Genomic DNA, 70,872 nt, shown 5'->3' with positions numbered 1-70,872 from the left:
GAACTTGCTTTGGGAGAATCGCACTGGACAATAAGCACACACCCAGGGCATGGACACTGCACGACTTTTTGGCCAAAAAGAGAGAGTGGAACTAAACGAGTCCTCCCCGGACGTGTAGCAAGCTTAACCTTGCCAATCTTGTCCTCTGCAGGCCCCCACAAGGACACCCAAAGGCTCTGAGGCTTTGTTTCCGCCCAGCCCCTAGAGGTGGCACTATGGCTTCTGATAGGTTTCTCAAATTGACTTTGTGGGAGAAAAAACCAAAAAAACCAGTCTAAAACTTGCGTGACTACAATCTGTTGGCTGCTGGATAATTTGAAATTCATTTACATGTGTTGGATACAGCCAGAGCAGCTTCATTTGACATTTCCATTCACTAGGCAAACACTAGGAAATAATAGCTACTCACAAGACTTACTCATGGGTAAAGCCCTCCGGCCCTTTGCCCCCTCCTACCTCACCTTGCTGCTTTGCTATTCCAACCCAACCTGCACATTTGGCTCCTCTAACGCCAACCTTCTCAACGGGCCTCCGTCTCATCGCCGACATCCTCCCTCTGGCCTGGAACAGCCGCCCTCCCTCAAATCCAACCTTTACTCTTCCCCCTCTTTAAAGCCTTATTGAAGGCACATCTCCAAAAGATCTTCCCTGACTAAGCCCTCGATTTCTTTTCTTTCACTCCCTTTTGTCACCTGACTTGCTCCCTTTATTCAGAACCCCCCTCCCCGTAGCCCCACAGCACTTATGTCCATATCTGCAATTTATTCAATAGTATTTATTGAGCGCTTACTATGTGCAGAGCACTGTACTAAGCACTTGGGATGAACAAGTCGGCAACAGATAGAGACAGTCCCTGCCGTTTGACGGGCTTACAGTCTAATCGGGCTTAGTTTATTTATAATTTATAATTATTTATAATTACAGTCTAATTTATATTCATGCGACTCCCCTTCTAGCCTGTAAGCTCATTGAGGGTGAGGACTGGGTCTGCTGTAATCATCTACTCTCTCCGGCGCTTAGTACAGTGTGCTGCAGAGAGGAAGAGCTTAATAAATGTTTGGTTGGGTGGGATTTGACTCGAATCTTTTAGTTTTTCCTGGCACGGGCAGGCACACGCACACTCTCATTTGTCACCACGAATTGCGCTTAAAAACACTGGGTTTCTACATACTTTATCCAAGATGACTCGTTTTAGTCTCCAATAGCCACTACACACGCATTTCGATCACTTTCGTCTCCAGCGCTAGAAGCCGCCCATTTCCCTTCACCACGAAGAGGCCCAGTGAAATAAAAAGCACGTTTATTTATCACAGACATTTCGATTAAGACAAATCCTGTAAATCAGGATCACCACAATTTCAGCCACTCCGCTGCGAAGTGTAGTCATATCTGCCCCCGGCCCCACCTGGACGAGGAGCAGGACAACCGCATCTTTCAAAAGAGATGGTTTCGAAGCTACCTCCTCTCCCGTGAACAAAGTCGCAAACGCTTCATTCAGAGTCTCACAACAGTAAACGCCCCGCGCTGCTGCTCAACCAGCTCGTGGATGGTCACATTTCCACACGTTTCCTTCGCTTTTGAAAAACAGCTGGCGTGAGGGGGAAGGGCAAGCCACCCGACTCCACCGAGGGATGTGTCATCTCCATCGCATCGGTGACAACCGGACGCACCAGGGCTTTGAGATCTTTCTCCTCCCCCTTAGAAACCTGGCAGGCCCCAGTCCCTAGTACAGATAGGAAGGGGGGGGGGGGGGGGTTCCTGATCTAAGTGTGCTGTAATATGACCCCGATTTTGAGAAAGCTCATTCCACCGCCAGGAGCAGACACAGGGTTGGCTTGGTTTTGCAAAGGGCAACCCCTCCATCCTCCCCCATCCACACACCTCTGGGGCAAGCCAACATACATCCCCCGGAACTCAACCGTTGCAAAACAAGGCGCTCGCCCTTCCAGTGGAGATAAAACGAGGCAGGAAGGGTTTTCCTTCCAACCGCATGAGAAACAAGGCCCTCAGTGGGGGATGAAAGGGGGAACGGGTTTTAAAGGGTCGGGGGAACCCACCGATTTTGCTCCTCACCCAAGGCCCTTCCCTTTTCCCCAGCTGGTGCCAACAGCGCCCTGGGGGGCTCTTTCCCGGCGGGTGGGACGGTCCCCGTTGGCAACCCGGACCCACCCACCCACCCACCATTTTCTGCGGGATTCAAGTAAGACGAGCCGGTCCTTCTCCCCCGAAGTCAGAGCCTCCCACCCCAATGCAGGGGAGGGGAGCATCCCCTCCTTTCGGCCTCCCTAGCGGGTGGAGTCCCGGTGCCAGGGCGGCTCGGAGACCCCTCCCCCCCCCACCCCCCGACCTCGGGGTCGTCCTCTCCTTAGGCAGGGAGAGGGGTGGGCGGCTCCTCGGCCTCGTCGTTTCGGGAGCGGAGGCCGGTGGGGTCGGGGGCTACGTGGAGGGGGCGGCGGGGTGCAGGGAGGCCGGGCGGGCCGCGGCGGTGGAGGCGGCGGCGGCGGCGGCGAGGGCCCGCTGCAGGCGTCGCACGGCCTCCTTGATGAGGTTCCCGGAGAGGAGGAGCTGGTGCAGCAGGCGCTGGGGCTCGTCGTCGTCGTCGTCGTCGTCGTCGGGCCGGGGCAGCGCGGGGGGCTTGGGGCGGGGGCCCGGGCCCGTTCCCGCGGCCGTGGCCGTGGCCGTGGCCGTGGCCGTGGCCGGTCCCGGGGGCTTGCGGCAGTAGGGGGCGGGGCGGGCCCTCGGGCGTGCGGACGTGCCCGGGCCGGGCTTGGCGCCCGGGGTCCGCAGGGGCCGGGCCGGCGGGGGCGGCGGGGGCGGCGGGGGCGGCGGGGGCCGGCGGGAGCCCAGCTGCAGCGCCTCCCCGATCTGCGCCACCAGCACGTCCACCTCGGCCGAGCCCCCCACCCTCACCGACTGCTCCAGCAGCAGGAACCTGCCCCCCTCCTCCTCCTCCTCCTCCTCCTCCTCCTGCTGCTGCTGCTGCTGCTGCTGCTGCTGCTGGTCCTCCTCGTGCTGCTGCCGCCGCTGCCGCTGTCGCCGCCGCCGGTCCGGCTGGTGGGGCGGGCAGGGCATGGCGCCCGCTGCCCCGCGGGGTCAGGCCGGGGTCAGGCCGGGGTCGGGGCCGGGGTCGGGGGCGCCGGCGGCCGCGCGCCCGTCTGGGCTTTGTAAACAATGGGTGACGTCGGGCGCGCGCGTGGGCCCCACCACCGACGCCGCCCCCGGGGGGGACGGACCACGGGGACGCGACCATTCGCGAGCCCGGGGGGGGGGGGGAAACGGGACGGGCGGGGACCCCACCATCCGCGGCGGCCGGGGGGAGGTGGGGACCCTACCATCTACGGAGCCCCGGGGGGGGGAGCGGGGGCCCTACCATTCACGGAGCCCGGGGGGGGGGGACGGGGCCCCTCGCCTCACCCTGCTCCAAACGCGTGTGGTGTCGGAGCCCGTATGAAGTCATTCATTCATTCATCCGTATTTATTGAGCGCTTCCTATGTGCAGAGCACTGGACTGAGCGCTTGGAATGGACAAATGGGCAACAGATAGAGACAGTCCCTGCCCTCTGATGGGCTTACGGTCTAATCGGGGGAGACAGACAAGAACAATGGCAATAAATAGAGTCAAAGGGAAGAGCATCTCATTAAAACAACGGCAACTCAATAGAATCGGGGTGATGTACATCTCATTAGCAAAATAGATAGGATAATAATGTTGGTATTTGTTAAGCGCTTACTATGTGCTGAGCACTGTTCTAAGCGCTGGGCTAGACACAGGGGAATCAGGTTGTCCCACGTGGGGCTCACAGTCTTAATCCCCATTTTACAGATGAGGGAACTGAGGCACAGAGAAGTGAAGTGACTTGCCCACAGTCACACAGCTGACAAGTGGCCGAGCCGGGATTCGAACCCATGACCTCTGACTCCCAAGCCCAGACTCTTTCCACTGAGCCACGCTGCTTCTCATAGGATGATGAAGATAGATTCAGTTGAGTGGACGAGCCCAGTGGTGAGGGGAGAGGAAGGGAGAGAGCGGTGACGGTCACACTCACTACGACCGAGCTCTTCCTTCAGCGCCTGCCGGGCGCCAGACACTGTGCTAAGCGCTGTGTCGTCCCCCCCCCGTCCCCCCCTCCGGGTAGGACCCGAGCCTTAAAAAACCAAAATGTTGGTATTTGTTAAGCGCTTCCTATGTGCAGAGCGCTGTTCTAAGCGCTGGGGGCGCGGATACAAGGTACTCGAGTGGTCCCATGTGGAGCTCACGGTCTCCATCCCCATTTTACAGATGAGGTCACTGAGGCCCAGAGAAGCGAAGGGACTTGTCCAAGGTCACACACCCAGGTGGCCGAGGCGGGATTCGAACCCCTGACCTCTGACGACTCAGCCCGGGCTCTTTCCACCGAGCCACGCGGCCTCTCTAAAGCCAAATGGAGGAGGAGGAGGAGGAGGTCAGGGGGAGCGAGGGTAGGTAATAAGAATGATGCCATTTGTTAATAATAATATTAATAATAATATTGGTATTTGTTAAGCGCTTACTATGTGCAGAGCACTGCTCTAAGTGCTGGGGGAGATCCAGGGTCATCAGGTTGTCCCACATGAGGCTCCCAGTCTTCATCCCCATTTGACAGATGAGGGAACCGAGGCCCAGAGAAGGGAAGTGACTCGCCCACAGTCACACAGCTGACAAGGGGCAGAGCCGGGAGTCGAACCCACGACCTCTGACTCCCAAGCCCAGGCTCTTTCCACCGAGCCACGCTGCTTCCCGCTGACTCTGTGCTAAGCGTTGGAGAGGGTAGAGAGTAGGTCCTCGGTCCTCCTTCCAGCCTTCTTCAGTCTCCGGGCCGAGGGGGCCGAGGCTCTGCCAAGTGGCGGGGCTCAGGGGGAAGAGCCCGGGCTGGGGAGTCAGAGGACGTGGGTTCTAATCCCGCCTCCGCCGCGTGTCTGCTGTGGGACCTTGGGCCGGCCGCTTCACTTCTCTGGGCCTCAGTGACCTCCTCTGGAAAATGGGGATGGAGCCTGTGAGCCCCACGTGGGACAAGCTGATGACCTTGTAATAATGTTGGTATTTGTTAAGCGCTTACTATGTGCAGAGCACCGTTCTAAGCGCTGGGGTAGACACAGGGGAATCAGGTGGTCCCACGTGGGGCTCACAGTCTTCATCCCCATTTTACAGATGAGGGAACTGAGGCACCGAGAAGTGAAGTGACTTGCCCACAGTCACCCAGCTGACAAGTGGCAGAGCCGGGATTCGAACTCATGACCTCTGACTCCAAAGCCCGTGCTCTTTCCAGAGCCATGCTGCTTTTCCATAATAAATGGTGGTATTTGTGCGCTTACTATGTGCAGAGCACCGTTCTAAGCGCTGGGGGATACAAGGTGATCAGGTTGTCCCATGTGGGGCTCACAGTTTTTCTAATCCCCATTTGACTGATGAGGGAACTGAGGCCCAGAGAAGTGAAGTGACTTGCCCAAGGTCACACAGCTGACTAGCGGCAGAGCCAGGATTAGAACCCGTGACCTCTGACTCCCAAGCCCAGGCTCTTTCCACTGATGATGATGATGATGTTGGTATTTGTTAAGCGCTTACTATGTGCCGAGCACTGTTCTAAGCGCTGGGGTAGATACAGGGTAATCAGGTTGTCCCACGAGAGGCTCACAGTCTTAACCCCCATCTTACAGATGTGGTAACTGAGGCCCAGAGAAGTGAAGTGACTTGCCCACAGTCACACAGCTGACAAGTGGCAGAGCTGGGATTCGAACTCATGACCTCTGACTCCCAAGCCTGTGCTCTTTCCCCTGAGCCACGCTGCTTCTTGTACTGACACCGGCGCTTAGAACAGTGCTCGGCACTTAGTAAGCGCTTAAGAAATGCCATGATGATGATGATGATGATGATGATGATGATGATGATGATGACTGTGTAGTCCCTCCTTCTCCTCCTCCTCCTCCCCCCCCGGCAGAGGGGAATGGTATCGCCCAGCCGGGCCCCGCCCCTACCTGTGACGTCACATGCTGGGCTGGAAAGGGGGCGGGGCTTCTTGTGGCCCCTCCCACCCTCCCCCTCCCCAACAATCAATCAATCCGCCTGTGATATTCATCCATTCGTTCAAGCGTATTTATTGAGCGCTTCTTATTCATTCAATAGTATTTATTGAGCGCTTACTATGTGCAGAGCACTGTACTAAGCGCTTGGGATGAACAAGTCGGCAACAGATCGAGACAGTCCCTGCCGTTTGACGGGCTTACGGTCTAATCGGGGGAGACGGACAGACGAGTACAATGGCAAATGTGCAGAACCCTGAACTAAGCGTTTGGAACGGACCCACTGGGCAACAGATAGAGACCAGTCCTGCCCAACGGTCACGGCCTAGAAGGGGGAGACAGACAACAGAGCAAAACAAAGAGGCAGGCATCAGGACCATCAAGATAATCATAGATAGAGACACATCATTAATAAAATAGAGTAATAAATAATAACAATAATAATAATAACAATGTTGGTATTTGTTAAGCGCTTACTATGTGCCGAGCACTGTTCTAAGCTCTGGGGTAGACACAGGGGAATCAGGATTCCCACGTGGGGCTCACAGTCTTAATCCCCATTTTACAGATGAGGGAACTGAGGCACCGAGAAGTGAAGTGACTTGCCCAGTCACACAACTGACAAGTGGCCAAGCTGGGATTCGAACCCATGACCTCTGACCCCAAAGCCCGTGCTCTTTCCACTGAGCCACACTGCTTCTCAAGTGCCATGGGGAGGGGAAGGGGGGGGGAGAGCAGAGGGAGGGAGAAGCCTCAGTTCCCTCATCTGTAAAATGGGGATGAAGACTGTGAGCCCCACGTGGGACAACCTGATTCCCCTGTGTCTACCCCAGCGCTTAGAACGGTGCTCGGCACATAGTAAGCGCTTAACAAATACCAACATTATTATTATTAAGGGGGAATGGGGAGGGGAGGTGGAGGGAAAGGGAGGGCTCAGTGTGGGAAGGCCTCCTGGAGGAGGCGAGCTCTCAGTAGGGCTTTGAAGAGGGGAAGAGAGTTAGTTTGGCGGAGGTGAGGAGGGAGGACATTCTGGGACAGCGGGAGGACGTGGCCCAGGAGGCGACGGTGGGACAGGCGAGAACGGGGACGGTGAGGAGGTGGGCGGCGGAGGAGCGGAGCGTACGGGGTGGGCTGGAGAAAGAGACAGGAAGGCCTCTTGGAAGAGTGTTGGCCTTACTAAAAATATATATATAAAAAAATGTTGGTATTTGTTAAGTGCTTACTATGTGCAGAGCACTGTTCTAAGCACTGGGGTAGATACAGGGTAAGCAGGTTGCCCCATATAAGGCTCACAGTCTTCATCCGCAGGTGGCCGAGCCAGGATTTGAACCCGTGCCCTCTGACGCCCAAGCCCGTGTTCTTTCCACTGAGCCACGCTGTTTCATCTAAGCATCATTAAGGTTTGAAGGTGGGGAGAGTGGTGGTCTGGTGTATATGGAAGGGGAGAGAGTGGGAAAGTGGCAACTCTGAAGTGGGAAAGGGGTTGGGGGCGAGATGGAAGGCTTAGAGGAAAGAGGCCGGGCTTGGGAGTCAGAGGTCGTGGGTTCCAATCCTGGCTCCGCCACCTATCAGCTGTGTGGCTTTGGGCAGGTCACTTCACTTCTCTGTGCCTCAGTTCCCTCATCTGCAAAATGGGGATTAAGACTGTAAACCCCAAGTGGAACAAACTGATTACTTATATCTACCCCAATGCTTAGAACAGCGTTTATTCATTCATTCATTCAATAGTATTTATTGAGCGCTTACTATGTGCAGAGCACTGTACTAAGCGCTTGGGATGAACAAGTCGGCAACAGATAGAGACAGTCCCTGCCGTTTGACGGGAATATCCCGGCTAGACTACTGTGTCAGCCTTCTCTCTGACCTCCCTTCCTCCTCTCTCGCCCCGCTCCGGTCTATTCTTCACTCCGCTGCCCGGCTCATCTTCCCGCAGAAACGATCCGGGCATGTCACTCCCCTTCTTAAACAACTCCAGTGGTTGCCTATCGACCTCCGCTCCAAACAAAAACTCCTCACTCTAGGCTTCGAGGCTCTCCATCACCTTGCCCCTTCCTACCTCTCCTCCCTTCTCTCTTTCTACCGCCCACCCCCTCACCGTCCCTCGGTCTCGCCCATCCCGCCGTCGACCCCCGGGTCACGTCCTCCCGCGGTCCCGGAACGCCCTCCCTCCTCACCTCCGCCAAACCGATTCTCTTTCCCTCTTCAAAACCCTACTTAAAACTCACCTCCTCCAAGAGGCCTTCCCAGACTGAGCTCCTCTTCCCCCTCTACTCCCTCTGCCATCCCCCCTTTACCTCTCCGCAGCTAAAGCCTCATTTTCCCCTTTTCCCTCTGCTCCTCCACCTCTCCCTTCCCATCCCCACAGCACCGTACTCGTCCGCTCAACTGTATATATTTTCGTTACCCTATTTATTTTGTTAATGAATTGTACATCGCCTCGATTCTATTTAGTTGCCATTGTTTTTACGAGATGTTCTTCCCCTTGACGCTGTTTATTGCCATTTAGACTGTGAGCCCGTTGTTGGGCGGGGATTGTCTCTATCTGTTGCCGAATTGTACATTCCAAGTGTACAGTGCTCTGCACACAGTAAGTGCTCAATAAATACGATTGAATGATTGAATGAACAGTGCTTGGCACATAGTAAGTGCTTAATAAATACAATTATTATTATTATTATAGATGAGCTCGGGGCACAGCGAGTAAGCGGGCACTAGAGGAGCGTGTGGACTGGGCTTGAGTAGGAGATCAGTGCAAAGCCAAGTGGCTCGGGAGTCCTTGGGAAGAGGTGGGTTCTAATCCCGGCTTTTCTACTTGTCTATGTGACCTTGGGCAAGTCCCTTCACTTCTCTGGGCCTCGGTTACCTCATCTGTAAAGTGGGGATGTAGCCTGGGAGCCCCATGTAGGCCAGGGATTGCTCCAACCTGATTACTTTGTATCTACCCCAGCTCTTAGAACAGTGCTTGGCACATAGTAAGCGCTTAACAAGTACCATCATCATTATTTTTATGAGGTAGCAGGGGGCCAAATGATCCAGTCCTTTAAAGCACAGAGAGTCTAATGGGCAGCTACAAAATTGTCACTTTATAGAAAGAACTGCCCTCCTCCTGCCCCTTTAAAGGGCCGAGAACAAAACTACTCTTAGGTGAGGTTGGGTCAGATGGTGGATAAGATAGTTCCTGTCCACATTCCCGCTTGATCCTCAGGAATGTCTCATTCCACAATTCTCCCAGATAAATCCTTATCCCTTTGTCACGGCCCAGCCATGCCCTAGCTATCTAGTGAGGGACAACCCTGTTTTTTTTGGTCTTTTTTTATTATTATTGCTTTTACGTGGGTCCTAAAATGTTAATGAATAGATCCCGAGTCAGGGGCAGGCCCCAACAGGATTGCTGTGTAGTACTGGGTTTTTGTGTATTTAATAATAATCGGGTATTTGTTAAGCGTTTACCATGGGCCAAGCACTCTACTAAGCGTTGGAGTAGGTACCAGATCATCGGGTCTCACGGGGCTCACAGTCTAAGAGGAGGGAGAATAAGTATTGAATCCCCACTTTCCCGATGATGGAACTGAGGCACAGCGAAGGTAAGCAACTTGTCCAAGGTCATACAGCCGGTAAGTGACCGAGGCGGGATTAGAATCCAGGTCCTCTGACTTCCAAGCCCGTGCCCTTTCCCCTAGACCACATTGCTTCAATCGAAATCCCGAAGGAACGTGGAAACGAACAAGGAAAATCTTACCAACTTAAAAGAAAGGTGGTTCCATAGGACTCACTCACCTCTTTGTCTCTGGACTTCTCTCATCTGTCTCAGGTCTTTTTTTTTCTCCTGAGTGGGTGATTACATTTCCCCCTCTTTCCTCTCAAGTATGAATGGAGATGTACATTTGATAAGCTTCGCCAGTTCTTAAATTATGGCATCGTGGCATCCTCTAGACTGTAAACTCCTTGTGGAAGGGGAATGTGTCAAAATATATTACAGATGGGGGGAAATGGGAAAGCATAAGGGTATGTACATAAGTGCTGTGGACCTCGGGATGGGATGAGTATCCAAGTACCCAAGGGGTATCCACATAAGTGCATAGGTGACACAGAAGGGAGGGTGAATGGGCTGGGGAATAATAATAATAGTGATATTTGTTGAATGCTCACTATGTGCTAGGCACTGTACTAATTGCTGGGATAGATCCAAGCAAATAATAATAATGTTGATATTTGTTAAGCACTTACTATGTGCAGAGCACTGTTCTAAGCACTTGGGTGGATACAGGATAATCAGCTTGTCCCACATGAAATTCACAGTCTTAATCCCCATTTTACAGATAAGGGAATTGAGGCACAGAGAAGTTAAGTGACTTGCCCAGTCACACAGCACACAGCTGACAAGTGGCAGAGCTGGGATTCGAACCCTTGACCTCTGACTCCCAAGCCCATGCTTTATCCACTGAGCTATGCTGCTTCTCATAGGGTTGGACACGGTCTTTGTCCTATATGAGGCTCACAGTCTCTATCCCCATTTTACAGATGAGGTAACTGAGGCCCAGAGAAGTGAGGTGACTTGCCCAAGGTCACACAGCAAACTATTGGTGGAACTAGAATTACACTTCCCCCTTCAAAGCCCTACTGCAAGCTCACCTCCTCCAGGAGGCCTTCCCAGACTGAGTCCTCCCTTTTCATTCATTCATTCAATTGTATTTATTGAGTGCTTAGAAGCATAATGTTGGTATTTGTTAAGCGCTTACTCTGTGCAGAGCACTGTTCTAAGTGCTGGGTAGATAACAGGGTAATCAAGTTGTCCCAGGTGCGGCTCACAGTCTTCATCCCCATTTTACAGATGAGGTAACTGAGGCCCAGAGAAGTTGTGACTTGCCCACAGTCACACAGCTGACAAGTGGCAGAGCCGGGATTCGAACTCGTGCTTATTGTGTGTAGAGCACTGTGCTAAGCACTTGAAAGGTACAATTCAGCCACAAATAGACAATCCCTACCCAACAATGGGCTCACAGTAGAAGCGGGGAGACAGACAACAAAACAAGTAGACAGGCAACAATAGCATCAATATAAATAAATAGAATTATAGATGTATACACATCATTAATAAAATAAATCAAATGATAAGCCATGGAAGATGAAAGAGCATTGTAAAACCTGTCTTAATTCAATCAGTAGCATTTATTGAGTGCTTATTCTGGGCAGAGCGTAATGCGGAGCACTTGGGGGAGTATAATAGAGTAGACACGCTTAGAACAGTGCTCTGCACATAGTAAGCGCTTAACAAATACCAACATTATTTAGACACAATCCCTGGCCTCGAGAAGGGTAGAGCAGCGTGGCCTAGTGGAAAGTGCATCGGTTTGGAAGTCAGTTCTAATCCCGGTTCTGCCTCTTGTCTGTTGTGGGACCTTGGGTAAGTCACTTCACTTCTCTGGGCCACAGTGACCTCATCTGTAAAATGGGGACTAATACTGTGAGCCCTATGTGGGAAAGACTATTGTGTCTGACCAATTAGCTTGTTTAATAATAATAATAACAATATGGTATTTGTTAAGCGCTATGTGCCAGGCCGTTACGGTACCTGGCACATAGCGCTTAACAAATAGCATATTTATTATTATGTCTTCTCCACAATCTACTTGGGGAAGAGAGACAGTAAAATAGATTACAGGTGGGGGAAGTAATAAAGATCTGTCCATAAATACCGAGACATAAGTCATTTCAAAAGGCCCTTAAAGATAGGAAGAGCAGTGATCTGCCAGCCAGGAAGGGGGAAGGCATTCCAGGCAGGGAATGTACGCATTGTTTCTTCATCAATGAGAGGTGAGATTGAGCCACTGAGTGGATTGACTTAAAAGGAGTGAACCGAGAGAAGCAGCGAGGCGTAATAGAATGAGCACGGCCTGGCAATCGGAGGACCCGTGTTCTAATTCCAGTTCTGCCCCTTGTCTGCTGTGTGGGATCTTGGGCAAGTTACTTAACTTCACAGTGGTTATTTCCTCATCTGTAAGTGGGGATTAAATCCTACTCCCTCACTTAGACGATGAGCCCCATGTGGGGCAGGGACTGTGTCCAACCTGATTATCTTGTATTTACTCCAGGACTTATCACATGATGAGTGTTGAACAAATACCATTACGTAGGTATTTGTACAAATACCATTACGATCACCACCTATCCCGCCATGGACCTCTGGCCCACGTCCTACCTCTGGCTTGGAACGCCTTTCGTCCTCAAGTCTGCCAAACAATCACACTTGCTCCTTCAAAGCTCTACTGAAGGCTCACCTCTTCCAAGAAGGCTTTCCAGCTTAAGCCCCCTCTTTTCCTCAGATTCTCCCTCCTCTCCGCGTCGCCCCAACTCGCTCCCTTTGCTCTACACCCCCCCCCCCCCCCCCATGCCCCACAGCACTTGTGCATATGTACAAACCTATAGTTAGAGCAGCAGCATGGCTCAGCGGAAAGAGCCCGGGCTTGGGAGTCAGAGGTCATGAGTTCAAATCCCGACTCTGCCACTTGTCAGCTGTATGACTTTGGGCAAGTCATTTAACTTCTCTGGGCCTCAGTTACCTCATCTGGAAAATGGGGATTAACTGTGAGCCAACCCGATTACCCTGTATCTACCCCAGCGTTTAGAACAGTGCTCTGCACATAGTAAGTGCTTAACAAATACCAACATTATTATTATTAATTCTATTTATTTATATTGATGCCTGTTTACTTGTTTTGATGCTGTCTCCCCCCTTCTAGATTGTAAACCCGGTATGGGCAGGGATTTTCTCTCTTTATTGCTGAATTGTACTTTCCAAGTGCTTAATTTAATGCTCTGCACACAATAAGCATTCAATAAATACGACTGAATGATTTTGTATCTATCCCAGCACTTATTACAGTGCTTGGCACATAGCACTTAAAATACCACAATTATCATTACTAAGAAATCTTGTAGAACAAACCGCCACAGTGCAGAAATGGGGGAAGTGGCAGGAAGACATAACTTTCATCCTGAGAGGCGAGGAGCAAGCCCTAACTGGAGGCTGCAGGTAACCATGAGAGAGGAAACATTTGTCATTACAGCAGGAGCCTCTCATGAAAAGGGAACCAACCAATCTATAGTACTTATTGAGCGCTTACTATGCAGAGAACTGGACCACGCACTTGGGAGAGGACAACAGAGTACAGACGCTATATGTGCCTGGCATAACAGAAAAGCAGCATGGCACAGTGGATAGAGTACGGGCCTGGGAGTCAGCAGGTGGTGGGTTCTAGTCCCGGCTCCGCTACTTATCTGCTCTGTGACCTTGGCTATGCCACTTCACGTCTCTGGGCCTCAGTTACCTCATCTGGAAAATAGGGATTGAGACTGTGAGCCCCACATGGGACAAGGCCCGTGACCCAATTTGCTTGTATCCACCCCAGCGTTTAGTATAGTACCTGGCACATAGTAAGCGCTAACAAATACCCTCACTGTTATCATTATAACAACAGGACCCTCCCAGTTCTCTATTCCCAAGTGGTGTCAGGAAGCCAGCCTGGACTGAATCTGGGAGCAGACCTGGGGAGCTGCTCAAGAGCAGGTTGGGGGGAGGGAGTCAGAGGAAGTCCGGACAGCGGGTGGAAGGGGAGATGGGGAGAAAAAACAGGGGGGTGGCCTCTACAGCCAGAATTCCTCTCAGAGGATCCCGCCCCTCCCCAAGGTCAATGAGGGTGTCCACTTTCGGATGTGGAGTGACTCACTGGACTATCCTGCCTTAGGGTACTGCTTTTCAACCTCCCAGAGATCTCCAAGGCAATCCAGGGAACATCTGCAGCTCGACTGCTGTTCTGTATTCAACAACACACGGTACTTGTCAAGCACTTACTGTGTGAAGAGCACTATACTAAGTTGTATCTCTCTCTCAGAGACCCCAGAAGACAAAGGGGAGCAGTTCTGATTTACACCCACCTCCTAAGGAATGGCTCAAACCTTTGGGGCCCATAAATCCTCATGGGTCTCCACCCTTCTCCTAAACCTATTCCATCCTACTTAGCATCAAAAAATTGGGGGGGGGGGAGGGTGCATGGAGGGAAGGGGGCTCAGGAGACAAAGGAGGTGGGTATGTCGCATTAAAGCTTACACTCTGACACCACCAAAAAGTTGTTTGGAAAATGCTCTTCCTCAGAATCCTCCCACAGACCTCCTTGCCTTACAAGGAGCTGGCAAGGCAGCAGAGCTGTCGTGACCCAAGAGCTCAGAAATAAAGAATGGATTCCACGACGTGTCTTTTCCCCTTGCCTTTTGAGAGGAAGGCCGAGGCAAGATAATGTTTTTCTGCCACGCACACCTGTCCCGATGCAGCATGACGTACTATGGGAAGAAACGGCAGGTTGAGTGAGGGTTTCCCTTAACCACGGGTTCTGCGGGGTCCTGGAGGGCCCATCGACTTGGGGTCCGGGGATAAGTCCTTCCAGCCCCAACAGGTCCTCCTTCCTCCTCACTGTGCCTGCTTGGTGACGGGTCCAGCTTAGGCCTCTTTGGGGAATGCAGCTGCTCCTTGGGGAGGGTTTTCCCACAGCTCTGAAATGGAGAGAACTGTTTGCAGCTGGAGTCAAAGCTCAGATTTCCCCACAGGAAAGATCACTGCCCTCAACTCCTCTCCTCCTGGACCCAGGAGTCCTCTATGTAACTTGAATCCTAAATGAAGGATCATACCAGGTGTCTGGGGGCACAGAGAAACCCCCCCCACACTTCCCGTGAAACAGACTGTCAGGGAACTGGCCAGGCTAGAGAGACAGTCCCTGATGCAGACTGTGGGTCCCTGAAGTTAGTGTCCCAGCCGCAAAGAAATCCTACAGAACAAATCCTCCGCCCTTTCCCATTCCCAGCCAGGCTCCAGCTTTTGCCCCAAGGGGCTGGTCCGGAGGAACACAGAAGGACGGGGATAGTTGAAGACGTGGCCGCTGCCAAGGCTGGACCTCGGGTCCGGCAGGAGGATGGGTGTCAGGACACGGACACCACGTGCACCACTCGACTCCCCTGAATCCCACGTGGCTCTGACCCTGCCATCCCCCACCATCACTACGCACCTCGTCCTACTGTCCCCAGACTCCAGGGCCCGAGGGCCCTCCGTCCTGAAGTTCCTTTGAGGCTGGGGGCCAGAAAGGGGGCCGGGACCGGGTGGTACTGGCAAATGGTGGAAGGGAGGTGCCCGGCCACCGCTCCATCACGGGAGGGTCGTCGGCTTGGGCTCACATTGGCCAGGTAGAACCCTCGTAGCCCAGGTGATGGTCGTTAGCATATTTATTCTCTACCGCTTGGCTGAGACTCAGCACCACCGGCAGCGACAGCGTGCAGCCCCGCTCCAAGTGCGCGCACACAAATCCACACATACACACGCTCGGGCCCCCCCAAGCAGAGGCCGGAGGCCCGGTGGTGGATGTTGTCGCTCCTGCCGCACAGGTCCACTCTGAGACATGTTAACCCCTGGGTTTATCCCGGGTGCCGGCGGTCGGGAGGCTTCGCCCCCATTCCCGTCATCCGGCCCGCCGGGGACTCGTGGGGGCCGTGCTGGAGCCGTGCCCTAGCTCGCTCGGCCCATCCGTTTCTAAAAGCGCCTTCCTGCTCCCGGGGGCGGGCGGGATTCCCCGGGGGCCCTGGAGCGTCAGCTCCGACGTTCCTTCTTGCGGTTCTTGAACCCGGTCCGGGCCCCCCGTTTGGCAGCCTTCACCAGCCCCTTGAACTGCCCCTGCATCTTGGCCTTCTTCCTGCAGAAAAGAAGCCCATCTTCCTTGAAGCCCCAGATCCCTCCCCCCTCCATTTCTCCCCTCTCCGGCCCCCATTACCCTCCACCCCCCAACCGCCCAAGCTCCTGGTCCCGCTGGGCCATACCTGCGGTTCAGCTTGGACTTATTGAGGGGGATGTAGGCGTACGGGTCTGGGTTGCCCTTCTTCTTCACGTCCCCTCTCGCTCTCTGAAGCAGAGGAAACAGACCACCGAAGATGGGCGGAGCAGGCCGGGACCCCGGTGTGAGCCCCCCGCCTTCAGCTGGACACGCCTCTCTCACCCCAGATGTCCACTCCCTCGCTCTGTCCCTGGGCCCCAGGGTCATTCACTCATTCCCCCTAGACTGTGACTTCAGTGACTTCAGGGGCAGGGATTGTCACTGTTTATTGTTGCATTGTACTTTCCCAAGCGCTTGGTACAGTGCTCTGCACACAGTAAGTGCTCAATAAATAGGACTGAATGAATTCAATCGTATATATCGAGCACTTGGGAGAGTACATTAGGCACATTCCCTGCCCACAATGAGAGGGGTGGGGGAGGAGACAGTCATTAATACAAATAAATTATAGACATGCACATAAGTGCTGTGGATGGAAGGGTGGAAGAACAAAGGGAGCAAGTCAGGGCAACTCAGAAGGGACTGGGAGAAGAGAAAATGGGGGCTTAGCCGGGGAAGGTCTCTTGGAGATGTGCCTTCAATAAGGCTTTGAAGCGGGGGAGAGTAATTCTCTGTCAGATTTGAGGAGGTGGGGTGCAGGAGGGTCTCTTTCTCCCTCCTGTATATTTATTCTCTCCCAGCGCTTAGCAGAGTGCTTTGCACAATATACGTGCTTAACAGACAGAATTACTACTACTCCCTCCGGAATGGCCACGGTGCTGGTCTCAGGACAAAGGCCCGAGAACTTTTCTCGCCCCGAGAGCAGAGTCTAGGGACTCCCCGGACGAAAACAAGGGTCTCCATGCCTCTCTTCTCCCAAATGCCTCAGACTCAACATTCCCGGTCCCTTCTCCCCTACCCTCTCTCCACTGAGTTCAGGCCTGACCGCTTCCCTCCCGCTGCATGCCTGCCCCCGTGTCTGGGGAAGGAACGTACGCCGCGGATTCAAGGTCAAGGTCTGGGGGGAGAGGGAAGGCAAACGTTGTGCCGCTGTCCACCCCCCCAGGAAGAGAAAAGGCCGCTCCGGGTCAAGTCCCCTCCTCCCCGCCCAACCGCCAGGGATCTCCTCTGGTCTCCAATTTCTCGGCGGGACGTACCTTGGCCTTGTACTCAGCCCCAATGGCTTTCTTTGACAGGGGACGATGGATGCCAGAGCCCCCGGCTAGAAAAGAAACGGCAGAGGATCCCTGAGCGCAGAGCCGCTTTGGCCAACTCCTAGGGAGCGGATTTTGGGACGGACTGACGCCGCCCTCCCTGGTTCTCCCCCCGATCGAGGACTGAGGGGGCTGAGGCCGAGGAAATGACTGGGCTGCTCTCTGTCCCCCATTTACTCTGCCCCTTCCCATTTGGAACTGGCCTCGAGGCTGGGCATGGGGTCGGGGGGGGGGGGGAGCCATGCAGGCCCTGGGAATACCGGCCTCCCCCTCTTCCGACCCCAACGCTTTCCACCCAGAAGATACCAGGACGCCCCACCTAAACCACCTCGCTCACCCCTAAGGAGTCGTGAGAGAGTGGGCAGCGGAGCCCCGAGAGGGCTGTGGCAGCGGGGCAGCCCGGGCACCCTGGCGTCTCACCTTTGTACTGAGGTCGGGGCTCCGGTTCCTCATCGTCGTCTTCTTTCCGTAGCTTGCGCTTCTGGGCTTTCTTCTGTTAACAGATGGGCCCGGGGTCACTCCAACACACCGATCCCTTGAACCTCCCATCCACTCCCCGCACCTTTTCAGAAGGCTCTTTCCAACGGCCCTCCACCCTCAGACCCCCCGAGCCCAACCCGATCCCCTCCGATGGTCCAGCTGGAGGGGTCTAGAGAAAGGGGCATCACAGAGCTCACGGTGAAGAGAACGGGGCACCGGCCACAGAGGCCAGGAAGGAGTACAGGAGTCGAGTGGAAGAGCTAGGTGCCCGCGGTGGGCCTGGACACAGACTAGGCAATACTCACACTCCTGATGCCCACTTCCTGCTTGAGGTCCGCCATTTCCTCATCCGCAGCTGCAGTGAACAACACAAAGTGCTTATTGCAGAGTCAAATGCCCCCTGCAAACTCCATCGTGTTACACTCCCCCAAGAGTACAGTGCTCTGCCCAAAGTAAGTGCCCAATAAATACCATCCATTGATTGAGCCCACAGAAGCACCATGGCTTAGTGGAAAGAGCCCGGGCTTGGGAGTCAGAGGACATGGGTTCTACTTCATTCATTCATTCAATAGTATTTATTGAGCACGCTTACTATGTGCACAGCACTGTACTAAGCGCTTGCCTCGGCAACTTGTATGCTGTAAGACCTTGGGCCAGCTATTTAACTTCTCTGTGCCTCAGTTACCTCATCTGTAAAATGAGAATTAAGACTGTGAGCCCCTCGTAGGATAATCTGATTACCTTATATCTACCCCCAGAGTTTAGAAAAGTGCTTGGCACATAATAAGCACTTAACGAATACCATAATTAATTAATTAACCGAGTTGCTCAGCTAAACTGTCGGTTCCCAACTTTGCCCAGGACCTCTGTAATTCCTTTCCTTCTCCCTACTCCAACCTAGTTGGCGAGGGAGGAACTTTCGGCTCCGATCCGGTCCTGGGGATGATCCCTCCCAGGAAAGAGACCCACTCCTCCGGCCTCTCATTTCTGAAGGAGAAGGCTTTAAGTACTTAAAGGACATGGAACCTCTGGGAAAGCAGGTGCCATAGACAAGGGGAACCACAGAGAAACCACTCAATCCCAGATCCTCCACCCCAAACAGGCCCAGACAGGGACATACCAGCTGCCAGCTGCCCAACCCCTCATAATAATAATACTAACAATAATAATAATAATGGTCCTTGTTAGGTGCTTAATATGTGCTAATCACTGTTCTAAGCGCTGGGGTAATAATAATTATGGTATTCGTTAAGCACTTACTATGTGCCAGGCACTGTACTAAGTGCTACGGTGGATACAAGCAAATTGGGTTGGACTCAGTGCCTCTCCTACATGGGGCTCACAGTCTCAATCCCCGTATTACAGATGAGGTCACTGAGGCACAGAAAAGTAAAGTGACTTGCCCAAGGTCACACAGCAGACAAATGGTGGAGCTGAGAATAGAACCCATGACCTCCTGATTCCCAGGCCCATGCTCTATACACTGGGCCATGCTGCTTCTAGATACAATTTAATAATAATAATAATATTGTTGGTATTTGTTAAGCGCTTACTATGTGCAGAGCACTGTTCTAAGCGCTGGGGGAGATACAGGGTGATCAGGTTGTCCCACGTGGGGCTCAGTTTTAATCCCCATTTTACAGATGAGGTCACTGAGGCACAGAGAAGTGACTTGCCCAAAGTCACACAGCTGACAAGTGGCAGAGTCGGGATTCGAACCCATGACCTCTGACTCCCAAGTCCGGGCCCTTTCCACTGAGCCACGCTGCTTCTCTTGAATTTAATCAGGCTGGACACCATCCCTGTCCCCCAGGGGGCCCAGACTCTTATTCCTATTTTGCAGATGAGATAACAGAGGCCCAGAGAAGTGAAGTGACTTGCTCAAGGTCACATAGCAGACATGGCGTGGAGCTAGGATTAGAACCCAGGTCGTGATTCCCAGGCCTGTGTTCTAGTCAATAAGCCATGCTACTTCTCCTGCAGGGGTGCCAGGCAGCACTGAACTCACTGCACTACACTGTGGGGGAGGCAGTGTGTTTGGCAGGTCCCCAAGAAGATGCTTGACCCGCCTCCACACTGACCAAACCGCCCACCAAGGTCCTGACCCCTGGAACGTCCTCTAGCCCTTCCCTCTGTAAGCCTCGACGGCACGGAAGGGGGAGCCGGCCCGATCTTGCCCCTGCCATCCCAGAGCCTGTCGAAAGCCGCTCAACCTCCTACGGGGCTTCCCAGAGCCGGAGGGAGGGCCCAGCTCCTCCAGGCCCTCGGTCGCCCCGCAATTCCTTTAAACTCCCGACTCGACACCAGGAACAGGTCCCGGGGGGCCTGGAACAAGAGACTCTGTTCCCTCCGTCTCACCTTTGGAGCCCTCCTCCTCTTCCGGCTCCTCCTCTTCCTCCTCGCGGATGATCAGACGCCCGTCGGCACTCATCTTGAAGTCGTGGCCTTGCTTCCTGTTCCGCTTGACCCGGGGCTGGGTAGCTATTCCCCGGAAAGGGGGTGGAGGGAGGAAGAGAATGGCAGCGAGTCAGAGTCACACCCGACTGCCGCCCCAGACCCGCTCTCCACCGCCGACCATTTCGGACCCCGACCCGCCGCGGCCGGGCCCATCAGGGTTAGCCGCGGAGCCCACCCCGGACCACGAGCCCTCAGCTTCTGCCCCTTCAGTCTCCCCCGCACCCTGGGGAGGGAAGAGTGCAGGGAGCGGAGAGAGGGATCTCCCTCCCACTCTCACCCAGGACTCGCTGGGCCACACTGGGGTCCAGGAAGTTGAGGGGATCGTCGCCACTGCCCTCCTTCAACCAGGTTCGGCTCTTCTGCCGCATCATCTTCTTCTGCTCCTTGCCCCACCGGGCTTGCTCCTCCTCCTCCTCCTCTTCCTCCTCAGAGTCAGCCAAGATCTCTTCGATTCTGTACGTGAGGACGAGTCAGCCGGTGCCGCTCGCCAAAGAAACAGGCTGGCTTCCCCCACCCAGATAGTCCACAGGCTGAAGAGTCCCGCCTCGACCTGTGCCCCCCGGCGCAGGAGGGGGGAGACATATATGCCACCCCAGTGACCCTCTCGGGGTTCTCCTGCCCACAAGGACAGCACCCAAAATTGTACCCGGGGAGAAACGAGATTGCTAACGCCCACAGACCACAGCAGGGCTTCAGGGCAGCTGCGGAGGGCATAGAGGAAATCAGAGCATCAGGGCCGGGGCCCGAGCAAGATACCGACCCTTCTCCCCGGAGCTGGACGGGCTCCTCTTCCTCTTCCTCGGCGGCCGCCTGGCGTAGAGCCCGCTGTTTCTTGGAACGGGCCTCGGCTTTGCGGATGTTCACAAGGACCCTATGGTAGTCTTCGGGGAGCAGGCCCTTGACCAGTTCAAACCTGCGGTGCAGAGAGGAGGGCGGCGGCCCAGAGGGTGTTAGTCCCGGGGTTTCTTCTTAGCAAGGATGGAGGGAGTTGGATGGAGGGAGGGGAAGAGAGGTAGCGCTCCATCAAGCAATACCTCCAGCTAGCTCAGGCCGAAACCCACTCACCCTCTCCTTAACTCGACCTCTAGACTGTAAGCTCATCGTGGGCAGCAATTGTGTGTCAGTTATATCGTTGTATTGTACTCTCCCAATTGCTCAGTACAGCGCTCGGCACACGGTAAGCGCTCGGTAAATGTGGTTGACTGACACCAGGGGGCTGCTGTCCATCCAATCCCCTCCCCACTAGGTCCCACCACCTCCTCCGTCAGCCTCCCCGTTCCTTTTCGTCCCCAAACCTGCTCACCCAAACTTGCGGATGAACTTCGTAAACAGGTTCCTGAGTTTCATGCGGAAGTGACGCCGCATATCGTCTGTCAGGTTCCCAATGGCCTCCATCTGCCAGAAAGAAACGTGGCGGCGGCATGAGATGGGACGGGGCAGATCCAAACCCCGCCGCCTCCGGGGATGGGAGGTGAGGAGGGGTCTGTTCCAGGCCCGCCTAACAGCGGAATCTGGCTGTAGCGGCCTCCGCTCCCCGTGTTTCACGTGACGCCCTGCCCGGCCCAGACTCCCCTTCCCAGGAAGCCACGCCAAGCGAGCCGTTTGGCTCTTTGACAAGCCCACGGGTTCCTGAAGGAGCCAGCGAGGGAATAGGTGGGAGGAACGGGCAGGTGAGATGGGGGCCCACTGCCAACCCCTCGCCCAGGTGGTTGGTGGTAGTTTCTCACTCCTTAGCCAAGTGGGCAGAGGCTGTGCCAGGGTTCGGGGGTGGGTGCTTTGGTGGCTGACTTTTCTCCAGCACCCACAGGGGAGGGGAGGCCCCCAACAACCCAACTGCTTGGCGAAGTCCCACAGTAAACCAAGAAGCCCCAGGCTACCAGCCCGCTCACACCTGGTGACACACAATTATGAACCGGCCGATATCTACAACCATGCTTCTTGATTCTGCTGTTCCTTGGTTCAGGGTTCTTGCACATAGGAAGCACTCAAAAAATACAGGTGATGGACTGGCCCGCCTCCTTCCTACCTGTGGCCTCACCCGCAGCCCACTTTAAGGCTCACTGGACCCTCCGACCCCGAGCCGCCGTCCAGGGAGAGCCCAAGACGGCTCCTTCGGTGGTAGAGGAGCGGCTTGTTTTGTCCACCTGCCCTCTCCCAGCCCCACGTGGACTGGCTAGAACGGGTATCAGCTGCGGTTCCTCGACCCCCGCGCTCACCATGAGCTGGAGGTGCTTGGCCAGGAGCGCCACATCCATGACCAGCAGGACCACCTGGACGAAACCCAGGGCCGACCTGACGACGTCGCGGGTCCGAGAAGTCAGCAGCAGGCACACGTTCCTCAGCAGCTGCTCCACCATCTCCGCTCCCATCAGACCTGCGGCCAGACCCCGCCGCCCATCAGAGACCCCGTCCTCGATCCCCGGGCCGCCCGACTGTGGCAACCCTGACCGGCGGGGGGTTCGGGGGAGGGGAAATGGGAAGCAGGAGCTGGCTCAGGGGTCTGGATCGCCAAAATTAATCCGGGGAGGTTGGAACCCATATTCTCTGAGCTCAATCCGACGCACGTGCATATATGCGTGGCGGTGGGTGGACAGGGACTCCTGCTGCACTGGGGATGGGCAAGTGACGGTCAGGATGATGCTACAAGGCTCCTTCTTCCCCCACCGCTACGGCCCCGTAACTGCTCTCACCTCTGAACTCAAACAGGAGGCGAGTGAGAGCGAGGATGCTGCAGCTGACCATGGTGACGGAGCCCGTGAGGCCGGCGTAGACCAGAAGCAGGTATCGCTGCAGGGCATCTGAAAGAGCCCCAGAGACCACAGTGGAGCCGCCTCCCTCGGGGCTCGGTCCCCCACTTCTCTGGCGGTGGACACCACACCTGCCCCCGAAGCCACCGTCTCCTCCCCAATCACCTACTCCCCGGGAGGGTGGGGAGGGAGTCTGAACAGGGGACGCCTCGAACCAGACACCTCCCTCCATCACAGCCAAATGAGCAGGGCTCCTGGGGTGGGGTGGGGGTGGGAGGGAAGTAGCCACAAACAGCGAGCCCGACCCTGGACCAGGATGAGGGAAGGAAGGAAGGAGGAAAAGAGGGAGGAGGATGGATGGAGGAAAGGAGCCTCACCTTCCTGGTTGGGGCCAAAGCGGAGGAAAGCATGACCCATCTCCACAAGCAGGGTGTAGGCGTTCTTCCGGGCTCCCACGGACACCTCTTTGGTACACAGGATCACCTGCGGCAGACGGACCCCGCAGGTGATCAGTCCATGCCGCACTGATGCCGGTGCAGGGAGAGACCAGCCGCGGAGAGCCCAAGAATTCAATGGGGTGGAGTGGGGGGGGAAGGGGGCGGCCTCTCCCCAGGGCCACACGCTCTCTCCGGCCCTCACCTCGGGGACCAGCGCTGTGACAAACTCCTCATGCTCAGCCGTCAGCTGCTTCACGATGTGGAACAGGCACTTCAGGCGGGGCTGGAGTGGGGAGACAGTTCAGGGGGGGGAGTCAGCAGAAAGAAAAAAGAGAGAGTATGTGCACGCACACGAGCGAGGTCAATCCTGCTCCCTTTCACCCCCTCCCTGCCCTTGGGCCAGGGAGCTTCCTCTCTAGGTTGAACCCCCACACGCGGGGGGGGTTGAGGGGAGCTTCACTCACCCTCTTGGCGGGGGAGGCGGCGCTGCGCAGAGAGCCCAGCAGGGTCGTCTTCAACTCGTCCAGGTTGCTCTGCACAAAATGCTCCCCAGAGCCCTGCTGGCTGGCACAGAGCTCCTCCAGCACTCGGTAGGCCTTCTTCTGCAGCCCTCGCTCCTTGCTCTGAGGAACAGGATGAGAAGGACAGGTGGCGGGGTGGCGCGCTAGGTTACTATAAGCACCAGGAGGGGACGGAGGGCATCCGGCAGGCTGCCCCGGGCACATGGCACACTCTGCCCGGGGATGGTGCCTGGTCTGGGAACGACGGGCCCCCGCCCGGGCCCCTGGCACGCCCACCAGCCCTGTCGAGGCTCACCTCCAGATGGGGTTGGATTGTACGGAACAGGGTGTTGATTGAGTTGTTATCCACATGGGGTGCCAACGCCACGATCAGGTCAAGGATGGACAGCCTGTTCGAGGCGGCAAGAGAAAACATGGAGGGAAGGGGCAGAGATGGCAGTGGGCACCAAGCGGGAAGAACCTCCCCGCAGAGGGCCTGTCAAAACCCATCTCCTCTAGGAAGCTCTCCCTGATTACTTCCGCTCCCATCCCAACCTATCAGCCCGACGCGTGAGCCACGCCGCCCCTCTATTCCCGGCTCCGCCATCTGTCTGCTGTGTGACCTTGGGAAAGTCACTTCATTTCTCCGGGCCTCGGCTACCTCATCTGTAAAATGGGGATTGAGACTGTGAGCCCCACATGGGACAGGGACTGTGTCCATCCTGATTTGCCTGGATCAATACAGTGCCTAGTACAGTGCCTGGCACATAGTTAACATTTAACAAATACCACAATTATTATGATTATCATCATTCACCGGCCAGAGGGCTCTATCCTACCGATAGGATGCTGTTTCTACAGGTGCCTGACCTGTCTCTCTCTGAGAAGCAGCGTGGCTCAGTGGAAAGAGCACGGGCTTGGGAGTCAGAGCTCATGGGTTCGAATCCCGGCTCTGCCACTTATCAGCTGTGTGACTGTGGGCAAGTCACTTCACTTCTCTGTGCCTCAGTTACCTCATCTGTAAAACGGGAATGAAGACTGAGAGCCTCTCGTGAGACAACCTGATCATTCTGCATCTACCCCAGTGCTTAGAACAGTGCTCTGCACATAGTAAGTGCTTAAAAAAACCCAACATTATTATTAGTTGATGATGGTATTTGTTAAGCGCTCACCATATACCGGGCACTGTATGTATTAAGCGCTGAGGTGGATACAACTAGAGTTGGATACGGTCCCTGTCCCAAGTGGGGCTCACAGTCTCAATCCCCTTTCAAGGATGAGGTAACAGGCACAGAAGTGAAATGATTTGTCCAAGGTCACACAGCAGACAAGTGGTTGCGCTTAGATTAGAACCCACGGCCTTCTGACTCCCGGGCCCAGGCTCTATCCATTACGCCATGCCGCTTTTCTAGTTCTGCAAGCTCCTTGAGGGGTCCCCGATGGTACGGAGGGTGGCTATTTTCCCACTGCTTAGTTCAGGCGTTTAGTACAGTGCTCTACATACAGTAAGCAGTCAACAAATACAGCTGCTGCAGCACTGTTCTACCTCTTTCTAACAACAATGGCTGGGAACCGACTGAAGGAGAGTTGGGTAAAGGGAGCAGGTCGCCGGGGGAGGGGGATACACCTCACGACCAACTTGCACTTCAACTCAGGGTCGCTGTAACGGTTCTAGGGGATCTGGGGGTCATTCATTCATTCATCCAACAGTATTTATTGAGTGGTTACTATGTGCAGAGCACTGTACTAAGCTTGGAATGTACAAATGGGTATCAGAGACAGTCCCTGCCCTTTGACGGGCTTACAGTCTAATCAGGGGAGACAGACAATAACAATAGCAATAAATAGAATCAAGGTGATGTACATCTCATTAACAAAATAATAGAATCAAGGGGATGTATATCTCATTAACAAAATCAACAAAATGCCCCCACCATGGACTCCCCGCATCGGAGGGCTCTCTGGGGCAGAAGAGACCCCGGGGCCCTGTGGTCACCCTCCCCGTCCCGGGGAAAGGAGAGGCGCCCAACCTCGGGGGGAAGAGCCTGGAGCACGGTACCTGGTGAATTCGGTGCTGTTGGGGTCCGTCACCTTCTCGCTCGCTTTCTCTAGGAACCCGGACGCCAGCTGGAAAGGCCAGGGATAGGCTCACGTCCCGCCTCTCCTCGGCAGACCCCGGGCCGACCCTGCGGGACCTCATTACGGGCAGCAGCGCTGACCACCCGGCTCGAGGGCCACGCCCGAGCCCGTCCTGGGGCTGAACAAGCAAAAAGGAGGCCGAGGCCCCTGCTTCCCCCCACCGAGTTCGGGTCGGTCCTAGAGGGGTGAGCACGGACAGCAGAGGCAGAGGGCCCCTCCCTACCACTCCAGCCCAGACTCCCCACAAAGTCCCTCAGGGTCTGCACAGGCCCGAACTGGGCCCGGGGCCGGCTCACCTCGGGCTCGGCGACAGTGAGGTAGGTTTTGACGGTGTCCAGGACGGCCCGCCGGGAGGCCGTGCCTTCCCCAGCCACCGCCGGCTGGCTGTAGACGTTGAACAGGATGGGCAGGAAGTTCTTGGCAAAGCGGCCCACCTCTGCGCGGTCGGCCTCTGGAGGGGGCGAGGACACAGACCAAGTACCGGAGGTTGGCGGGGCGGAATGGGGAATGAGCCGCTAGGAGGTGGTCCCTTCCAGGAATGACATCGGGGAAGGGCCCGCAGGCCCGAACCAGTCCCCAGAGAGCCGGGCTGGGCGAGTGACCTGCAGGGATACCGGTCCTTGGATCGGGACCTGATGTACCAAAGCCTCTGCTCGCTCCTGGCAGGGAAGGGCCGCCCTGAGCTTCGTCTGCACGGACAAGAGCTGGCCCTATCGACCGGTCCCAAAGAAGATGGGCTCAGGCCCCCGGAGGGGGAACGGGAGGTCGGGAGGTCGAGCCGTTGCAGCTCCCCGGTTCTGATGGCGGGAAGGAAGCCTACCTGCCTGGCAGCCCTTGGTGATCAGAGTGCGCAGAGCGTGGCACACGGTCAGCCGCAGGTCAGCCCGCTCGCTGATGGCTGTGCCGAGGGTGCGGGCCAGCCCCTTGAAGGAGGTGGCCACGTCGGTGGGTTGAGTGCAGAAGCCCGGCAAGAGGGTCCACACCTGGCTCCCGGAAGAGACAAAGAAAGAGAGGAGATGCCGGAAGAGACAAAGAAAGAGAGGAGATGCTGAGCGAGACACCCAAGCAGCCAAGCTTCACTTTCTCCCAAGGCCAGGCCACCTTCCCCTGCCCCTCCGGCCCCACAAGACCTCCTCACCTGCCACTGGAGGGTGTCATAGATTTTGGACTCCACGGTACTTCCCGCTTGTGCCAGTTCATCGGCTGCCACCAGAGACAAGGGGACATCATGAGCCCTCCTGACGCACCCACTTGTGCAGGCCCCAGGCCAGAAAGACCACTTCCCAGTCCCCATTCACTGGGACCTATCGTGGAACCGATTCCCGCTGCGTCCCCAAACCCGGCCCCATGCCCCCCTCCGCCCTCACCCCAGCTCTACTCCAGGCGAGGGGCTCCTCGAGATCTATCGCCTCAGCAGGGAGGCTCGGCTCCATACTGCCCCGGCTCCCCTTTGGCCCCATCCCAGGAGCTTCGGCCCCACGGCGGCCCGCGGTCACCTCTGCTCTTCAGAGTCATGGCCAGGGGCAGGAAGTAGGAGGTGAAGAAGCCAAGCCGTGTGCCGCGGACGTGGTCCCGGATCACGGGCAGCAACCAGCTCCGGGGAAAGTCCAGGGTCTCCCTGAGAAGCGATAAGACACCCCAGTCCCAGCCCGGTGAGGCCACAGAGAGTACGGAGGGGGACTCCCGGTGTTGGGACACAAATGGGCAGGACCGGGATCGGGCGGGCAGGCCTCACCAGGGGTGGGGAGTTTGGCAAACACTGGGCAGCCAAGTCTCCCTGACCTGGGCCAGCAGGTCGTGCTTCATTAAGACTTCCCATGAACGATAAAGACTTCGCAACACTGCTAACTGAACGTGACATTAAATAAGACAAAAGGAAGTGGAATTGACAAATACAACTCTCTATTATTTTCTTGCAGACACAGTGGTCCAAGAACAAGGGGCAAAAGAAGGTAGGCAGTGGATGAGAGACGGAGAGATAGAAAGGACAGTCAGAAACACACACAGAGTGGCAGACGTACAGAAAGGCAGCAAGTCCATGGAAACAATCAGGAGACCTGAGTTCTGCCACTGGTTTTTGGGGGGGACCTTGAGGGCAAGTCATCCAACTTCTCTGTGCCTCAGTTTCCTCATCTGAAAAATGGGGAAAAGACACCTCTCCTAACTTCTTAATAATAATAATAATAATTGAGGTATTTACTAAGCACTTACTGTGCGCCAGGCACTGTACTAAGTGCTAAGGTAGCTGCAAGAAAATCGGGTTGGACACCCAGTCCCTGTCCCACGTGGAGCTCACGGGCTCAATACCCATTTTACAGATGAGGTAACTGAGGCACAGAGAAGTGAAGCGACTAGCCCAAGGTCACAAAGCAGACGAGTGGCAGAGCTTGGATGAGAACTTACGACCTTCTGACTCTCTGGCCCGTGCTCAATCCCCTACTCCATGTGAGCTCTTTGTGGGACAGGGAAAGTTTCCAAACCAATTACTTTGCTCTACCTCAGTGCTCAGCACAGAGTACGGGATTCCTAAACACCATTATTAAGGAGCCAGAGAATAGCAGAGACAGGAAGACTTAGGAGAGGCCGAGTTAGAGAGAAACACCGAGAGGACAGAGAGGCGGATGCTGCTTCCCCTTGGACGGTGATATCTCAGCAGGAGCAAGAGAAGCAGAAGGCTGGAGGGAGCGTCCGTCCCCAGGCCAGGCCCGCTGAGCAGCCCGGCACCGGGCTCTGAGGCCATCGCCCCCGCGGCTGCCGCTCCCCCAAGTCTCCAGTCCTTGGGGGTTGAGCCCCAGGATCCAGAGGGCCGCTAGCAGCCCCGGTCTGAACCCAGAAGCTGAGCCGGAGTCGGGTCTGTCTGCTCCGGGCCTCGGTCGGGGCCGCTCCACGAGGCAATACTCACTCGGAGCCATCGATCTCCAGGGCCACGGTCTGCAGCAGCACCTCCGGCCCCATGCTGCTCACCGCCGCGCCCACGGCCTGGTCCAACGCCACCGTCAGGGGGAAGTGTGGGGAGAGCCGCAGGTCACACAAGGACTGGAGACACTTCAGGGAGAAAGGGAAGACAGAGAGGTGGCATACGAGCAAGCGGGTAGACGCGCGGGCACGCACCCAGTCGTCCCTGGCCCTGCCCTCCACCTCACAGACCCCTTCACCAGTAAGGGGTGGTAGTCAGTACCAAGGGACTGCTCTCTGCAGGGGTTCCCCACCCCCCTCCACCTCGCCTCAACAGTTTGGTTCTTCCTCCAGCCCTGTCCGTCCACACCGAGGGTCATTTTCCTAAAACGCTGTCCTGCGTACTCAAAAGCCTCCAGTGGCTGCCCATTCCACTCAACATCAAGCAGAATCCCCTGAACGCTGGTTCTTCAGGCTCCTTGTAGGCAAGGAACACATCCGCTAAAGCCGTTACATTACTTAGTGCTCCATCCACAGTACCTTGGAGAAGGGGAAAGGCCACCTACTCTTCCAACCGGGGGGAACCAACAAACGATGCTCTTCACCCGCCCCCACCGCCGACCTTCCCTTGCCAGGGGCCGGGCATGACCCCACTCTCATAATTCCCGCTGGACTTGCGGGCCAGAGCTCACCACCTCAGCCTCCGGCAGTGGGTCAGCCTGGCTGCAGGGGTCCGGAGGAAGGGCTCGAGGCCTGAAAAATGGCTTCGGGAGGAAGGGGACCCCCGGCCACCCCTCGGGGGAGCGGCCTCAGGACACCCAGAGCGTGGCGCCGCCCCAGTTAAAGCAGCTGTCCGCTCCCACGGGTGAGGCTGGTGGGGCAGGGACAGGCACCCGTCCAACCCGAGACCAATGGACTCCGAGGCCCCTGACCCCAGCCCGCGGCCCTGCCCCCACGGGCAATCCAAGATGGGCAGCTCCACGGAGAGCCCTCGGAGCTCACCTTCCTCATGATGGGATGCGCCTGCTTTCCGCACGCCTCGAAGAAGCTCCTCAGCAGCTGCAGGACCGAGGCCCAGGCCGCGTGGAAGCGGTAAGTCAGGCCCTCCTCCACGGCCCTGCCAAGGGAACACGGCTCCGTCAGGACAACAGGCCGCACCGGTCTCCGCCCTGGGGATCCCGGGGCGAATCCTCCATCCCGCGGAAGCCCACAGGCTGCCGGCCACCAGACGCCTGTCCAGGCTGGGCCCCGACTGATGCCAGGCGGCTCATTCCGCTGCCCGGATTTTTCCAAACCATCATCCTGTGTACATCTTTCCACTGCTCAAAACCCATTGCTCTCGCCATCCAGGAGAATCCCCTGAATATCGGCTCTGTAAGCTCCTTGTGGGCAGGGAATGTACTCTCCCAAGGGCTTACTACCAGGCTCTGCTCACAGTAAGCGCTCAAAAAGAAACCACTGGTTGATTTAAGGCACTCTCCCCCCTCATTTCCTTGCTTTTCTCCCGCCCAACCCCGGCTCTCATCCTTTGCTCTTCTCAAGCCCACTTTCTCACTGTGGCTCACTCTGATCCCTCTGGCTGCCGACCTCTTACTCGTGCCCTCCTTGCCACCCGGAACTCCCTCCCACTTCATGCAACAGACTGACGCTTTCTTCACCTTTGAAACCCTTATGAATCCTATTACTGCCTACAATCTGTAACTTTTTTCGGTATCTAGACAGGGATCAGGTCTACAAATTCTAATGCAATATCCCTCAAGCATTTAGGACAACGCTCTTCCCATAGTAGACACTCAATAAACAGCACTGAGAAGTAGCATGGCCTGGTGGCAAGCGCATGGGTCTGGGAGTCAGAGGACCTGAGTCTGTCACTTGCCTACTGTATAACCTTGGGCGAGTCACTTAATTTTCCTGTGCAAAATGAGAATTAAATTCTACTCCCTCCGGATTCAGACTGAGTCCCATGTGGGACAGGGACTACATTGATTATCTAGTAACTACCTAGTGCTTAGCAGAGTGCTTCACTATCCTAAGCAGCACTATTCATTCGATCGCATTTCATTCAATCGTATTTATTGAGCGCTTAGTTTGCAGACCTCTTATCGACTGACAGGGTGATCTAGGTCTCAGACCAGGTTAGGAGGGACCACGCTGGATTCTCACCTGAACATCTTGGAGACACACAGGGCAGGGCCGCAGGCTGAGGTGGAAACAGGTCCGATGTCATCCATGTGGGGTGCGACGCATTCTGCCACGAGGACCTGAGGAGAGGCCCCGAAGTGGCACCCGTCATGGGGAGCTACCAGCCCCGGGGTGTGCCCCACCCTCCCTCCTCGGGCAGATGCCAGCCGGTCCACACTCTCTTCTATCTGCTGCCTCCACCCTCAGAAGATTCACACGGGGCCACCCCGCAACCCAGTCAACCCATCCCTCACCTGGGAGCCTTTGCCTCAGGCTGAGATGGATTAAGCAAGGGCCGAGCGTGAGGTCGAAGCACGGCCCCTTCTGCCTCGGGCCCCCCACCCCCTAACCCGGGCCGGACCCCGAGCAAACGGTTCTAGAGGCTGATCACAAACCTTCAGGCTCTGGGTGGCGGTGGCTCCCACCTGCGCGTGGGGCGAGAGAAGGCAGTTCATGGCGGTCCCAAAGAAGCGAGGGAGATGACCCAGGCCCAGGTCCCGTTGCAACCTGTAGGGAGGCGGGAAGCTTCCACTCTGAGCGGACGGCCACAGACCCGAGGCTAAAGGGGGCTCGCGTCTGGCCGAGGGGATGGGGCCCACGGGATCTGGCCGTCGGGCGCTTTCCAGTCTGGGGCCGTGCCACGGCCCCGGCTCACTGCCACAAGTTTGGGACATCACAGCCTCCCCACCTCCGATCTCGCATACTGCCCGCCGATGTGACTGTAGGTGTACGCGGGTGTGCGTTTTGTCGGCCTGCAAAACTGCGTCGCCCCTTGTGCCAGCCCAACCCGGCCTGGCTTGTGACTGGGGTGTTCACAGACCACTCCCACGATAGGCCACGCTGGTTGTTCCTCCCAAGGGGAAGTAAAATCAGCTGAAACTCAAGATGGATTGGATTTCCTCCGTCTGCAGCTTTGGGGTTCACTGTGGATTTATTCATTCCTGCATCCCTGGTCCCTTTTACCACAGATGCAGATAGAATGACGAAGAGAGACCCGCCAAGTTCCTCGTGACATGGGATTAGAGTGGGAGCACCCTGAGGGCTGCGACTGAGTCTTCTTCTTGTAGACTTCCAAAGGTCCAGGACAGTCTGCCCACAGAAAGTGTGTGGGGAGAAGATGTCGTCAATGACTCTCCAGGCTGGGAAGCAGCATGGACTGGTGGACAGAACACGGGCCTGGGAGTCAGAAGGAACTGGACTCTAATCCCAGCTCTACCCCTCTGCCTTATGACCTTGGGTAAATCACTTCACTTCTCTGCGCCTCAGTTACTGCATCTGAAAATGGGGACTGAGACTGTGAGCCCCATGTGGGACATGGACTGTGTTCATACTGATTAGCTTGTACCTCCCCCAGTGCTTAGAACAGTGCCTAATAAATATCATAAAAAATAATAATAATGATTAAAAAAAGACAGGAAGGCCCTCCTCATCATCCTTCCGGTTCCTCCCCCTTCTCTTTGCAGCCCAGGAGGAAGCATTCCAGGCTGGAAGTTTCTTCTGGGAGTCCCTCCCCTGGGGCCTACCTGACCAGGTTGATGTGGGCCTCCTCCATGACGGTGAGCCAGGCCAGCAGAGGTTGGAGGTCATGCTCACTGGGTAGGTAGTCGTACAGGGCCTGGGGTGGGGAAGCAGGTGGGTGATCAGAGGCCTTCTGCCAGGTGGTCCCTCCAGTCTCTTTCTGGATCCACAGGAGTAAGCCCGGTTCATTTAATGAACTGGGCTGGGGGCGAGCGAACCTCTGCCCCCCGTATCACTAGGGATCCTGCAATGGGAGAGGGGCACTGGGCCTCCCTCTCCCAGGATGCTCACGCCCCTCCACCGCCAACAACACGGCCAAACCCAACCCAACTCCGCCTCACTGGCTTGGGTGGTCTCTTCCCTCCTCGCTCCACTCGCCCAAGCCCCCTCCCCACCCAATGGCACTGTGCCACCCACCCCCACCCGCCTCACCGTGATGATCTGGGCGTTGAGCTCGGCCGACAGAGTTTCCGGGCGAGGCTTGGCGTGGAAGAGGCTGTGGAAGGCCTGCATGGCACAGGCGGTCACCAGCTGAGGAGACAGACTTTTAGGATTAGAATCTCTGTTGGGTGAGGAGCATTCTCAGTACAACGCTTAGTACAGTGCCCGGTGCCTAGTAAGCACTGAGCATTAAAAAAAAAGAGAATGGTGAACTACGGCAGCCCTTGAAGGAAATGGGGCAGGCGGGGCTGGGCACCGAGCAAAGTCAAGAGCAGGGCAGCTCGGCTCCGGGCCGTGGACAGACGGAGCGACGGGGGCCGTTCGCCTGTGGCCCAGACATTTCCCCGGGAGGAAACGGCCGCTGCTTCCAGCAGAATTCTGTCCCGAGTGAACTTCGCCACTGGCCGACGGGAGCGAGCAGGATTGGAGATGGAAGGGGGGAGGCTCCTCCACCCTGCCTCACGGCTACCAGTCAGTCAACGCATTTTTCGAGCGCTTACTGTGTGCAGCGCATTGTACTAAGCGCTGGGGAGAGTACAGCAATCAACAGACACCGGCCCTGCCCACAATGAACTTACAGTCCAGAGGGGGAGACAGACGTAAATATAAGTAAATTACAGATATATACATAAGTGCCGGGCCACCATCTTGTCCCTAATTACTGGGCTTCCAGGTTCCCTGCTGGGGAGAACTGTCACCCCGCGCCCATGGTTCAAATGGGGACGGCTGCTGCCACGAACCTAGAGCTGGGGCTTGTGAAAGAACATCTGGCCCCACTAGTCAGCGGGCATTTCCAGCTGCCACTGCGGATCATTTGGCTCTCTGTGCCCACAGAGGTCCGTCCCTGGCTCTGTCCGTGCCCCCCTCCCTTCCCGGCCCCGGAGCCCCGGCTCACCACGTGGCTAAGGGTCATAACCCTGAGGAGCGTCTCACTGCAGCTCTTCACGGCCCCCACCGGGAAGCAGGGCAGCAGCTCCGCCAGCAGCGTCAGCACGTGCAGGGTGGTGGTGGCCTCCTTGGAGCCTGGAGGGGAAATGGTGAAGGGTTCTGCCTGCCCCGGTGGGGTCTGAGGGTCCGGGGCATCCTCCAGCCTCAGCTCCGGACTCCGACGAGCCACCACCGGCCCCTGGCGCGCGCAGACTCCCGCCCTCTCTACCTCCGGCCTTCTCTATCTCCTGGACGCAGAACTTGGCGGTGGAGGGGGCAGCTGGGTGGTGGGCGGGAGCCGCGTCTCCAAACAGGAAGTCGCTCCCCTTCACGACGGAACACACCCCGTGCTGTGCCGCCTTCCGGATCTGCGGGGCGAGAACAGGGGGCGGGAGACCAAGTCGGGGCGCGCTGGGTACCCTGCGAGAGGGCCCCGGCACTCCAAGACCCCAGGCTCCCTCCCCAGAGGGACCCTGTGCCCATCACCCTTGGAGATGCAGCATCCGGGTGCCAAAACAACTTCCAACGGGGTTCCTCTTCTTCCGGGCCGAGAAAAGCTCACACATGGGGGACTGTGGATACCGGTCTACTCCCAAACTCCCAGCCCAGGCCCCAATCCCAGCTGCCAGCTGGAGACACTAGCGGGGGTTGAGGTCACCTGGCGGGTCCCAGCCCACCCGCCGGCCTACCTTGGGCTTGGCATGGACAGTGAAGCTTAGCAGCCCGTGGTAAATCTTCAGGGTGATGGGGTAGCCCCAGGTGGCCAGGTCTTGCTTCCGCAGAAGAGTAGCCAGGCAGGAGAGAACCTGGAGGGGGAGAGACCGCATGAGCATCGCCTATCCAGGTTCACGATCAGGGGATTCACCATCCCCACACATGTCCGGTGCCAGTCCTGCTCCACCCCCAAGGCAGAAGGAGCCACTGGGGCCGGAGGGGAGTTGGAAGCCCCTAAGGGATCAACGTGGCCTAGTACATAGAGCAAGGGCTTGGGATTTATAAGTTCGTGGGTTCTAATCTCAGCTCCACTCCTTGCCTGCTGTGTGACCTTAGGCAAGTCACTTCACATCTCTGTGCCCCAGTTGCCTCATCTGTAAAATGGGGATTAAGGCTGAGAGTCCCACGTGGGGCTCTATCTACCAGCGGTTAGTACGGTTGCCTGACCATAGTAAGTGCTTAACAGATAATAAAATAAATCCTATCAAGGGATGAGGCACCCCCTCTACATCCATGTCCCAATCCAGACCCACAGCTGCTGGAGGCCAGTGGTGGTCTTTACTGGTCCAGTGTGGGGGTGTGAAGGGCAGGCAGATACCTCAGGAGAAAACCTCCTACTCCAGAATGGCAATGAGCTGCTGACCACAAGGGTTTTAATAATAATCATAATAACAATAACTATGGTATTAAGCATTTACTATGTGCCAGGTACTGTACTAAGCGCTAGGGTGGATACAAGCAAATGGGGTTGGACACCGTCCCTGTCTCACGGGGGGCGGGGGGCGCGGTCTCAATCCCCATTTTACAGATGAGGGAACTGAGGCCCAGAGAAGTAAACTGACTTGTCCATAGTCACACAGCAGACAAGTGGAAGAGCCGTGATTAGAACCCACATCATTCTGACTCCCAGGCCCGTGCTCTCTCCACTACACCATGCTCCTTCTAAGGAGTAGATAGACAGCACCCCACTTACCTCCAACACATTTAACAATCATCAGCATGATATTACTAATTGGGGCCATTGTCCAGCACTTACTATAGGCTAAGAGCTGGGGCTGATTCAATAAGAGCCGATGGGACACAGTTCCCATCCACTAAGGGCTCACTTCTACAGGGAAAGAACAACTGTAGAATCCACATTTTACAGATGAACAGAAGGCCCAAATAAGTTAAGTGATTTGCCCAAGGTGACATGGCAGGTAAGTGGCAGAACTGGGATCAGAACCCAGGACTCCTGACTCCCAAACCCGTTCTTTTCACAAGGCCACGCTGCTTCTCAGCAATTATAAATTACAACTCTGGAGAAACATGAGTAAGCAGACCCTGGCCACTCCCCTCAGAGTTTGGGCATTACCTGGGGAGCAGCTGAGTTTCCCCCGCCCCCCTCCCTTCTGCGGGGAGCGGGGCAGAGCCCCATTTCCCCAGGGAGATGCCCCCCCGCCCCGAGTTTGGACACTCACCCATCGGAGGGCAGGGTTGGAGCTGCTGCTGCTGGCCTGGGCCGCCAGGATGTCCATCAAGGCCTTGGAGGTGTCAGAGAACTTCTTGATGAGCACGGGGCTCGGTACCCTTTGGAGAGGGGACAGAGGTAAGTGTCCCGCTCCCCATCTCAGCTCCCCCGACCCCACCAGAGCAATATCTCTGCAAGAATATCACAGTCTCCCATGCGAGTCTCTCTACTTCCCACGCCCACCAAACCATGACTTCTGTGGGGTCTGCCCTGCCTCCCTCCCGCCTTACAATCTTGCACCATCACCCCCTCTCCTTGCCCAGGCACCACCACCCTCCCCAGACTCTCCAGGGCTCCTCTTTTTCATTCATTCATTTATTCAATCCTATTTATCGAGCGCTTACTGTGTGCAGAGCACCGTACTAAGCGCTTGGGAGAGTACAAGATGACAACAGACCCATTCCCTGCCTGCAATGAGTCTGGAGCAGGGGAGACAGACATTAAAGCAAGTAAATAAATGGCAGATAGGGACATACGTGCTGTGGGGGTGGGAGAGGGGAAGAAAAAAGGGAATAAGGGTGACGTAGAAGGGAGTGGGAGAAGAGGAAAGGGGGGAAGGCTTCTTGGAGGAGATGTGCTTTCATTAAGGGGGAAAGGGGAAGAGAGTAATCGTCTGTCTTGCTCTCCGACATGTCTCTCGTGCTCTCATATGTCTCTTTCACAGACACACACCCAATCTGTTGGCCATTACCAGCTCTGTTCTCGCTCCCTCTCTGACCCCTGCCACCTCCCACAGGACAGTCAGGATTGAGATAGGTGTGAGGACTCACCGCTTCAGCACCAGGTTAAGCAGATAAGCAACAGCAGCGAGAGAGTCAGGTGACTCCACGGCTTCCAAGGTGGTCATCTGAGGGGAAAGAGAGGGGGCAAAGGGAAGCTGTGGGAGACCCTGAAAAGTCCAGGGCTTTCAAAGGTTCCCAGGGGTGGTAATTTATGGCTTAATGGCAAGAGCACGGACTCGGGAGTCAGAGAAAATGGGTTCTCAATCCCAGCTCCGCCACTTGTTTGCTGTGGCAGGGTTGTACTTTCATTCACTCATTAATTCAATAGTATTTGAGTGCTTACTAAGTGCAGAGCACTGTACTAAGCGCTTGGAATGTACAAATCGGTAACAGATAGAGACAGTCCCTGCCCTTCGACGGTCTTACGGTCTAATCCGGGGAGACAGACAAGAACAATGGCAATAAATAGAATCAAGGGGAAGAACAGCTCATTAAAACAATACCAAATAAATAGAATCAAGATGATGTATATCTCATTACATCATCAGATGTAATGATCTGAAGCAGAAAAGCAGCGTGACTCAGGGGAAAGAGCCCGGGCTTGGGAGTCAGAGGTCATGAGTTCGAATCCCGACTCTGCCACTTGTCAGCTGTGTGACCGTGGGCAAGTCACTTAACTTCTCTGTGCCTCAGTTACCTCATCTGTAAAATGGGGATTAACTGTGAGCCCCACGTGGGACAACCTGGTGACCCTGTATCTCCCCCAGCGCTTAGAACAGTGCTCTGCACATAGTAAGCACTTAATACCAACATTATTACTAACAAAATAAATAGGGTAATGAAGATATATACAGTTGAGTGGACGAGTACAGTGTTTGGAAATTGTACTTTCCAAGCGCTTACTACGGTGCTCCGCACACGGTAAGTGCTCAATAAATATGATGGAATGAATGAAAGCGTGACCTTGGGCAAGTCACTTCACTTCTCTGGGCCTCAGTTTTCTCATCTGGAAAATGGGGATTAAGAGTGTGAGTCCTATGTGGGACAACCTGATTACCTTGTAGCCACCTCAGTGACTAGACCAGTGCCTGGCACACAGTAAGCGCTTAACAAGTATCAATTTTGTTAGTTTTATTATCCTCATGCAAGCTCTGAAACACAATGTGTTTTCATGTCTGTCTCTTCCCCACCCCTGGCTAGATTGTCAGCTCCTTGAAGTTAGAGATTGTATTTACCTCTTCTATTGTATACTCCCAAGCCCTTAGAACAGTGCTCTGCACACCGTAAGTGCCCAGTAAGTACCACCGCTTGACTGTTTGAGTGACTGCACACAAAGATGGCATTTAATAAGTGCTACAGTGATCATGATGAGTACTTCGCTCAATCAGTGGCATTTTTAGAGTGGGAAACACAGTCCTAAGCATTTGGGAAACTTCAACAGAAACAAGGCAGAAGTGTTCTGCCCTCATGGAGCTTTCAATCCAAAGGGAGGCACAGATCAACATTATTTCCAAAATACTGAAGTAGCCCAAACAGCAGAATGGAAAAAGTTGAATAATCGGCAGCCAACAGTTACTGATTGATATCAATAGACCTTTAGGAGGACCCGTGGGTTGGGGAAAAAGGAAAACATGGCACAGAGTTTCTACACTCTTAAGTCATTTGAAAGCTGTGGTGGTTGCTAAACTCCCAGGCCTTCTGAATGTAAATAGCCTCCACCCCCAGGCCAGATCAGGCTGTTATTCTAAGAGCGGCTCAGTAAGGGATGAATTAAACAGTCACAGACTCCTGGGTCCAATTCCGGGGGCTCCGTGGAGCAGCACGGCATAGTGAACAGAGCATGGGACTAGGAGTCAGATGGCCATGGGTTCTGATCCTGCCTCCGCCACGTGTCAGCTGTGGGGCTTTAGGCAAGCCACTTCACTTCTCTGTGCCTCAATCACCTCATCTGTAAAATGGGGATGAAGACTGTTGAGCCCCGTGCTTGTATCCACCCCAGCGCTGAGTACAATGCAGTTTTTGCAGCAGAAAGCTAAAAGCTGAATGATGAGGATGGTATTTATATGGTAACCATAGGCTGCGCTCTCTGATGAGCACAGGGGTAGATAACGTAATCAGATTGGACACAGTCCCTACCCCACTCACAGTCTAAGTGGGAGGGAGAAATAAGTATGGATCCCCATTTTACAGCTGAGGACATCGTGGCCCAGAGAAGAGAAGAAACTTGCCCATGGCCACACAGCAGGAAAGTGGTGGAGGCGACACTAGAACCCGGATCTCCCGACTCCCAGTGCCAAGCTTTTTCCACCAGGCCGCACGGCCTCTCGCTGAATGTGCGGGTGATGTGGAAGCTAGTTCATTCCCCCATTCTCCCACTCACCAGGGCCGCAAAGTACTCGGTTTCCGTCTCCTTCCCTCCCTGTGAACGGATGACTTCCGTGACAGCAGCCAGGACCGCACAGATCTGCAACAGATGGAGGAGAAGGGGTCTGGGGCTGGAAAAGTAGCCGCGGCATTCCGGCACTTTGAACTCCCTCTCTTCCCCAGGCGCAATCCCACACCGAAACCCAGGAACGGTGAGGCTCGGCAAGGGCCAGGCCGGGGGACGTCCCCTCCGATTTCTAGCTCCGAGAAAAACCATGAGTTCACTTCCGCGGTCGTTCCTGGACGTCGGCAGGGACCGACCCCCAGGATTCCTGAGTCGCCGGTCGCCCTCTTCTCTCCCCAACCCCCGTACCTCCTTATGAGCAGCGGAGTTGGACTCCCAAAAGCGCTGCACTTTGCTGAAGGTGACGTTGGTGCAGTCGGAGAGGCCACTGAGGAAGGTGGCTGATGATTTCTCGGTGAGCGCCTGTCCTTCTTCTTCGTGCTCCATGGGGGTGGGCGTCCCATCTCGCTGGCCCACGGGCAGGGGCCCCGCCTGAAGTTCATTATGCAGCTTCAGGGCATCGACGGTCAGATCGCTCTTTTCTGGGACAGACAGGACCAGCGTCAGCCCCCTGGGAGCTGAGCATCTCAGAAGCCTTCACTCCTTGGTATCGCCCTGAGGGCGGGGAATGCGGCTACCAACTCTGTTGCAGGGCACTCTCCCGGGTGCTCAGTATAGTGCTCTACACCCAGTAAGCGCTCAATAAATACCATCCATGATGATAATGATTGGGGCGCTGTCGACTCGAAGACCCTGGAAGCAGGGACCCGGGAGAAGAGCAAGCACGGCTGCACGGTAAAGGGCCAAGCTATCACTCAATCGGTCAGTCGTATTTACTGACTGCTCACTGTGTGCAGAACACTGTTCTAAGTGCTTAGAAGAGCATAACACAATAATAAATAGACACATTCCCTGTCTACAATGAGCTTACAGTCTAGAGGGGGAGAGTGGGACAGGGGGCCCCTGATTAAAGCTTATCCTGCTTTCCCCCCATCCCAACTGGCTTCCCTAATAACGTGGGTATTTGTTAAGCGCTTACTATGTGCCGAGCACTGTTCTAAGCGCTGGGGTAGACAGAAGGGAATCAGGTTGTCCCAGGTGGGGCTCAGTCTTAATCCCCATTTTACAGATGAGGTACCTGAGGCACCGAGAAGTGAAGTGACTTGCCCAAAGTCCCACAGCTGACAAGTGGCCGAGCGGGGGTTTGAACCCATGACCTCTGACTCCAAAGCCCGTGCTCTTTCCACAGACCCGCGCTGCTTCTCGCGGTTCCCTTTCATTCATTCATCCAAAAGTACTGATTGAGTGCTTACTATGTGCAAAGCTTCCCTTCTAACCAAAAGTTCATTGTGGGCAAGGACCGTGTCTACCAACTCTGTTACACTGTACTCTCCCAAGCGCTTAGTATAGTGCTCTGCACACTCTAAGCACTCAATAAATACGATCGACTGATCGCTTAGTATTCATTCACTCCATTCAATCGCATTTATTGAGCACGTACTGTGTGCAGAACACTGTTCTAAGCGCTTGGAAGAGTAAAATATAACAAAAAACAGACACAACCCCTGCCCACAAGGAGCTTACAGTCTAGGGGGACGGAGCAGACATTAATATAAATAAATCAAGTTACTTCACTTCTTTGGACCTCAGTTATCATCTGCAAAGCGGGGCTCAAGTCTGTGAGCTCCCCCGTGGGACAGGGACTGTGTCCAACCTAATTTGCTTGTATTCACCCCAGCGATTTGTACAGTGCCTGGCGCACAGTAAGCCTTTAACAAATACCATCATTATTATAATAAATACGATCGATTGCTTGATACTGCTGTTCAGTGCTCCAAGGGCACATTTCAATTCAGTGGCATTTACTGAGCGCTTACTGGCTGCCAAGCACTGTACCAGGAGCTTAGGAGAGTAAACAGCGTGGCGCTTGGGAGTCAGAGGTCGTGGGTTCTAATCCCTGCTCCGCCCCTTGTCAGTTGTGTGATTTGGGGCAAGTCATTCATTCATTCATTCTATCGTATTTACTGAGCGCTATGTGCAGAGCACTGTGCTAAGCACTTGGCATGTGCAATTGGGTAACAGACAGCAACAATCCCTGCCCAGCAATGGGCTCACAGTCTAAAAGAGGGAGACAGGCAACAAAACAAAACAAGTAGGCAGGCAACTTCACTGGGCCTCGGTTCCCTCATCTGTCAAATGCTGACAAGCAGCGTGGCCTAGTGGAAAGAGGCCGGGCTTGGGAGTCAGAGGTCGTGGGTTCTAATCCCAGCTCCGCCACTTATCAGCTCTGTGACTTTGGGCAAGTCACTTCACTTCTCTTTGCCGCAGTGACCTCACCTGTAAAATGGGGATTAAGACTGTGAGCCCCACGTGGACAACCTCATTACTCTGTATCTACCCCAGCGCTTAGAATAGTGCTTGGCGCATAGTAAGCCCTTACTAAATGCCATCATAAAAAATGGGGATGAAGACTGTGAGCCCTACGTGGGACACCCTGATGACCTCGTATCTACCCCAAGCGCTTAGTACAGTGCTTGGCACATAGTAAGCGCTTAACAAATACCCTCATTATTAAAAATGGGAATGAAGACTGTGAGCCCACGTGGGACAACCTGAGGACCTCGTATCAACCCCAGCGCTTAGAACAGTGACTGTGGGCAAGTCACTTAACTTCTCTGTGCCTCAGTTACCTCATCTGTAAAATGGGGATGAAGACTGTGAGCCCCACGTGGGACAACCTGATGACCCTGTGTCTACCCCAGCGCTTAGAACAGTGCTCTGCACATAGTAAGCGCTTAACAAATACCAACATTATTATTATTAACAGTGCTTTGCACATACTAAGCGCTTAATACCATAATTATAATTACTATTAAGGGAGAGGAGCAGAGGGCGGGAGGGGAGGAATGAGGAAGCGCTTACTAAATGCCATCATAAAAAATGAAGCAGCGTGGCTCAGTGGAAGGAGCCCGGGCTTGCAAGACAGAGGTCATGGGTTCGAATCCCAGCTCTGCCACTTGTCAGCTGTGTGACTGTGGGCAAGTCACTTCACTTCTCTGGGCCTCAGTTCCCTCATCTGTCAAATGGGGATGAAGACTGTGAGCCTCACGTGGGACCACCTGATGACCCTGTATCTCTCCCAGCGCTTAGAACAGTGCTCTGCACATAGTAAGCGCTTAACAAATACCAACATTATTATTATAAAAAATGGGGCTGAAGACTATGAGCCCCACGTGGGACAATCTGATGACCTCGTATCTACCCCAAGCGTTTAGAACAGTGCTTGGCACATAGTAAGCGCTTAACAAATACCAACATTATTATGATTGTTATTAGTTGTCCAGCTTGTTCCCCCCCCCGGGCCCGGCCTTCACCTGAGGACCGGCTGAAGAAGCGGCTGCGCGCGGCCTGGCGGTGCTGGCGGCTCTCCGGGTTGGAGTCGCTGCTGTGGCCCTTCTTCCAGCGCTTCAGTTTGGCGGCCTGGCCGGACCCCAGCTTCCCTGAGCGCCCCATCTCCGCTCCGACCGGCAGCTCGGACGGCCTCCACGTGGAACCCCGAGGGTGGCCACCTTTACTTCGGCTAAGGCCACTTCCGGTTCAGCGCCATCTTGAGTGGGGCTGAAGGCCTCCACTTCCGGCGGCGCTTCAGTTCGGCAGTTCGGCGGCCCGGCCGGACCCCAACTTCTCAGAGCGCTTCGTCTCCGCCCCCGAATCCGGCTCCGACCGGCAGCTCAGGCGGCCTCCACCTAAAACCCCCAGGGTGGCCACCTTCACTTCGGCTAAGGCCACTTCCGGTTCAGCGCCATCTTGAGTGGGGCTGAAGGCCTCCACTTCCGGCGGCTTTGCCTCACGTTGGTTCTCCAGCGAGGCCTGCCCTCCCTTCGCCGACTCCTCCTTCTCTCCTCCCACAAATCTATGAAACTCCCTTCTCGAACCATAGGGCGCCCCTAAGCATGTGAGGATGGTGGCATTTGTCAAGCGCTGCCTATCGTATTTATGGAGCGCTTCCAATGTGTAGAGCACTGGATTGAGCGCTTGGAATGGATAATTCGGCCACAAAGAGAGACAATTTCTACCCCACAACGTGCTCACAGTCTAGAAGCGGGGAGACAGATAAAACAAAACGACTAGTCAGGCGTCAATAGCATCAAAATAGATCAATAGAATCATAGATATAGGCCCATCATTAATAAAATAAATAGAATAATAAATAAGTACAAATATTCATTCAATTGTATTTATTGAACGCTTCCTATATGCAGAGCACTGGACTGAGCGCTTGGAATGGACAATTCGGCCACAGATAGAGACAATTTCTACCCCACAACGTGCTCACAGTCTAGAAGCGGGGAGACAGATAAAACAAAACGACTAGTCAGGCGTCAATAGCATCAAAACAGATCAATAGAATCATAGGTATAGCCCCATCATTAATACAATAAATAGATTAATAAACATGTACAAATATTCATTCAATCGTATTTGTTGAACGCTTCCTATGTGCAGAGCACTGGACTAAGCGCTTGGAATGGACAATGTGTCCACAGATAGAGACAATTTCTACCCCACAATGGACTCACAGTCTAGAAGGGGAGAGACAGACAACAAAACAAAACGAGTAGTCAGGCGTCAATAGCATCAAAACAGATCAATAGAATCATAGATATGTACGCATCATTAATAAACTAAATAGAATAATATGTACAAATATGCACAAGTGCTGTGGGGAGGGGAATGGGGAAGAGCAGAGGGTGGGAGCAGGGGCGATGGGGAGGGGAGGAGGAGCAGAAGGAAAGGGAGGGCTCAGTCTGGGAAGCCCTCCTGGAGGAGGTGAGCTCTCCTATTTATTGAACGCTTACTATGTGCAGAGCACTGGACTAAGCGCTTGGAATGGACAGTTCGGCAACAGAGACCATCCCTGCCCAACGACGGGGTCACAGTCTAAACGGGGGAGACAGACAGCAAAGAAAAACAGAACGCAACAAAACGAGTAGTCTGTGTCGGTATCATCAAGATCAATAGAATCAGAGATATACACATCATTAACAAAATAGAGTAATCAATAATATATACAACTATGTGCCACACACTGTTCTAAGCACTGGGCGAGATACAAGGCAATCAGATTGGCCCACTTGGGGCTCACATTCTTATGCCCATTTTACAGATGAGGGAACTGAGACACAGAGAAGTGAAGTGATTTGACCAAAGTCACACAGCTGACAAGCGGCAGATCAGGGATTAGAACCCACGACCTCTGATTCCCAAGCCTGTGATCTTTCCACTGAGCCATGCTAGGCGCTGACTATTCATTCATTCAGTCGTATTTATGGAGCGCTTACTATGTGCAGAGCACTGGACTAAGCACTTGGAATGGACAATTCGGCAACAGAGAGAGACCATCCCTGCCCAACGACGGGCTCACAGTCTAAATGGTGGAGACAGACAGCAAAGCAAGACAGAACAAAACAAAAGGAGTAGTCTGGTGTTGATATCATCAAGATCAATAGAATCATAGATATAGACACATCATTAACAAAATAAACAGAGCAATAAATAATATATACAAATATGTGCCGCTGGGGTAGATACAAGGTAATCAGGTTGTCCCACGAGGGGCTCACAGTCTTAATCCCCATTTTACAGATGAGGTAACTGAGGCACAGAACAGTTGAGTGTCTTGGCCAAGGTCACACAGCCGACGAGTGGTGGAGCCGGGATTAGAACCCACGACCTCTGACTCCCAAGCCTGTGCTCTTTCCACTGAGCCATGCTGCTTCTCTATGTACCCAGCTGTATTATAATTATTTATTGTAATGTCCATCTCCCCCTCTAGACTGTAAGCTCACTGGGGGAAGGGAATATGGCTGTTTATTGTTATGGGGGAGGAGACGACTCAACAGCATAATTCATTCACTTATTCAATGGTATTTATTGAGCGCTTACTGTGTGCAGAGCACTGGACTAAGTGCTTATAATGGACAATTCCAGCAACAGATAGAGACAATCCCTGCCCAATGACGGGCTCAGAGTCTAAAAGGAGGAGACAGCAAAACAAAACAAGTAGTCAGGCATCAGTGCCTTCAAGATAGATAAATAAAATCATAGATATATACCCATCATTAATAAAATAAATAGAATAATAAATACGTGCAAATATATACAAGTGCTGTGGGGTGGGGAAGGGGGTAGAGCAGGGGAGGGAGTAGGGGGGAATGGGGAGGGGAGGAGGGGCAGAGGGAAAGGGAGGGAGGGAAAGCAGAAGACAACAACATCTCTCCCAAGCGTTTAGTACAGTGCTTAACAAACAGCATGGTCTAGTGGATGCAGCACGCGCCTGGGAGTCAGAAGGTCATGGGTTCTAAACCTGGCTCTGCCACTTGTCTGCTGTGTGACCTTGGACAAGTCACTTCACTTCTCTTTGCCTCAGTTACCTCATCTGTAAAATGGGAAGTGAGACTGTGAGCCCCATGAGGGACAGGGACTGTGACTAAAGCAATTTGCTTGTATCCACCTCAGCGCTCAGTACAGTGTCTGGCACATAGCAAGGTCTTAACAAATACCATAATTATTATTATTATAATGATCTGCTCACGGTAAGAGCCCAAAAAAATACAATTGGAATGAATGAATGGATGAGGCCCAGAAGAGTCCTCGAGGGTGTATGTAGTTCAACCCCTGCATCCAGACAAATAAATGACTTAACCTCCCCTAACAGATGGAGTGTAATCTAACCTGAAAAAGCCCCAGGGATAGAAACTCCAAAATCTCTCTTGACAATCTATTTCATTGTTTATCACTCGGGTTCAGAAATTCTTTATTCTGCTCAATCAAAATTTCTTAATTTAAGGGCATATCCTCTTCAACTCATATTGGATAGCGAGAACAACTAGTCGACATTGGCCCCATAAAAACGCTTTATATAATGGGAGCGAATTATTTCAATCTTAGCCATCTCTTCTCTCAGCAAAATAATCCCAATTCCTTTAACCCTTCCAAAATGACACTACTGTCTATTAATGACTCATATACAGCTCTCTGCTGTACTTGTGCCTGGCCAATCTTTTGCCATTTTGTTGTGTGTGGTTGGTTTTTGAGTCCTAAATGTGCTGTATGGCACTAGTTCCTAATTAAGTCTAGGCAGTTTTTGCTCGACCTCTTTTCCAAACTGTCACTGAATTCCCCCAACTCCTCCACAAGTATTAGCATTGCTGTTCAATTTTTAGACAAGGTAGATTGATGCCTTCATCAATAAATACTTTGCACAGAGCCAGTCATGGAACAGATACTTGTAAAGCACTTCTCATCCTGTACCCAATTGTCTGGTGTGATACCTTGGGCAAGCCACTTAACTTCTCTGGGCCTCAGTTACTTCATCTGTAAAATGGGGATTAAAACTGTGAGCCTCACGTGGGACAACCTGATTACCCTGTATGTACCCCAGCGCTTTCCCCTCTCAGAGTCACACCTAGAGAATTTCCACTACTCTACAGTCACGACTATGGGAGGGACAGTCAAGCAGAGGCCTGTCCATTCCATTCCTAGCTTGGGCAGTGGCTAGTGAGCAGAAGGCAATCTGCTACAAGTCAAAACTCACCTGTGTAATATAATTGTGATATTTGTTAAGCACTCTGTGCCAAGCACTGAAATAAGCAATGGTGTAGATACAAGATTATCCGATCGCACACAGGGCTCACAGACAGAGTAGGAGAAAGACTGGGTATTAAACCACCGCTTTGCAAATGAGGAAACTGAGGCCCAGAGAAGTTGTGAATTGCCCAAGTTCAAAAAGCAGGTGTGTTGAAGCGGGGATTAGAACTCAGGTCCTCTGACTCCCAGGCCCAGGCTCTTTCCAAAAGGCCACGTCGCCACTCTAATTTCTGAAATTTTCTGTAGTGTCTGATTCTCTGGCTAGATGGTAAACTCCTTGAGTTTAGGGAGTCTACTTTAGTCTCCAAAACACTTAACACAGTGCTCTGCATGCAGTAAGCACTGATTAAATTCGATTGATCGATTCATTGACAGCTTCAAGGGGTACAGAATGAGGTGAGAAAGAGATGGAGGGATGGATCCATACGGGGGCTGCTTCACTCTACGAGGGAGCCAAAATGGTTAATAATAATGTTGGTATTTGTTAAGCACTTTCTATGTGCAGAGCACTGTTCTAAGCGCTGGGGTATATAGGGTAATCAGGTTGTCCCACATGAGGCTCACAGTCTTAATCCCCATTTTACAGATGAGGTAACTGAGGCACAGAGAAGTGAAGTGACTTGCCCATAATCACACTGCTGACAAGTGGCAGATCTGGGATTCGAACCCATGACCTCTGCCTCCTCAGCCGGGGCTCTTTCCACTGAGCCACGCTGGTTACTCAGGTTCAGTTCACAGGAAAGAAAGGCATCCATTCCCCTACAACCCCAAGCAATGCAGGCATCGCCCATGTGAAAGGTTCCTGAATCGTGACTTGACTGCAGAGTGATTGAAACATCTCGAAGGAACCACTGGGGTATAAATGAAAAATCACCACGAGTTGCTTGAAGCACAGAAAGGCAGTCCCTTTTGAAAAGTTCATTTTGTTGGAAAAACATTCAAAATTGGCATCGTCCCTGTCTTATAAAATTTGAAAAGTCTCAGATCCTCCCAAATGGTCCCCAGAGTTACTGACCCTAGATCCTAAAGACCAACGGTTCAATTATGTCATTCAATAGTATTTACTATGTGCAGAGCACTGTACTAAGCGCTTGTCCAGGGAGGAGCCTGAAAGGGCAGAGAATGTAGTCAAGGAGCCGGCTGTTGAAGGTCTCAGGAGACACCAGAGCGAAGCCGGGTTTGCCCTCTGTTTTGGATTTGGAAGAAACTTGGTCAATCCCTCGGGGCAATCCCCTGGAGGGGTAGCTTGGGATGCAAGATGGACATTTTCCCTCAGGAGTGTCTGGAACAGCTGACTGGCTGTTCCCAGGCTGCACAGCTTGTTGTAGCAACTATCACCAGAGCGGCCTGACTCAAAGAAGGGGGATATTTAAATCAGAAACGGAATCAAGAGGACCAGATTAAAGACGGGAAACAAAGAAACTGGGGCCAGGGGGTGGGGATGAAGGATTAGGAAGCGGGGCAAGGTTGGGAGCGATGCAGAGAGACAAGGGGCGGTATTCCTGAAAAGTTAGGTGCACTGGTTGGAGGACATGGGACCAGCAGGTCAGGGGAGTTGAATTTCAGACTCTAACCGAGTTTTTCTCTGGCAATCACTTGACATTTCCTCAGGTGCCCAGATCCAAGGACTTTCTGGCTATGGGGAATCAAGGAGGAGCCCGGGCCCACCTCAGAAGCTCTGTCAACAACTACACCTTCTCCCCTGAGCTGCTGGGGCGCTCCCCAAGGAGCCGCCTGTCTCTGAGCATGGAGGACCTCGACTGCACCCTGAGGTATTCCTCCCTGCCCCGGCCCCCCATTTCCAGCCTGGTGAAAGAGAGGAGGGAGGCGACAGCATCAGATAGAGAGAATCTGGGATCAGGAGTCAGTCGATCCCCTGATGGTATTTATTGAGCACTTACCGTGAGTGGAGCACTGTTCTAACTGCTTGGGGATGTCCGATACAGTAGAGATGGTAGACGAGTCCCCCGCCCTCAAGGAGTTGCAGACTAGAGGGGGAGACAGACATTAAAATAAATTCCGGATATGTGCATAATTATGGATATGAACATAAGTCATTCACTCGTATTTATTCAGTTGTATTTATTGAGTGCTTACCGTGTGCAGAGCAGGGTACTAAGCGCTTGGCACTGTACTAAGTTATGGATATGTACCTAAATTACAGTCGATTAGACTGTAAACCCGTCAATAGGCAGGGATTGTCTCTATCTGTTGCTGAATTGTACATTCCAAGAGCTTAGTACAGTGTTCTGCACATAGTAAGCACTCAGTAAATACCATTGAATGAATGAATAAATTACAAATCATGGGTGTGCTCCCCCCTTCTAGACTGAGAGCCGGTTGTTGGGTAGGGATTGTCTCTGTTACCAAATTGTACTTTCCAAGTGCTTAGTACAGTGCTTCGCACACAGTAAATGCTCAATAAATACGACTGAATGAATGGATTATGGATATAAGTAATTTAATTTAGTTGTGATATGGAACGTAAATTACGGCTGTATACATAATCTATAGTCTTGGCTCTATCGCCCATCCCCTGAATGCTTTATGGCAGAAAAGACAGACTTTTGAATAGTCTAGTTTCTCCCACTGTAGTCAATCAATCAGTCAATTAATCAATGGTATTTAATGAGCACCTCATTCATTCATTCAATCGTATTTATTGAGCACTTACTGTATGCGGAGGACTGTACTAAGCACTTGGGAGAGTACGATATAACAATAAACACATCCCCTGCCCACCACAAGCTTACAGTCTAGAGGGGGAGACAGACATTAATATAAATAATAATAATGTTGGTATTTGTTAAACGCTTACTATGTGCAAAGCACTGTTCTAAATGCTGGGGTAGACACAGGGTAATCAGGTTGTCCCACGTGAGGCTCACAGTCTTCACCCCCATCTTACAGATGAGGTAACTGAGGCCCAGAGAAGTGAAGTGACTTGCCCACAGTCACACAGCTGACAAATAAAAACATTACGTGTGCAGAGCATTGTTCTAAGGACTTGGGAGAGTTCAGCACAACAGAGTTGGTAAACTCATTTCATCTGTCCTCTTCAGGTTTTGGAAGTCATTCCCGGCGGACAAAGTATTTCCCATCCCACCACTGGTCCCAGCTCGCAGGAAAAACTCTCCGCTGCTGGTCAGAGAACAGGAAGCTCTCTGAGGGGTTGGGCCAGTGGAATTTAAGCGGGATGGTCTTTAAAGAGGGTCAGAACCCCTCGCAAAGCAGTAGTCATGACAAGGAATCAAAGCTCCCCCTTCCCAGCAACCAAGAGGAAAATTGCCAAGCATTCATTAATTCAATAATATTTCACGAGTGCTTACTGTGTGCAGTGCACTGTAGTAAGAGCTTGGGAGAGTACAAGGTACCAATAAACAGACACATTTCCCGCCCACAGTGAGCTTACAGTCTAGAGGGGGAAACATATATTAACATAAATACATAAATTACAGAGAAGGACATAAGTGCGGGGCTCTGGGGGTAGCAGATGAATACAGTCAGTAGTGGACGAATGTTTTCCGGCCGCTCCCAAGAGGCCTAGCTCAGTCCCAGAAGGAGGAACGAAAAGGCGGGAGAAGGCCTAAAGACTGGTTGTTCTTGTGATGCAGCATGAACCCCCGGAGAAGACTGAGACTGTCCCCCGAGGCTTCCGACCCTCATCCTGAGGAAACGACAACTCCAGCAGGTCAGGATCTCACGGCGAGGGGAAGCTCGGACAGCAGGAGCCTGGATGGGCGGCTGAGGGACAACTGGTATTGGGCATGAGGCTGGACAATTCTTAGGGTCCGGTGTCTTGGTGCCTGGACTGTAAGCTCGTCATGGGCAGGGAATGTGTCTGCTGTTGTAACGTACTCTCCCAAACGCTTAGTACTGGGCTTTGCACAGAGTAAGCGCTCAATAAATAGGATTGGGTGAATGGATGGTAGTTTGGAACCAGTCAATGAGAGCTCGCCCGGGCTCTGCACTTTGCCCTGCTGGGCTCTGGTAGGTGTAGCGATCCCTCTGCGTCACCAGAGGACGCTAAAGACCCGTAGCTGCCTCTCTATTAATTAATCAATCAATGGTAATAATAATAATAATAATGTTGGCATTTGTTAAGCACTTTCTATGTACAAAGCACTGTTCTAAACACTGGGGTAGATACAGGGTCATCAGGTTGTCCCATGTGAGGCTCACAATTAATCCCCATTTGACAGATGAGGTAACTGAGGCACAGAGAAGTGAAGTGACTTGCCCACAGTCACACAGCTGACAAGTGGCAGAGCCGGAATTCGAACCCATGACCCCTGACTCCCAAGCCCAGGCTCTGTCCACTGAGCCACGCTGCTTCTCCATGTTTCTCAATGGTATTTACTGAGTCAGTCAATCATATTTATTGAGCACTTACTGTATGCAGAGCACTGTACTAAGCACTTGGAGGACTGCACTCTAACAGAATTTGGGGGCACGTTGCCTGCCCACAACGAGCTTACGGTCTAGAGGGCGAGGCAGGCAGGAATATAGATAAATAAATCTCCGCTATGTATATAAGTGCAGGAGGGAGGGGTGAATAAAGGATGCAAATTCAAGTGCAAGGGCAACAGAGAAGGGAATGGGAGGACGTGCCCCTCCGCCCCAGGATCCCTCTTCAGGCCTAACCCCCATCCCCACAACCTCTAATAATAAGTGCAATTGTACCGTTTATCAAGCACTTTCAGAGCAGAGATGGTCTCTGTCCCTCCCAGTTTAAAGGGAAGGGAGAGTGGGTATCTAATCCCCATTTTACAGATGAGGAAATGGAGGCAGAGAGCAGTTAAGTGACTCACTCAAGGTCACACACAACTGACAAGTGGCAGAGGTGGGATTAGAACTCAGGCCTCCTGACTCCTGGTCCTATTCTCTTTCCACTAGGCCACTCTGCCTCTCTTCCCTCTGTCCCTCCCTGCTCCTCACACCCGAAGTAGCCTCCAGGGTGTTGGGAAATGTGATTTCCCTTCCCTCCTCTAGCCCTGAGGCCCCCGCCATCCTCTCTGCCAGATACAATCCAAGCTGAGGACCAGAGGGTGGTAAGGGAGCTTTCATAAGCGGCTGATACAGGGTCATTTCATGTTGTCCAGAGCTGACTGGCAGAACAACCAAAGCTAGGGCAGTGGACAGGAGTCGAACAAGGGACGTAAGAGAGGCAAGAGAGCCAATGGGATCGAGAGAAAAAAGGATGGGGTGGGGGGAAAAGCCCGGGGAAGGGGCATTTCCCATTTTCATCACCCAATCTGGGCACCTGTTCCGCGGGGTTTCCGTCAAACAGCTAATGGCTTCCCTTCTCTGCATCAGACACCCCCCAGGATTCACCCTCAGGGAGTTGGGGATCCCCCGACAGCAGCAGTGGAAGGTACTGTCCCTCCCCTCTCCCTTCACCAGACGCCTCACTCTGGGGGAATTGTGGACTGGGGTCCTGGGCCTGGGGCGAGCTAGAGGACTTCCAGCTGGCGGGATGGGGGAGCTGCAGGAAGAGCTGGGCTGGGGGAGCTGGTGCCTCTGTTTCTTCTCTCCCCAGCTGCAGTTGGTCAGCCACAGCCCTCTCCTTCCCCAAGCTGGTGAGTAATAATAATAATAATTATGGTATTTAAGCGCTTATTATGTACTTATTATGCTCTGTACTAACCGCAGGAGTACTGGAGGGGGAAGGCATCCTGTGAGCCGGTCAGCCAAAGGTCCGAACCCGGCTGGGGGAGGCAGGTGGAGGGGGGCAGGAGGGGCTAGTGTCCCAGTTTTACACCTGGTCTTCACATTTCCAGTATGGCTTCAGTAGCGGACCCCTTTATTCCCGGGTGGGATCGTGATTTTTAAGGCCCAGCCTCTCTCCCCACAGAATCCCTGCTCCTCCATCCCTCAGACCCAGACCTCCATCCCCTTCTCCAACTCCATCCTGACCTAACTGGGTAGGAGCGTGAATAGCGGATAGAGCCTGGGCCTGAAGGTCAGAAGGACCTGGGTTCTAATCCCAGCTCCGCCACTTGTCTGCTGGGTGACCTTGGGTAAGTCAGTTCGCTTCTTTGTGCCTCAGTTACCTCATCTGTAAAATGGAGCCTGTGAGCCCCACGCAGGACAGGGACTTGTCCAACATGATTTGTTTGTGTCTATATCTATGATTCTATTTATACTGATGGTATTGGTGCCTGACTACTTGTTTTGCTGTCTGTCTTCCCCTTTTAGACTGTGAGCCCGTTGTTGGGCAAGGATTGTCTCTCTCTGTTGCCGAACTGTACATTCCAAGCACTTAGTCCAGTGCTCTGCACACAGTAAGCGCTCAATAAATATGATTGAATGAATGAATCCACCCCAGAGCTTAATACAGTGCCTTGCGCATGGGAAGTGCTTAACAAATATCACAATTATTATTATTATTATCTGCCCACCAGCTACCCAGTTTGGAAGCAACATTTGTACTCAAAGAAACCTGGAGGAAAACACAAAGACTCTGGAACACACTGCTCCCCCCCCAAAGAAAAGCAATAGGCTCAGTATGGCTCAGTATACTTCCACAAAATGTGACATAATACTAAAATAATAATAGTGATTTTTGCTCACTACTTACTACGTGCCAAAGACCAAGTAAAGCAGAGGGAAACAGAGTACAATCAGATTAGATGCAGTTCCTGCTTCACATAGGGTAGAGAACAGGTATTTAGTCCCGAGTTTGCAGATAAGGAAACTGAGGCACAGAGCAGTCAAATGACTTAGCCAAGCACTGGAGTAGAAATAGGATGATCAGGTCAGATGCAGTCCCTGTCCCACAGGGCTCACAATCTAAGTAGGAGGGAGAACAGGTATTGAATCTCCATTTTACAGATGAGGTAACTGAGGCAAAGAGAATAATAATAATGATGATAATGGTGTTTGTTAAGTGCTTACTATGTGCCAAACACTCTAAGTGCTGGGGTAGATACAAGATGATGAGGTTGTCCCACATGGGGATCACAGTCTTGATCCCCATTTTCCAGATGAGGTAACTGAGGCACAGAAAAGTTAAATGGCTTGCCCCAAGTCACAGCTGATAAGTGGCGGAGCCAGCATTAGAACCCACAACCTCTGACTCCCAAGCCCGGGCTCTTTCCACTAAGCCACCCTGCTTCTCCGAGTGAAGTGACCTGTCCAAGGTCACCCAGCAGGCCCGTGGCAGAGCTGGGATTAGAACCCAGGTCCTCTAACTCCCAGGCCCATGCTCTTTCCACTAAGCCATGCTGCTCCTCTAAGTTAAGTGCTTATTATGTGCCAAGCATTGTACTAAGCGCTGGGGAAGATGGTGGTAGATAATCAAGTCGGACACAGATGGGGCTCACAGTTAAAGTTAGGGTCCATCAGTCACCACCTTAGTCTGTCCCCCGAGACTATTGCTTAGGAGATGAGACCTGGGATTGGATGAACCCCAGTCTCAGCCTCCACCTCTCCCCTTCTGCCCCCGGCCTGCACCACAGTTCCGCCCGGCCAGAACTTTCCTTCTTCAGGTTAAGTGACAACCTGTGCCTTCCATCCCCTCTAGCAGGGGCCAGCGGGACCCCCGTCGTCGTTCCGCTGCCCGGAGACTTCGCCGGACCGGAGGCAGGAAGTCCGTGTGGTTCCAGAGAAGAGCCAGCAAGATGAGTTGAGAAGCCCAGGCTTTGCAGCCAGCTCCCTGGCTCTGGTTCGCTGCCCGCTGCTTCCCACGGCTGGGGCTGGGGTCACCGGACAGCCACTGGGCTAGATGGTGGGGCTGGGGGGTGGTTCACTGGCCGCTTCACTCAATCAATTGTATTTATTGAGTGCTTACTAGGTACCGAGCACAGTACGGAGCACTTGGGAGAGTACGACAGAGCATTCCCTGCCCTCCACGAGCTTACAGGCTAGAGGGGGAGACAGACATGAATATAAGTAAATAAATTACAGATATGTAAGTGCTGTGGGGCTGGGAGGGGGAATGAATAAAGGGAGCAAGTCAGGGCGACAGAGAAGGGAGTGGGAGAAAAGGAAAGGAGGGCTTAGTCAAGGAAGCCTCTTGGGAGGAGAGGGGGTTTCAATAAGGCTTTGAAGGGGGAGAGAGTTGGATTTGAGGAGGGAGGGGGTTCCAGGGCAGAGGCAGGATGATGTTAGAGGTTGGTGTGGAGATAGATGAGAATGAGGTACACTGAGAAGGTTAGTATTAGAGGAGCAAAGTGTGCAGGCTGGGTTGTAGTAGGAGAGTAGTGAGGTGAGGTAGGAGAGGCGAGGTGATGGACTGCTTTATAGCCAATGGTGAGGAGGCCTCTTGGGCTCAGGTGTTCACTTCAACAGGGCTCCACTGTCTTGGGCATGGCAACCTCCACTGGTCACGTACCACCATGGTGGATTTCCTCCATCACCCCCACACCTGGGGGTAATTCATTCATTCATTCATTCATTCAATAGTATTTATTGAGCGCTTACTATGTGCAGAGCACCGTACTAAGCGCTTGGAATGAACAAGTCAGCAACAGATAGAGACGGTCCCTGCCGTTTGACGGGCTTACGGTCTAATCGGGGGAGACGGACAGACGAGAACGATGGCAATAAATAGAGTCGAGGGGAAGAACATCTCGTAAAAACAATGGCAACTAAATAGAATCGAGGCGATATACAATTCATTAACAAAATAAATAGGGTAACGGAAATATATACAGTTGAGCGGACGAGTACAGTGCTGTGGGGATGGGAAGGGAGAGGTGGAGGAGCAAAGAGAAAGGGGGAAAAGAGGGTTTAGCTAAGGAGAGGTAAAGGGGGGATGGCAGAGGGAGTAGAGGGAGAAGAGGAGCTCAGTCTGGGAAGGCCTCTTGGAGGAGGTGAGTTTTAAGTAGGGTTTTGAAGAGGGGAAGAGAATCAGTTTGGCGGAGGGGAGGAGGGAGGGCGTTCCGGGACCGCGGGAGGACGTGGCCTGGGGGTCGACGGCGGGACAGGCGAGACCGAGGGACGGTGAGGAGGTGGGCGGCGGAGGAGCGGAGCGTGCGGGGTGGGCGGTAGAAAGAGAGAAGGGAGGAGAGGTAGGAAGGGGCAAGGTGATGGAGAGCCTCGAAGCCTAGAGTGAGGAGTTTTTGTTTGGAGTGGAGGTCGATAGGCAACCACTGGAGTTGTTTAAGAAGGGGAGTGACATGCCCAGATCGTTTCTGCAGGAAGATGAGCCGGGCAGCGGAGTGAAGAATAGACCGGAGTGGGGCGAGAGAGGAGGAAGGGAGGTCGGAGAGAAAGCCGACACAGTAGTCTAGCTGGGATATAACAAGAGCCCGTAGCAGTAAGGTAGCCGTTCGGGTGGAGAGGAAAGGGCGGATCTTGGTGATATTGTAAAGGTGAAACCGGCAGGTCTCGGTAACGGATAGGATGCGTGGGGTGAGCGAGAGAGACGAGTCAAGGATGACACCGAGATCGCGGGCCCGAGAGACGGGAAGGATGGTCGTGCCATCCACGGTGATAGGGAAGTCTGGGAGAGGACCGGGTTTGGGAGGGAAGATGAGGAGCTCAGTCTTGCTCACGTTGAGTTTTAGGTGGCGGGCCGACATCCAGGTGGAGACGTCCCGGAGGCGGGAGGAGATGCGAGCCTGAAGGGAGGGGGAGAGGACAGGGGCGGAGATGTAGATCTGCGTGTCATCTGCGTAGAGATGGTAGTCAAAGCCGTGAGAGCGAATGAGTTCACCGAGGGAGTGAGTGTAAATGGAGAACAGAAGAGGGCCGAGAACTGACCCTTGAGGAACTCCGACAGTTAAAGGATGGGAGGGGGAGGAGGCGCCAGCGAAGGAGACCGAGAATGACCGGCCAGAGAGGTAAGAGGAGAACCAGGAGAGGACAGAGTCTGTGAAGCCAAGGTGAGATAAGGTATGGAGGAGGAGGGGATGGTCGACAGTGTCAAAAGCAGCAGAGAGGTCAAGGAGGATCAGAATGGAGTAGGAGCCATTGGATTTGGCAAGAAGGAGGTCACGGGTGACCTTAGAGAGAGCAGTCTCGGTAGAGTGGAGGGGACGGAAGCCAGATTGGAGGGGGTCTAGGAGAGAATGGGAGTTAAGGAATTCTAATGCCATTTGGGAAATCCTGCCTGGGAAGTAGGGAGGGGATGCCACCCCTGCCCCCCTTCAAAGTCCTACTGAGAGCTCACCTCCTCCAAGAGGCCTTCCTGGACTGAGCTTCCCCTTTCCCCTCTGCTCCCTCTGCTCCCTCTCTGCTCCCCCTTCACCTCCCCTCAGCTAAGCCCCTTTTCCCCCTTTCCCTCTGCTCCTGCCTCTCCCTTCCCCTCCCCTCAGCACTGTGCTCACTTATATATATTTTTATTACCCTATTTATTTTGTTAATGAGGTGTCCATCCCCTTGATTCTATTTATCGTGATTAAGTTGTCTTGTTTTTGTCCTTCTGTCCCCCGCATTAGACTGTAAGCCCATCAATGGGCAGGGATTGTCTCTATCTGTTGCCAAATTGTACATTCCAAGCACTTAGTACAGTGCTCTGCACATAGTAAGTGCTCAATAAATACTATTGAATGAATGAATGAATCTCCTTCCCCCCGAGATGGAATCCCAGGCCACCCTGATCCTCATTATAATAGTAGTGATACTATGTGCCAAGCACTATACTGAGTACTGGGGTAGATTGGAGATAGTAAACGCTCAGTAAATATGATTGAATGAGTGAATGAATAATCAGGTTAGACCCGATCCCTGTCCCACATGGAGCTCACAGCCTAAGGGAGAAGGAGAACAGGTATTTCATCCCATTTTACAGACAAGGAAACGGAGGCCCAGAGAAAGTTAATAATAATGTTGGTATTTGTTAAGCACTTACTATGTGCAGAGCACTGTTCTAAGCGCTGGGGTAGATACAGGGTAATCAGGTTGTCCTACGTGAGGCTCACAGTCTTAATCCCCATTTTACGGATGAAAGAACTGAGGCTCAGAGACGTGAAGTGACTTGCCCACAGTCACACAGCAGAGAAGTGGCAGAGCTGGCATTCGAACCCATGACCTTTGACTCCCAAGCCCGGGCTCTTTCCACTGAGCCACGCTGCTTCGCTTTAGGAAAGTTAAGCAACTTTCCTAAATTCACGCAGCCAGCAAATGGCAGAGCTGGGATTAGAACCCACCAGGTCCTCTGCCGCCCAGGCCCATGTTCTTTCCACTAGGCCACACTGCTTCCCTCCGTCAGCCGTGAGGCTTTCTCCTTCTGCATCTCTCTCTCTGCCCTGCTCACTGCTTTGTCCTTGGCTCTTCCTTCTCCCTTTCCTCTAGGCTCCCCTGCCCCGGGTGGATGATGAGATCCTGATCGAGGATGTTTGGAGAGTAAGTGACCAAACTGCTCCTGGAGAGTTGAGGGAGAGTTATCCCAAATGGACAGCGATATCATTAGCTTGGGGGATGGTGGGGAGGCAGCTTCGCGGGGGCCCTGAGCTGAGCCAGTGACCCAGGACTGGCTCTCCATCCCACCGAGCGCGCTAAGAACATCTTTAGAGTGCTTCTCGGATGTCCAGCCTTCTGGGTCCTGGCCCCCAGGGACCGAACCCCTAGAACCAGGTCCAGAATGGTCCCGGGACGGGGCCTGCCCTCACCGGATGGAGGTGGGAGGGACAGCGGTGTCCCTGCTGACCCTGCTCAGCTCTTCCCTCTTTGCCAGCCTTTCTGCCTGCCTGTGGAAGCCGGGAAGCACCAGGACCTGTGCTATGTCAGCTCTGACACCGTAAGTGCTCTGGTGCCTGTTCGGGGAGGGAGGAGAAGGGGCTCTGTGGCCTGGGGACCCTCACTTTGCTGTATTGATGTCGGTCTCCCCCACCTAGACTGTGAGCTCATTGTGAGCAGGAAATGTAACTTTTTACTGTTCTATTGTATTTTCCCAAGCTCTTATTACAGTGCTCTGCACTTAATAAATATGAATGAATGAATGAATGCCACCACCACTTGAACTTTAAGACATAAAGCTTTGGTCCCCCATCAAAGGCATTCATCACAGAAGCCCAGATCTAGCCTGATGCCCTAACAAATAACAACAAGAGTAATAATAATAATGTATTTGTTATTCTTACTGGGTGCTATCCTAAGCGCCTAGACTGTGAGCTCATTGTGAGCAGGAAATGTAACTTTTTACTGTTCTATTGTATTTTCCCAAGCTCTTATTACAGTGCTCTGCACTTAATAAATATGACTGAATGAATGAATGCCACCACCACTTGAACTTTAAGACATAAAGCTTTGGTCCCCCATCAAAGGCATTCATCACAGAAGCCCAGATCTAGCCTGATGCCCTAACAAATAACAACAATAGTAATAATAATAATGTATTTGTTATTCTTACTGGGTGCTATCCTAAGCGCTGGGGTAGGTACAAGTTAATCGGGTTCGAGTCAGCCCGTGTCCCAGATGGGACTCACAGTCTACATAGGAGGGATTAAGATTTAATCCCCATTTTACAGGTGAGAAAACTGAAGCACAGAGAAGCAAAGTGACTTGCCCAAGGTCACATAGCAAGCAAGTGGCAGAGCAGGGATTAGAACCCAGGTCCTTTTGACTCCCAGGCCCATGCTCTCAATAGGCCATGCTGCTTCTCACACGCTTCTCGACACATTCTCCTTATGGGCAGAGAACACATCCACCGACTGTTGTACTGTTCTCTCCCAAGGGCTTGCTACAGTGTTCTGCACATAGTAAGTGCTCAATAAATATCATTGATTCCTTGACTGATAGAGAAGAGTGGACTATTAGGAACCCCATAGCAGTCCTGGCTTCAAGAGACAACCGGCTTGACCAACGATTTCAGGTTCTGAGACTGTAAACTCACCTTGGGCAGGGAACATATTTACCAAATAATAATAATTACAGTATTTGTTAAGCACTTACTAAAATCTGTTATATTTTACTCTTCCAAGTGCTTAGTTCAGTGTTCAGCACACAGTAAGCGCTCAATTTTTTAAAATGATATTTGTTAAGCACTCACTATGTGTCAGACACTGTACTAAACACTGGGGTTGATACAAGTTAATCAGCTTGGACACAGTCCCTGTACCCCATAGGGCTCACAATCTTAATCTCCATTTTGCCTTAATGCTGTCATTTCTGACCCATAGCGACACCACGGACACATCTCTCCCAAAAGGCCCCACTCTCCATCTGCAATCGTTCCCGTAGTGTGGCCATTGAGTTTTCTTGGGAAAAATCCAGAAGTGGTTTACCGTTGCCTCCTTCTGCGCTGTAAACTTGACTCTCCGCCCTCGACTCTCTCCCGTGCCGCTGCTGCCCAGCACAGGGGGGTTTTGATCTGTAGCAGATTGTCTTCCATTCTCTAGCCACTATCCAAGCTAGGAAAGGAATGGACAGGCTTGACTCTCCCTCCAGAAGTCAAGGCTAGTAGAGGACTGTAAACTCTCCAGTTGCAATGCTGAGAAGTGAATCCCCCTTTTACAGATGAGATTAATGCGGGCCAAAGAAGTGAAGTGACTTGCCCAAGATCACACAGCAAACAAGTCAGAACCGGGATTAGAACCAGGTCCTTTTTGAATCCCAGGCCCGTGCTCTATCCACTAGGCCACACTGCTTCTCAATAAGTATAATCGATTGATAGAGTTCCATTGTGGGCAGGGAATGTGACTGTTTATTGTTATATTTTATTCCCCCAAGTGCTTAGCATAGTGGTCTGCACACAGTAAGCACTCAATAAATACGATCGAATGAATGAATGACCCCGGCTACCTCAGGGCAGCCCTGAGAATCCAAGCCAGGGAGAATCAGAAGGAGAAGATGGGGCTTCCAACATCACCAAGTAGCAGCCTCCTAGTCCCCCATCAAGAAGGACGAGAAGCAGTGTGACCTAGTGAAAAGAGCCCAGGCCTAGGAGTCAGAGGATATGGGTTTTGACGCGAGCCCCTGATTCCTACCAACCGGGCCCTTCCTGGCCTGGGGGAGCCTCAGTGACACGTAGTAGATTTCAAACCACACCTCTGATCACTACTTACTTTTTCCAGTGTGCAAGAGAGTGACACGTACACACAGACTCACTCTGTCCCCCACCAGTCTGTGGTCAAAGGGGCCTGTTCTGCCAATGCTTCTTCTTTCTGCTTCCCAGTGCTGCCCTCAGCGTGCTTCTCTGCATGCTTCTGCTCCTCTTGCTTGCCTCCAGGTGCCCTCTTGCAATTCAGAAACCTTTTATCTGCCTTGGGCGTGGCAGCTAAGCAGTCATAGCAGTCTAAGCAGCAGTCACAGACTGGTCCAGGCGCGTTACCGGGTAAAAGAGGAGGGAAAGCCCCACCTCCCTCCATGCTCTGGCCCCACACAGGCCCGCAATCACCTGTCTCAGGTAAAGCCCGTCAGGGCAAGTCTCTTCCTTCTTGTTGTTCACAGCATCACAGTCACTAAAAAGGCAGCTTGTTGTGGACACACCACGGGTTCTAAACCCAGCTTTGCCCCCTAGCTGCTGTGTGACCTCGGGCAAGTCATTTAAGTTCTCTGGGCCTCAGTTACCTCATCTGTAAAATGGGTAAGACTGTGAGCCCCATGTGGAACAGGGATTGTGTCCAACCTGATCAGCTTGTATTTCCCCCCATGTTTAGTGGAGAAGCGGCATGGCTTAGCGGATAGAGCACAGGCCTGGGAGTCAGAAGGCCTTGGGTTCTAATCCCCGCTCTCCCACGTGTCTGCTGTGTGACCTTGGGCAAGTCACTTCACTTCTCTGGGTCTCAGTTACCTCATCTGTAAAATGGGGATTAAGACTGTGAGCCCTGTGTGGGACCGGGACTGTGTCCAACCTGACTAACTTGTACCTACCCCAGCACTTAGTACAGTGCTTAACAAGTACCATAATTATTATTATTATTATTACAGTACCTGGCACATAGAAAGTGCTTAACAAATAACACTAAAAAAAAAACACCAAACCCAAAGAGGACAGTCTCTTGCCAAGACTAGTTACCATGACCTCAATCTACAGTAATAGTTTCAGTCCTACTGTCATTCACTCAATCGTATTTATTGAGTGCTTACTGTGTGCAGAGCACTGTACTAAGTGCTTGGGAAAGTACAATACAAAAATAAACAGACACAGCCCCTGCCCACCCACAAGCTTACAGTCTACTGTCCTGGGGCAAGTCTCCTTATTGTAAGCCATCTAATGGGTCGGGTGTTCGCAACGACTCATAGACAAGGTTGGGGTCCAAGCGATTTTAGCCGCTTGTCTGCTGTGTGACCTTGGGCACATCACTTAACTTCTCTGGGCCTCCCCTCTCAAATGGGGATTCAGTGCCTGTTGTCCCTCCTATTTAGAGTGAAAACCCCATATGGGACTGTGACTGTGTCCAACCTGATTCTCTTGTATCTACCCCAGCGCTTAGTACAGTGCCCAGCACGTAGCGAGTGCTTAACAAGGGTCATTATTACCCATTATTATTAGCCTGCAGGAAAGCGTGCCCCGAGCTGGTAAAGCCACAGTGTGGTGTTTTACGAAACCCATGCGGATTCTTCGGCCCAGCGAGGTGGCTACTTGCTCCTGAGGGGTGGTATCCCGTCTCCAGGTGGCGGCCCTACTGCGAGGCGGGTACGCTCAGTCAGTGGAGGAGTTCGTGGTGGTGGATTGCCGTTACCCTTATGAATATGCCGGAGGCCACATAAAGGTACAGGAGACCCAGATGGTAACCCGAGAACCCTCCATTGGGCAGACCTGGTGCTCTGATGGTGTGTTCTAGGGGTCCCCTAGTTCTGGGCCCCAGAGACACCCCAGGGCCTGCACAGGTATGGACCTTTGAGGGATTTGAAGCCCTGGGTGGATGGTGGTGGAGCATCATGGAGCAGAAAATTCAGGAAAGTCCTCCCCAGGTTAGCCGCGCTCAGAAGGTTAGCAGAAGCCGAACTTCTCCGACCACTCTGGGAGCGGTCTGGGCCCGCCCCCGTCTGTGCCCCAGGACCGAGGTTCTGCCGTTCTCCTGAACGTTCATTGCCCAGGTCTGTTTTTGAAGGGTGCCCTGAACCTGTACCGGGAAGACCAACTTGTGGAGAGATTCCTGCAGGGGCCCCGTTGCCCGCCCGAAGGCCCCAAGAGCCGTGTCTTCATCTTCCACTGCGAGTTCTCCTCCGAGAGAGGCCCCCGTCTGTGAGTTCCTGGGAACCCCTGACTTCTCTTACCCCTTCAGACCTCCTCTGCCCTCAAGGGGCTCAAGAACCATTTAGCCCAGGATTGTTGCCGGACAACATGTGGCTCTGGTTTGGGAGGAGGCCGGAGGTAGGAGTCTCGGGGAGACCGCTGGCAGCATTTGCCTGGAGAGTAGGGAGATTGTACTGTCAGTCAATTGTACTTATTGAGCGCTTACTGTGTGCAGAGCACTGAACTAAGCGCTTGGGAGAGTACAATGTAGCAGACATTCCCTGCCCACCACGAGCTTACAGTTTCGAGGCACTGTGGATGGCAAAGAAGATGAGAAAAGAGGTGCTTTTTGGGGAAGGAGGGCCCACTTTTTCCTTTAGGCTCTTCCGATCTTCATCTATCACCTCTTGCCCTCCTCCCGAAGATTCATTCATTCATTCATTCATTCGATAGTATTTATTGAGCGCTTACTATGTGCAGAGCACTGTACTAAGCGCTTGGAATGTACAAATCGGTAACAGATAGAGACAGTCCCTGCCCTTTGACGGGCTTACAGAGGCGGACAGACAGACGGACAGACAAGAGCCATAGCAATAAATAGCAAATAGCAATGGCAATAAATAGAATAAATAGAATCAAGATCTCATTCCAGTAGGGTGGTGGGGAAGTTGGGCCCTAAGCTGTCGCTGAGGGACGCAGGGCTGGGCTGACGGGGGACTCCCAGTTCTGTTTCATGGCAGCTGCCGTGCTCTGAGAGAACTGGACCGCCGCATCAATCAGTACCCCCGGCTGTGCTACCCAGAGCTCTATCTGCTGCGAGGAGGCTACCGAGATTTCCATCAGCACTTCCAGGTATCAGCGGGGCTGGCTGGCTGGGTGTCAATAGTATTTATTGAGCGCTTACTAAATAAATAAATAAATTATGGTATTTGTTAAGCACTTACTATGTGCAAAGCACTGTTCTAAGCGCTGGGGAATACAAGGTGATCAGGTTGTCCCACGTGGGGCTCACAGTTTTAATCCCCATTTGACAGATGAGGTAACTGAGGCACAGAGAAGTTAAGTGACTTGCCCAAAGTCACACAGCTGACTAGCGGCAGAGCTGGGATTAGAACCCGTGACCTCTGACTCCCAAGCCCATGCTCTTTCCACTGAGCCACGCTGCTTCTCGTGCAGTGCACTGTACTAAGCACTTGGAATGAACAACTGGGCAACGGATAGTGACAATCCCTGCCCACTGAGGGGCTTACAGTCTAATCGGGGGAGACGGACAGAGACACAGTCTCCCAGCCACTCCACCAGAAAGGGCCCTCGGGCAGCCTGAGAGCATCAGGAAAAGGGTCAGCGTTTCGCTCTTGCTGGTCATTCATTCAGCCATTCATTTCATCGTATTTATTGAGCGCTTACTGTGTGAAGAGCACTGCACTAAGCACTTGGGAGAGTACAATATAACAACAGACACAGTCTAGAGGGGGTGTCCCTAGGGAGCTGGGGCTGTGCCCCCTCTGACTTTACACCCAAGAGGCCAAGCGTCTGGGTTAATAATAATACGAATATTGAAAAAAATAATTGGAAAAAAAAGCTGTATCTCCCCACAGGAGCTGTGTGAGCCTCCAGGCTACGTGACTATGCTGCACCAAGATTTCCGAGCTGAGCTGAAGAGGTATCGGTCCCGGGGCAAGTGCAGAGTTTGCAAAGAGCTCTTCCAACGCTAAGGCAGAGGGAGACACCGGTCCCACTGTAACTCCATCTTTGCATCCTGATTCACCTGTCTCGGGCCCGGCTGCTCTCTCTGAGACCTTCCTCCCACCCCACGGATAGACACCTGACAGAGGCCTCCTGCCTCTTCCCTTTGAGTGGGAGGCTGGATTTCCTTGTCAATCAGTGGTAATAATAATAATAACTATGGTCCTTTTTAAGCGTTTACTATGTGTCAAGCACTGTTCTAAGCGCTGGGGTAGATAATAATAATTATGGTATTCGTTAAGTGCTTACTGTGTGCCAGGCACTGTGCTAAGTGCTGGGGTGAATACAAGCAAATCTTGCCCCATGTGGAGCTCACAGTCTCAATACCCATTTAGCAGATGAGGTAACTGAGGCACAGAGAAGTGAAACGTCTTGCCCAAGGTCACACAGCAGACAAGTGGCAGAACCGGGATTAGAGTCCATGACCTTCTGACTCCCAGGCCAGTGCTCTATCCACTAGACCATGCTAGATACAAGGCAGTCAAGTTGGACACAGTCCCTGCCTCACGTGGGCCTCACAGTCTTAATCCCCACTTTACAGATGAGGTCACTGAGGCCCACTGAAGTTAAGCGACTTGCCCACAGTCACACAGCAGACATTTGGCAAAGCCGGGATTAGAACCCAGGTCTTTCTGACTCACAGGCCTGTGCTCTGTTCACTAAGCCATGCTGCTTCTACTGCTTCTACTAATGGTATTTACTGAGCACTTACTCTGTGCAGAACACTGTACTAACTGCTTGGGACAGTACAATACAACGGAGTTGGCGGAAACGTCCTGACCAAAATAAGTTTAGAGTCATCCATCCTGACTGACTCGGCCCTCTCGCTCAGTCTGACTGGATGCCTCAGTGGTTCTGCTCAACTGGGCCCTCCGAGGGGCCTTGTGCTTGATGGAGAAGCAGCGTGGCTCAGTGGCAAGAGCCCGGGCTTGGGAGTCAGAGGTCATGGGTTCGAATCCCCGCTCTGCCGCTTGCCAGCTGTGTGACTGTGGGCAAGTCACTTCACTTCTCTGGGCCTCAGTTCCCTCACCTGTAAAGTGGGGATGAAGACTGTGAGCCCCACGGGGGACAACCTGATCACCTTGTATCCCCCCAGCGCTTAGAACAGTGCTTAGCACATAGTAAGCGCTTAACAAATACCACCATTATTACCCAGTGTGAATGGTGTGCTGGCTTCTGGCTTGCCTAGAAGAGGCATCTTGCCAGTAGGTACCCAAGGTAACGACAGGTGACCTCCGATCTATGGTACCCCCTGACCTTTGGCAGTCTTCTCAGGCCTCCCTCCCCTTCCCAATTAAGACTGCGAGCCCTATGAGGGACAAGGACTGAGTCCAACCTGACTAACTTGCTTCTACCCTAGCGTTTAGTACTGCGCCTGGTACTTAAAGCATACCAAATATCATGAAAGACAAACAAACAAAACCCTACCTCAAACAAATCATAGCATAAGAAGGGGTTACACTCTGTGTGACTTGCCAAAGGATGGGAGAGGCATTCAGGAAGGGGGAAGGTCTTATCTTGTCTTATGCTGTCGGGTCATCTCCGACCCAAAGTGACACCACTGACATATCTCTCCCAGAACGCCCCACCTCCGTCTGCAATCGTTCTGGTAGTGGATCCACAGAGTTTTCTTGGTAAAAATACGGAAGCGGTTTACCATCGCCTCCTTCCCCGCGGTAAACTTGAGTCTCCGCCCTCGACTCTCTCCCAGGCCGCTGCTGCCCAGCACGGGTGAGTTTTGACTTGTAGCAGATTGCCTTCCACTTTCTAGCCACTGCCCAAGCTAGAATTGGAATAGACAGGCCTCTGCTTGACTCTCCCTCCCATAGTCGAGACTGATAGAGGACTGGAAACTCACCAGGTGCGACTCTGAGAGGAGGAAGGGAAGGTACCCTGCTGTTTTTTTTCTTCACATGTGTTTTCCCCAAGCATTTATGGCCATCCTACACAGTTTTGGGATACTCAATAAATTCTTGATAATAAACTGACTAGAAATTGAACAATCGATGGCATTTACTAAGTACATTCATTCATTCATTCAATAGTATTTATTGAGCGCTTACTATGTGCAGAGCACTGTACTAAGCGCTTGGAATGAACAAGTCGGCAACAGATAGAGACAGTCCCTGCCGTTTGACGGGCTTACGGTCTAATCGGGGGAGACGGACAGACGAGAACGATGGCGATAAATAGAGTCGAGGGGAAGAACATCTCGTAAAAATCGATGGCAACTAAATAGAATCAAGGCAATGTACAATTCATTAACAAAATAAATAGGGTAACGGAAATATATACAGTTGAGCGGACGAGTACAGTGCTGTGGGGATGGGAAGGGAGAGGTGGAGGAGCAGAGGGAAAGGGGGAAAAGAGGGTTTAGCTGGGGAGAGGGAAAGGGGGGGTGGTAGAGGGAGTAGAGGGAGAAGAGGAGCTCAGTCTGGGAAGGCCTCTTGGAGGAGGTGAGTTTTAAGTAGGGTTTTGAAGAGGGGAAGAGAATCAGTTTGGCGGAGGTGAGGAGGGAGGGCGTTCCGGGACCGCGGGAGGACGTGGCCCGGGGGTCGACGGCGGGATAGGCGAGACCGAGGGACGGCGAGGAGGTGGGCGGCAGAGGAGCGGAGCGTGCGGGGTGGGCGGTAGAAAGAGAGAAGGGAGGAGAGGTAGGAGGGGGCAAGGTGATGGAGAGCCTCGAAGCCTAGAGTGAGGAGTTTTTGTTTGGAGTGGAGGTTGATAGGCAACCACTGGAGTTGTTTAAGAAGGGGAGTGACATGCCCAGATCGTTTCTGCAGGAAGATGAGCCGGGCAGCGGAGTGAAGAATAGACTGAAGCGGGGCGAGAGAGGAGGAAGGGAGGTCAGAAAGAATCTCCATTTTACAGATGAGGTAACAGGTAACTGAGGCACAGGCAAGTGAAGTAACTTGCTCAAGGTTACAAAGTAGACTATGGCAGAGCTGGGAGTAGAAGCCAGGTCCTCCAGACTCCAAGGCCACAGTGCTTCATGTCCTATCTTATCTTTCTGATTTCCTACTACAGCCCAGTATGTTCACTTTGCTCTAATGCCAACCTACTCACTGTACCTTGATCTCTCTATCTCACTGCCAACCCCTCGCCCCTGTCCTGCCTCTAGCCTGGAACTCCCTCCCTCTTCGTCTCTGGCAGACTATCACTTCCCACACCTTCCAAGCCTTTCTAAACTCACATCTCCTCCAAGAGGCCTTCCCTGACCAGGCTCTCATTTCCCTTCCTCCTGCTCTCTTCTGCTTGGCCCTTGCATTTGTATTTATACCCTGTATCCACCCTCAGACACCAGCACTTACGTATTATTATTATTATCAAGGGCCATTGAGTTGTATCCGATTCAGAGCGACTCTATGGACAGATTTTCTCCAGATCGTTGTGTCCCGTCCAGTCCTCTGCCATAATCCGTAACCTTGCTAACGGTTCTTCCGTTATCGTTGTTTTGGTTTCTTTACGATCTAGCTGCCTGTCTGCATCTTCCACTTTTCCCCCGGACTTTTCCTAACATTAGTGTCTCCTCCAGAGAATCAGTCTTCCTGATGATGTGTGCAAAATATGCTAATCTAAATCGAGTCATTTGGCCTTCCAAAGATCACTTTGGCTTAATTTGCTCCAAAGCCCATTTGTTCGTTTTTCGGTCAATCAATGGAATTCACAAAAGTCTTCTCCCACACCAAATTGCAAAATAATTGGTGCTTTTTCTATCCTGTTTTTTCACTGTCCAGCTTTCGGATCCAATACTTAGATCCATATCTGTAATTTATTTTATCATTTATCTCCCCCTCAAGACATTAAGCTCGTTTGGGGCGGGAACCGTATCTTCCAGCTTCGATGCACTGTGCTCTCTCAACTGCTTAGTCCATTGCTCAGCATTCGATAAATACCATTGATGGATTGATTAATAAATGTGTCCACTCTGATTACCTTGTACTTATAGCTTGGCACATAGTAAGCGCTTAATAAATACATACCATAAAAATGTTCTACCAGAGATGTGTGTTTTCATTGTGCGTATTGGCCAGAATGTGACAGCAGAATTTGGAAATGTTTTTCTGCTAATGAGAATGTGTCCGGATACAGTGAGATATGGTTCCTAAAGAAACAGGATGGTTGAGCAGTGTGGCCTGGGTGGAGGAGCATGGGCCTGGGAACCAGGGCACCTGAATTCTAATCCCAACTTCACCACTTGCTTGCTGTGGGCCCTTGGTCAAGTCACTTCAGTTCTCTGGACCTCAACTTCCTCATCTGTAAAATGGTGATCCAGTAACTGTTCTTCCTCCCCCCCAGACTGTGAACCCCATCTAGAACGTGGGAAGCAGCGTGGCTTAGTGCAAAGAGCACGGATTTGGGAGTCAGAGGTCATGGGTTCTAATCCTGACTCTGCCACTTGTCAGCTGTGTGACTTTGGGCAAGTCACTTCTCTGTGCCTCAGTTACCTGATCTGTAAAATGGAGATTAAGTCTGTAAGCCCCATGTGGGACAACCTGATTGCCTTGTATCTACCCCATTGTTTAGAACAGTGCTTGGCACATACTAAGCGCTTAATGAATACCATTATCATTATTAGAACAAGGACTGTGCCTGACCAGTTTATCTTGTCTCTATCCCAGTATCGCACATAGTAAATGCTTAATAAAAACCGTAATTATTTTTATTACAAAGTGAGTTTTCCTTAATATGGAGTTCTGTGAGAACCTAGTAGAATGAGCACAGGCCTGGGAATCGAAGATTTGGGGTCTAATCTCAGCTCTGCCACTCGTCTGCCGTGCGTCCTTGGATGAGTCATTTATCTTCTCTGTGCCTCAGTTACCTCATATGTAAAATGTGGATTCAGACTGTGAGCCTCTCATGGGACATGGATTGTGTCTAGCCTGATTATCTTGGGTCAATTCCGGAGCCTACTTCAGTGCCCAGGCTATAGTAAGCGCTTAATAAATACCATTAAAAAAAAGCTAACGAACAAAAAATGTAACCTCCGAATTATCAGAGAAGTGGGTGCTGCAAACGTTTCAGTTCATGCTAGTGCCCTTTGGAAATACCGTGTAATAATAATAATGGCATTTATTAAGCGCTTACTATGTGCAAAGCACTGTTCTAGGAAGTGGGACAACAGGTTCACACTAATCCAGAGAGTTGAGCATGTGCAAACTGCTAGAGTCCAAAGGGAGAAAGTAGTAGTTTTTTTTTGCAGAAAAGCTGAAGGACCCAATCCTGCAGATCTGTCTCCTTTCAGACAATTGGCATTGGCCCAGGTTTGGAAAGAATAATAATGATGGCATTTGTTAAGCGCTTACTATGTGCGAAACACTGTTCTAAGTGCTGGGGGGTGGATACAAGGTGATCAGGTTGTCCTTCGTGGGGCTCACGGTCTTCATCCCCATTTTCCAGATGAAGCAACTGAGTCACAGAGAAGAGAAGTGATTTGTCCCAAGTCACACAGCTGACAAACGACGGAGCTGGGATTAGAACCCATGACCTCTGACTCCCAAGCCCGGGCTCTTGTCATTGAACCACGCTGCTTTTCAGAATAAGAGACAAGCCCGTTGTTGGGTAGGGATTGTCTGTATTTGTTGCTGAATTGTACTTTCCAAGTGCTTAGTACAGTGCTCTGCACACAATAATTGCTCAGTAAATATGATTGAATGAATGAATGAATGAAAGTAGGCAAGAGAGAAGAAAGAGAAAAAGAGAAAGAGGTTTTTTGTGGCCTCATGGATAGATCACAGGCCTGGGAGTCAGAGGACCTGAGTTCTAGTACTGGCTCTGTCACCTCTCTGCTATGTGACCCTATTTCCCTGTTTATTTTGTTACCCTATTTATTTTGTTAATGAGATGTACATCACCTTGATTCTATTTATTTGCTATTGTTTTAATGAGATGTTCATCCCCTTGATCCTATTTATTGCTATTGTTCTTGTCTGTCTGTCTGTCTCCCCCGATTAGACTGTAAGCCCCTCAAAGGGCAGGGACTGTCTCTATCTGTTACAGATTTGTACATTCCAAGTGCTTAGTACAGTGCTCTGCACATAGTAAGCGCTCAATAAATACTAATGAATGAATGTGACCTTGGGCAAGCCACTTCACTTCTCTGTGCCTCAGTTAACTCAACTGTAAAATGGGAATTGAGACTGTGAGTCCCATGTGGGACAGGGACTGTGCCCAACCTGATTAGCTTGTATCTACCCAGTCCGCAGTTCG

The 70,872-nt window shown here is 52.7% G+C and overlaps 1 protein-coding gene and 1 non-coding gene across 2 annotated transcripts; both read right to left on the bottom strand.

The window, feature by feature from the left end:
• Positions 1-15,288: 15,288 nt before the first annotated feature.
• On the bottom strand, positions 15,289-43,005 carry RRP12 (ribosomal RNA processing 12 homolog). Its single transcript, XM_029060919.2, has 34 exons — positions 42,572-43,005; positions 39,507-39,739; positions 39,150-39,233; positions 36,818-36,894; positions 35,998-36,106; positions 34,513-34,629; positions 34,053-34,191; positions 33,792-33,919; positions 32,888-32,986; positions 32,461-32,552; positions 31,333-31,444; positions 30,920-31,017; positions 29,759-29,873; positions 28,764-28,906; positions 27,358-27,479; positions 27,000-27,064; positions 26,682-26,844; positions 26,158-26,312; positions 25,782-25,849; positions 24,039-24,132; positions 23,687-23,845; positions 23,425-23,505; positions 23,163-23,268; positions 22,729-22,836; positions 22,255-22,412; positions 21,342-21,433; positions 20,799-20,951; positions 20,316-20,491; positions 19,940-20,062; positions 17,887-17,936; positions 17,522-17,594; positions 17,045-17,109; positions 15,895-15,977; positions 15,289-15,770 (listed from the first exon to the last, which is right to left on the bottom strand). Exons 1-34 carry the CDS (start codon positions 42,708-42,710, stop codon positions 15,668-15,670), a joined length of 3,882 nt encoding a protein of 1,293 aa, XP_028916752.1. The 5' UTR covers positions 42,711-43,005; the 3' UTR covers positions 15,289-15,667.
• Positions 43,006-66,403: 23,398 nt separating this feature from the next.
• LOC114810948 lies at positions 66,404-66,541 on the bottom strand. Its single transcript, XR_003758637.1, has one exon. It is a non-coding gene; the product is annotated as a small nucleolar RNA SNORA7 (small nucleolar RNA).
• Between the last annotated feature and the right edge of the window lie 4,331 nt (positions 66,542-70,872).

The sequence above is a fragment of the Ornithorhynchus anatinus genome, chromosome 3 (assembly GCF_004115215.2).
Source record: "Ornithorhynchus anatinus isolate Pmale09 chromosome 3, mOrnAna1.pri.v4, whole genome shotgun sequence".
NCBI classification, from domain to species: Eukaryota; Metazoa; Chordata; class Mammalia; order Monotremata; family Ornithorhynchidae; genus Ornithorhynchus; species Ornithorhynchus anatinus.
Note: the sequence above shows the minus strand (reverse complement) of the source record. Positions and strands in the feature narration are given on the sequence as shown.

Coding starts and splice junctions, on each gene's coding strand:
- RRP12 (XM_029060919.2), bottom strand. CDS start 42,710: ATGGGGCGCTCAGGGAAGCTGGGGTCCGGCCAGGCCGCCAAACTGAAG. Junction 17,595..17,886: donor AGGAAGTGGGCATCAGGAGT/GTGAGTATTGCC, acceptor ATCTGTTAACAG/AAGAAAGCCCAGAAGCGCAA. Junction 15,978..17,044: donor GGGCTGAGTACAAGGCCAAG/GTACGTCCCGCC, acceptor CCTCTGCTTCAG/AGAGCGAGAGGGGACGTGAA.